A 72089-nucleotide genomic window follows, 5' to 3' on the forward strand; every position below is an offset into this window, starting at 1 on the left:
TCTTATTTCTAACTTCAAGATTCTCAATGTGTCTTCTAAGTTACTAGAATGACAAACACCACGCAGATCATCTGATCCATAGGGAGAGTCATGTGAACTATAGTCTACCATCTTTCTATTCATATTTGATCTCTTTCCTACAAGTATACCATGTCAACTAAAACCAAAACATAACATAATCAACATAACTCAGTATAGTTGAGGGGAGGATATCTCATCTGTAAAATCAACCATATTAGCACGATACATATATAATCATAATCACATCAGTATATAACATCAGTTTTACCACTATCCAATTATCAATGCATGACCATATCAACCACATACCATGACCTCATGCATGACAACTAAAACCATATCCATATATGCATAGCAATATATAAGCACTTACATGCATAAACCAATGCATAATTGACATAATCTCATGACGACCACCTCCAAAAACACACCATCAAATTTCACACGACGACATAAATGCAACCATGACCACCACCATGCATACACACAAATACATAGAGAACAAGCATAGAGAACACATATATGCAACTGAAATGAATGCATGATCAACACACCGTCCATCCACTCCGAGGGGTGAACCATGCTTTGATACCACTCTCTAACACCCTCCTCCCACATTTACCTAAGTTAACAGGCATGTTGGGGTACACATGTGGCAAGAGGATACTATGATGTGATTCAACTCCCCATGTACAGTTAAGGAAGTGGAACCGACAAACACAAACCAATTTGACCTTTCACACATGCTACAAAACCTTCAGGAGCCAACCAATCCTTCGAGGTGACCAACCCATGAGGAAACTTGAAATTTAACTGATCTAGACCCCCAGATGCTTCCATGACAAGCCATGCATGTGATTGAGGCCTTCCAGTCACTCACACAACAAGCAAATGCCAATGATTATGGACTTTTCAGAGAGTTTTGAGCCATCGACCCTAGACTTTGTGCCACTTTTTCGGGCCCAGAGCCCAGAACTTCATGAAACCTTCAAAAACGATAAATAAAATTGAAGCAAAGGTACTAATGCAAACATTTGATCAATGAATTGACTGGACCCCTACTAGCCATGCCAGGACTTTCTTCAAACATGTCACAAATATGTAATCTACAGGTCATATCAACAACTCTAAGCATAGGGCTCTCATACATATATGAGATTCTTAAAGAAGCATTGTTTCCTCATCATAATAACTACATTATCCTCTATTAGGTCATATATTCATTGTACTTTCAACGACCAATCAAAACATGATGGAAACAATACATAAATTCTTTCATAAAGCATACTCATAACTAGCATACTACCAATAGATACATAAGGATATAACAACCACAAAATCCACATATAAGGCAAAACATTTGCACAAGAAATACTGATGAGAAGAAGCTATTATTAATGAATGCAAAATCCAACCATGTATGGGACTTCCACGAACCACCCGACCATAGATTGGTTGTACTAAATCTTTCTTTCATCCAATCACCCCCGTGCCATATTCCAAGCATGAATGTGCGACTCAAAACAAAACCAAACAAAGTTTCCTTAAGCTTTACTACAATTACCACTTGATCACTAGGCCCTAAAAAAACATGGATGCCACCGGATATCTCCACCTACAATGTGAAGAATTTTCATATATCCTAGTTTTTACGCTTTACCGTATATAATTCCATACAACGTTTAAGGATTCCTAGGTCTAATTAAGACTCCACCCTCCAAGATTTACTGTATATCACACCATTCACCGACCAAGGATTCCAAGGCCTAATCGAGGGCACACACTTCTTAGGATTGACCATATATATTTCCATACAATGATCAAGGATTCCTAGGCCCACCAAGGCACATAAAATTTGTCTTTACCTCAATCCCAATATGGTTCATGGATTCCTAGGCCATGTGTTCTTTATTTCAGAGGCCACCTCACTCAGTTTCGAAACTATTTGGTAATCCAACTCAAACAAATGCAAGAGAACCCATCACACCATGGCTATTCAGAAATGGCAAGGCAATGCTAAAGAACACTGTCACACCTGACAACACCCATACCAATGACAGCAAGAGAACCAAATACACACACATGTATCATGCATGCCAAATCTAGCAAGGAAATCCCACATGAAAATCGATACTTGCAAATAATCTCGTTGTAGCTACTAGATATTGCTCTTCCTTTCTTGATCTTTTCTTTCCTTTTCTCCTAATTTCCATTATTTTCCTAAATAAAATGCCAATTAATGCCTCATGCCTTTCCAAGGCCTTTGCTATTTCCTTTGCCAATTTCCTTAGCCATAATAAACCAAATGAACACCCACACTAAGATGTTTTTCCCAACATTCAGCTTGGAATATGTGTCCCATGACCTTGGTTATTATTTTTCCTTTATTAACTTTATTTACATGGAATTTTGACCAGGGTTGTTACACACAAGGGAGGACAATTTTATACCACTCATGGATCTAATGGAAGCCTATAAGGAGGTTGATTTGAAGTTGAAACACTTATCTTATAAGGTTTGTATTATCATTTTTTAGATCATCAAATTTATTGCATAAGAAAGGGATAATTCCAATGATTATCACAAAGGACAAGCTTATTATTTGATAGGGCCAAATTCATCAAATTTGTTGGGTCAAGTTACAATATCCAAGGCTAAGCGAATAGTTGAAAGGTGCTGAGATAAACAAGTAAAATGGGTCGAGAATGCATCTAATGTGAGTTGGTAATACCTAAGGCCGAATTTCTAAACTATTGTAGAAATTTGAGTCCTTTATCTACCAGAGGTCCAAGTTAAATTAAATTCCATATATTCAATTTAGTGGGACCAAACTACAAGAATCAAGTTGAAGACAAATTGCTAATCAAGAATGTTGATAAGAGACCCGATTGCTATTTTTCTGGGTTCCCATTTGCACCAGTAAAGGATCCTATTTTCTTGGCTAAATCATTTTGATAAAGAGTATTGTATCGATTGTCCAAAAATTATGAGAAAGAGGACTAGTTGACAAGAAAGTCCGAGAAACTTTCTATGAAGAATTTCCACCGAGTGCAGCCTCCGAAATTTGTAAAATTTTCCCCATTTCCATTTAATAAATAACATTGGACTTGCAACAATTTTCTAGGTGTAGTCACTTATTCAATTGTTGGTATTTTTATTCTGAAATTGTTTGGATTTACAAAACTTTTAAGATAAAATTGTTATGTTATAAGTTTTTTAATTAAAAACCCTTGAAAATATTGCAAATTAAATTAAGTGATTATTAAGTGGTATTAGAGATAGTGTTCCTACCATCTTGGTATGGTTAACATTTGACATTTCCATAAGATCAGGAGAAGATAACCTATAGGAAGAAGAAGAAGGAGTGAGAATAAGGGAAATTCAAGAAGGGGGATTGTGAAGACCAACCTTGGGAGAGTTTTAAGCACATCATGAATAACTTAGCTAGAGGGAAGCAATAGGTACTCCGAGAATTGGATGACATGAAATGGCCTAAATGGTAACAGGGGGTCCACATGAGGTGGCTTCAACTTTAGAGGAATTTTCCTATACCATGGCCACTCTCAGTTATAATTTGTCCAATTATGGGCAGCAAAAGGATCACATAGAAGTTATAGTTTTTTGGAGGAGATGATAACCACAATGTGGGGGCTAGTAACTCCACCAATCTAGTGCGCCCACTAGTAAAACTAGCTTCATCAAGAACACTCCTACCTAAATTTTTGGAAGATAAATCATATAAATAGTAGAGATGAGATGAAAACTTTCTGGATTACATGAGAGACTGCCAAGAAATGGGAGTGGAATTTCAGGTCCAAACGTCGCCACAAGAATAATGTGCCATCAAGTATAGAAGTAGAACAAGAGAATCTAACAAATGATGGATGAATAATGATATTCCAAATAAGGCCAGGAAAATAAATATGCCAACCTTCAATGGTACTTCTACAGATTCAACTGGAGCTTGGGTGCAAAATCTTGACACATACTTTTAGCTCAATCTCATGAGGGAATCAAAGGAAATATAGTATTCCATTCTATACTTGGTAAAGAACACGAATGATGGTACCATGGCTTAACTACCTTAGGGAATTTGAACATCAATTCTTATCTATAATTCATAGATAGTTTAACTCAAAGGGTTCATAAGAAGGATACAAGGTTGTAGTTTAGAGAGTTAGCCCAACTTAAACAGTAGGGAGCCCAAATAATTATATCATGGAGTTTTAAAGATTGGAAATATTGATGAGAGACATATCTCATAGCCAGTTAGTGACTTTGTTCCTAGAATGATTAAGAAACCCATTGTATAGTTGGGTGAAGGTTTTTAAGCCTAGAACACTTCAAGAGTCCATCATCAAAACTAGAGATATGGAGGATGTCGTGCCTAAGAGGAAACCAACTGGGATCATTCCCTTATCTAAGGGAAAGGAGAAGAAGATGTGGCAAGAGAAAATTGGAATGGAAGAATTCAAGGTTGAGTTAAGGAGCAAAAAACTTTGTTTCAACTGCAAGGAACCTTGGGTTATGCACAAGTGCATGAGTAAAGGGAATGATCACTATATATAAGTGATGCCAAATAGCGGTAAGGAGGAGGAACAAGTGGCAACCTAAGAAGTGGAGCATAGAAGTAGTATTGATGAGTAAACACCACCCAAGAAACCATCTGGACCTAATATAGCTAAACTCTCATTTGTACCTAAATATGATACCTTCAAAGTGAGGGGAGTCATAAAGGGGCAGTGAGTCACAATTCTCATTGATGGGGGATCCACCCATAACTTTATTGATGCAGCTTTAGTGCTAAGGAGATGTTTGGAAATAGAGAAGTTTAATGGATTTGATGTGGAATTAGAAGGTGGTTAATGGATGGCGTGTTTAAGGAAAGTACCTTGGATGGAGTTGAAAATGGGGAACTATACTTTAGTATATTTTTTCTATATGGTGGATTTGGCCAACACCAATGTGGTGTTGGGAGTGTAATGTCTCATCACTATTGGGAGACACTAGAAGGACTATAATATTATGGAGATGGAATAAGATAGACCAAAGGGACAAAGAGTATGACTCAAGGGAATCACTACATGAGCTCCAAAGGTGGTGAAAAAAAATGGAGGCTATCTTTCGTTATGGCGATATATCATGGACCGTGTAGTGTATTATCTCCCAAGAAAGTGGATTAGAAGAAGACTGACATTATTTGGTAGACATCCAAGCATTATTGGATAAGCATAGGATGGTTTTTTAGGCTATCCCTCCTAGTAAATCGCCAGATAGGGGATTTGAACATATTATAGAAATGGAGGAAGGATACAAGTTGGTCTTTGCTACTCCATACCATCCCCCAAGAAATTCAAGGAAGAGATCAAAAAGACCATCAAGGAGCTGCTAGAGATGGGACACATCAGACCCAACAAAATTTTGTTTGCTTCCTCAGTGGTGTTGCTAGAAAAGAAGGATGGGACAATGAGAATGTGTATAGAATACAAGGCACTTATCGAAATTATGATCGAGAACTAGTACCCAATACAGTGAATATATGAGCTTCTAAATGAGCTACATGGAGTTGTATATTTTTATAATATTGATATAAGACATGAATATCACCTTATCGAAGTTTACAGGCAAGATATACCAAAAACAACATTTAAATGTCACTATGGGCATTATGAATTTCTTGTCATTCCATTTGGGTTTAAAAACATTATTGCTAAATTCCATTCATGCATGAATCATATTTTCAGGAGGAAGCTATGAAATTAATTGTTAGTATTCTTTGACGATCTTCCTATTTACAACAAAACTTAGGAGGAGCACTTGAGACATGAGATATTAGGAATATTGGAGGGGAAATCACTATTTCCAAAGGAGTCCAAATGAAAAATTGGAAAGATGGAGGTACTATGTCTTGGGAATATCATCAATACAATAGGATTATAGGTCTATTAGGAGAAAATCTAGGATATCACTGAAAGGCCAGTGCCCAAGAATCTCATGGATTTGAGGGAGTTCCTCGGAATATGCAGCTATTCTTGATAGATTGTTAAGGAATATTCTCAAATGGTAAGAACCATAATAGATCTAATGAAAAGGGAAGCTTTCTAATGGAAAAAGGAGGTACAATGCACTTTTGAGTCATCCAAGGAGGTAATAAGTTCCTATCTTCTTCTTGCACTTCTAGATTTTTCACGACCTTTTGTGCTAGAATATGATTCATCAGGAAAAAGGATAGGAGCAGTTTTAATGTAGGTTGAACACCGAATTTCCTTTAAGATTCGAAATCTAAGAAAGCTAGAAAGGCTTTATTCTACTTATGACAAAGAGATGTTTTCCATCATGCATGCACTCACAAAATTCAGGCAATATTTGTTGGGAGAAAATTTCATGGTCAAAATTAAGCATAATATTTTGAGATACTTCTTGGGGAAAAAAGATGTCAATGGAAGGTATCAGAAGTGGGTTGGAAATATTCAGGCTTATGATTTCGATCTTGAATATTTGAAGGGGAAGAGAAATTTGGTGGTAGATTCTCTTTCTAGGATTCCATCAACTTGCTCGCTCATAAAAATCAACAATGATTGGAAGGAACCTATACTAGTGGAGTAATCAAAGAATATGTTCACATGTGAGTTATGAATGGGATAATTCAATATGAAATATATCGGGTTGTTAATGATGTCATCCACTACAAAGGGAGAATATTCTTGGTAGTGGATGACATATGAATATTCTTGTATTTCTAATGCTCCAACCATATAGAAAATAAACCTTGAAGAATAGTGGTTCCAAGAAATTAAATCCATGTTTCAATGGACCCGACAAGGTAGTTAGGAAAGTTGGGGAGGTGTCTTATGAGTTAAATTGCCTAAAGATAGAAAAATCCACAACATTTTTCATGTATCTTGTCTCAAGAGGATACTTGGACAGTAAATTGAGCTAACAAACGATCGACCACCATTGGACAAGTAGTTCCAAATAAATATCATTCCGGAAGAATTCATGGGCATAAGGGAGAAAAATTTAAGGAGTAGGATCATCCAAGAATATTTGATTCAATGGAAAGGCTTGTTGGTATAAGATGTTACATGAGAAGCAGAGCAGGTGATGCAGTTGCTTGAGGACATGAAAACCCAGGAAGGGATGATTGTAATGTCCCCTTCTAATCATTATCACTAAGGAAAATGCAGTCGTATCCTATCTAGATCCTAGGGGATATTAACGAGAAAAATAAAGGGGTCATTATAATAAATTAAATAATAATTAAATGAAATGGGATAAAGTCACCCATGGTATTACTCATGGTTTTCGAAGGAGGAAGTCCTTATTAAAAGGAAGAAGATATTGTAGGAGGTGTGAAAAGAATTATCAAAGAATTTTCTTTAGTAACTAATAGTGAAAATTTGCAAGATCTAGTTGGAACCTAGTTTTAGTGTTGAAATATACACCCTAAGTGGTGCCATTGGTTTCAGTGGTTGCCACACTAACCTAGACAATTATTTTACTTTGCAGATTGATCCTATTGAGGTAGAATTGGTAGCATAAAGAATTGGGTAGAAATCAACATCAAATACCAATTCTAAGAGGTTGAGTATTCACAATTGAATCACATTTTTTAGGGCTAATAATTTATCCACAAGGGAGGTCAATTTTATACCAATCAAGGATCAAATGGAAGCTTGTGAGGTTGATTTGAAGTTGAAACATTTATCTTAGAAGGATCATATCATCATATATTATACGTCCAAATTTATTGCACAAGTAAGGGTCAAATACTATTGATGATCACAAAGGTTGAGCTTATTATTTGATAGGGTCGACTCCAACATAATTTTTGGGCCAAGCTACTATCTCCAAGGCTAAGAAAATAGGTGAGAGGGGCATAGATAAACTAGTAAAGATGACCAATAATGCATCTGATCCAAGTTGTTATACACAAGGCCAAATTTCCAAACTATTGGTTGGATCTTCATATTTAGTGGGACTAAATTACAGGAATCAATTTAAAGATAAGATGTTGATTAAGAAGGTTGGGAAGTGGCCTAATTGTTATTTTTCCAAATTCCTATTTGCATCAGTAAAGGAACCTAACTTCTGGGTTGAATCACTTTGATAATGAGGACCATATCAACTATCCAAAAATTATGAGAAAGAGGAGCGAGTTAACAAGAAATTCTGGAAAATTTACTATGAAGAAATTCCACCAAGTTCAATCTCAAAAATTTGTAAAATTTCCTCAATTTCCATTCAATAAATAAGGTTGGACTTGAACCATTTTTTTGGGTTTACTCATTCATTCAATTTTTGGTGTTTTCATTTATGAAATTGTTTGGATTTGTGAAAATTTGAAGATAAAATTATTATGTTATCAAATTTTGAATTAAAAACCCTTGAAAATATTACAAATTAAATAAAGGGATTATTACAGAGGTTTATATTTGATTCATAAATTGTGGAACTGGGCTAAAACATACCGAAAGGACCTCATAATTAAAAAATAACCACTTAGAAAAAACCAAAAGAAAGGGATATGAAAAAGAGAAAGAAAACACAAGGGATCTGTCCCTATTATGTTCACCAATTATATTGTCCCTAAATTAACTTAATGGTAAAAGGGGTCTTGTCCTATAGGTCCCTCCTTAGGATCTATCAAATGGTGAATAGAACAAACTATCAAATCACCTAAAACTAATGCAAACTACTTCTCTCATTCAAATGAATGGATAAAGATGGTGACAGACCTTGTTATAGTCACATGTTGATGCAAGTTAGAGATCGAATCTAGTAGCTAAAGATCTCACTCTGATTTAGAGATCCCATTCCAACTCCCTAAACCTATAACCTAAACACATTAACAAACATACATGGACAATTCATTTACCTCCAAGAAAAGCAATTAGTTTTCAAAATACCTAATCATAATGAACACATTATGATCTCATGAAAACATATCACGTAGAAAGGGGAAACAGGCTAATATTCCATATAAATGAATAGTACAATAAAAAAATATACAGCTAGTAACATGTTCTCTCCCATGATCCCTTAATATTCTTCTTCCCTTAGCTTACTCACATATTAGACTCGTCTATGAAGCATGGAAGGGCTTCTCGGTCACAATACTCTAGTATAACAAAGTATTCTATTCAATTTCTCCTCCTTTCCACCCCTAAGAGGATCTCATTATATAGGTCATTCCTAGATCTAGTAGAATGGATACATAGGGATGAGAGAAGTTAAAAAACTTCCTCAATTATTGACCACAACCCAACTCATGAAATCCTACGTCAAACAGATAATCTTGAGAATGCCAAATTCTAGAAAATTATGCTTCCATTGTTGGTTGAAAGGAGACATCATGTATAGTTTTAAGGAGGAGTGACATGTTGTACATTGGCATGGAGCAATGATATACATGATTAAAAAAGGTTTGAAACAATGGTGAAAGGAATGCACTCAAGCCAACAACTAAGATTCATTGTAATGGAATGGAAAATAGGGTTACGAAACTGGAAATGTTGTGGTTTCTAAAATGTATGAATCTCACATCAAAAAAAGAAAATGTATCCAAGTAAGCCAGAGCCAGTCAATCACAGATGGAGATGTGCATCACATTTAATTTATTGTCAAGGAAATGAAAAGTTGTGCATACACTCAAAGGTTAGGGGGTTACTATGAAAATACACATCATGTTTTATAAATCATTATGAAATTAATTGACCAATTAGGTGACATTTATGATTGAATCGCTTTGATAAAGAGGACCATATTGACTATCCAAAATTATGAGAAAGAGGACTGTGTTAATGAGAAATTCTAGGAAAGTTCCTATGAAGAATTTCCTCCAGGTTTGATCTCAACAATTTGTAAAATTTCCTCCATTTTCATTCAATAAATAGTGTTGGACTTGCAACATTTTTCTGGGTTTACTCACTTCTTCAATTTTTGGTGTTTCCATTTATGAAATTGTTTGGATTTACGAAACTTTGAAGATAAAATTTTAATATTATAAAATTTTGAGAAAATCTTGAAAATTAAATAAAGGGATTATCACAAAGGCTCATATTTGAGTCACAGATAAATAAAATTTTAATATTACAATTTTTTGAGAAAATATTGAAAAATAAATAAAGGGATTATTATAGAGGCTCAGATTTGAGTAATAGACTTTGGAACTGGGCTAAACCATACCCAAAGGAGATCACAATTAAAAAACAATCACTTAGAAAAAATAAAATATAAGGAATATAAAAAAGAAAAAATCAAATGAAAGGAATATACAAAATTGAAAGAAAACACAAGGGATTTGTCCCTAGTATGTTTACCAGTTCTATTTTCCTTGAATTTATATAATGGTAAAGGGAGTATTGTCTTGTAAGCCCTTCTTCAAGATTTACAAAATGGTGAATAGAATAAACTATCAAATCCCCTGGATCTAATGCAAACTATTCCTCTCATACATTTGAAGGGACAAATATAGTGGCATACCTTGTTACACTTACATGTTAATGCAAATTAGAGATCCAATTTAGTAGCTAAAGATCACCCTCTTTTTCAAAGATGTCATTTCAACTCCCTAGACCTATCACGTAAACACATTCACAAACATACATGGACAATTTATTTACCTCCATGAAAGGCAATTAGTATGCAAAATACCTAATTGTAATAAACACATTATGGTGTCACTAAAGCATATCACATAGAGAGGGGAAACATATCAATATTGCATATAAATGAACAATACAATAAGAAATTTTCTTACATGTAGTAAGAGGTGCTCTCCTATGATACCTTGACTTTCTTCTTCTGTTAGCTTACTCACAAACTAGATTCGTTTATGAAGCATGGAAAGAATTTTAGGTTGCAATCCTCTAGTATAACAAGGTATTCTAATCAATTTCTCTTCCTTTCCACCCCTAAGAGGATCCCATTATATAAGTCATTCCTAGATCTGAGAGGATGTATATGGATACAAAGGGATGAGAGAAGCTAACAAAATTCCTCAATTATTGACCACAAATCCAACTCATGACATCCTAGGTAGAGATAATCATCTTGAGAATGTCAGATTCTAGAAATTTGAGGCTACATTGCTAGTTGAAAAGAGACATCATGTGTAGTTTTAAGGAAGAGTGACATGTACATCGACATGGAGCAATGATATCCATGATGACAACAGGTTGGGAGTGATGAGTTTTATAATTAAGCAGAAAGAAAGGTGAAAAGGAATGCACTCAAGCCAACAACTAAGATTCATTGTAATGAAATGGAAATATAATTATAAACAACTAAAATTCATTGTAATAGAATCACAATATAGTTATTAAATTGGCTATTTCTTATTTTCTAAAATATATTAATCTCACATCACCAAAAAAAACACCTTATCCAAGTAGCCAAGAGTTTGTTGACCATGGGTGGAGATGTGCATTGTCTAAATAGCCCAAAGTTCATTGACCACAGGTGGAGATGTGCATTGCATTTAGTTTATTATTCAAGGAAATGAAAAGTTTTGCATACACTCCAAGGTTAAGAGATTACCATGCAGATACACATTAGGTAGTATAAATCATTATGAAATTGATTTGACGATAAGGTGGAATTTATGATTGCAAATTGTTGCTTTTAAAAGAACTTTAACCATTTTTTTTTTCATTTAAATTTATAAAATGATAATATTTACTACACCCAAATAAAATAACCATCTAATTTTTGTAACTCGCTGAAATTTATTCAATTTTAAAATTTTGAAATTTAAAATTTAAATTTTTAAAGTTTTTTTAATAAACAAAATTTAACTAAAACCAACCACATACCTTAAGTTAGCTAGAATAATAAATTAAAAGTTATTAAATTAATGACCTAATACTTAAAAGTATGTAGTAAGAGTGAAGGCTTACTTAAAAAATACAACGAGCCATTTCACTGGATTTGGGTTACCTTAAATAAAAACGATGAGTTTAAACGCAACTATAGATGCTATTGATTTACAGGTGAGTTAAGATAAATGAGTTTTTCCATTATATTTAAGAAAAAATGAAATATATTTATATAGCGTTAATATAGACTTACATAGTACATAAATTTAGAAGTCACACGGGCGTTTAAATGTTACTCAAATTCTTAATTATAAATAAAAATAAAGTAAAAAAAAAAATTGCACACTGAATATAAAATTGAGTTTATTCATTTTATTTTTATTTTTTTAATTAAAAATTCAGAACCGAAAAAATATTGAATAATATTACGAATATTAAAGATTGTTATTGTAAAAAAATATAATTATAATAAAAAAATTTAAAACATTAAATCTATTTATATATTTGAAATTATAATATAAATAATGAAAAAATAAAATTACACAATAAAATTCTGAAAATACTGAAAAAAAATGTTAAATATGGAATATTTAATGTTATCTATATTAAATATAAAATGCACATATTTATGATAGTGTGTAGTTTTGAAAACTAAATATTAAACACCAACCCAATGATTAAGTTATTACTTGTATATCTTATCTTTCATGAAAATAAAATGATATTCCATGAAAAAAAATGTAATAAGCTACTCATTAACTTAATACATAGGAGCTAATATTTATCCTTTTAAAATTTCAAACGTAAAAATTCTCACCCAATAATTCTAAAGCCTACATGGTTTTGAAATGATGAGCATAACCATGCTAAAGGGAGAAAAAGTGAAACACCTTACGTGGCACTGATTTCTGACAAAAACTATCTGCCGCCAGTTTTTGGAGGGTTGAGTATAACAATTCGGGACTATCCTTGCTATTCTCTTTTGGAGTCGTCTAATGAGGGGAGGAATTGTAAAAATAGCTAAAATCTTAGCAAAAAAGTTTCAAAAAATCTGGTAGTGGCAGTGTTTGAATCGTGTTTTTGATGGTGGTAATAGATTCAACACCATCAAAAACATCTAAGACACCTAAAATTTTAAAATTTAACAATTATAGCTTAGATTTACAAAAACCCTGACCAGATTTTCTCTAAATATGACCAAAATTTCCATAACTTTCAGGCAACTCTTCCACCTCATGAGACTACGCGTTTTCTTTCTAGCTACTAGAATGTTCAACACGACATCTAACTCTCCTCCTCCTTCATGGCGAACGCTATTTCCACCTCCATAGAAACCTAAATGCCTGTCCTTACACCCCTCCTTACGTCAACATGCGATGGATGCATGGTCAGGAACATGCCATGAAGTAAGAAAGAAGGGTGTCTGGACTGTAAAAGACAAGCATTTATGTTTCTATGGAAGTAGAAATAGCGCTCGCCCTCCTTCATGTATCCTCCAAAAAAATCATAATTTATTCAAATTCTTACATTACAGCGACCACAAAATTCCTTTACTATTATTCCACACCTACCATCCCATGTCCATTCAATCGGATCAAAATTCCTTTACCATTATTCCACACCTACCATCCCGATGTCCATTCAATCGGATCACCATTTTCCGATTACTCATCATCTTAAATCGCCTTATTCCGATCCACACACTTATTTTCCGACGATCTGATCCCACAAACAAAACCGGATTTACACTCCTACCATATACTAACAACAAAATTTCTTTACAACCCTACAATATACTAACCACAAAATTCCCTGTCCTGGACTTATGTAACTTCTCTTTTTTATAATAAAGAAACTCTGCTTTTTTCCTTCTGAAAATAAATACTAACCACAAAATTCCTTTATTATGGTTGTCAATCATTACTTTTATTGCCTCTGGCAGGATCTTGTTAATTTGACCACATGTCTCTCGCACGGACAACATGATCATGTTGTACTGTCACATCTTTGTGAAATTATTCTGTGAATCTTTGAAAATCAATTTTGTGGATTATGGGACTAATCCCTTAGTCAGGTAATGTTATTAGTTTAATTTACTATAGGGGTTTTGGTATAACAATATAGTAAATTCTAAATAACCATCATTCTGGAAATATCAGTTTAATCACCGGTGTTGATGTTGTTAGTTTGGAAGCCCACTTTTTTTACATAAATTTGGTTATTTGAAAAAAATCAAGATTTTAAATGGACTGAATTTTATCAAGCTTTCTGAATCAAATTTTGATAATGAGATTCAGCCAGATGTTGAGAGGAAATGAAAATAAAACAAAATTTCGAAAATGAAATTCTAACATGGGTATATTTGAATTCCAGCTATACCTAAAATTTGAACTAGATAAAGCTAGAAGAGTTCCCTAGCTTACACCTCAGATTATGATTTACTGTAAATTTATCCATATTCCCAATTATTCAACCTGTCAAATCGCTTTGTCCGATCCGGAAATTTAAACCCCAAAGATCTGATCGCACAGACAACAATATGAGGCTGAGCACTAATCTCTATATTTAGGCTAGACGGGTTTCGGGTTTTCATCAAATTGGCTGCCGGCACGGCCAACATCTGCTCCAAGCGCGGCGAAATCGTTTGCATTGTGCAAATAGAACACATGGCGTTGGCCTTGGCAGAGACTGCGCTTTCGGTTCTAAAGGTCCAGGCGCTCTTTCAATGCTGGGATTCTGCAAAATCCAAGTTCGAGCGTTTAACAGGGCGTTTGCTGAATGGCGTCGGCACGTTCTCCAAATTAAACCCTGCGTTGGTATCCATTGCAATCTACGCGTTTTGCACTGGCGCAGGATTTATCTTGTGGATTTCCGTGGGTTTCTTGGATTTGGCAGCGGGTACTAGTGTCTTAGAGAGCGCCATACATGCGATGGAGTGTGTAAATGAGCATGTCCTCCCTGGGTTGCAGCTTCTCAACGGATTGCTTGCCGTCCTTGTGGGATTCTCCATATTGCTCGGCCGGATTAATATTAATATCAATGTTAATAGCAACCGCTCCACACCTAATCCCAACCAGAAGAGTACTCTGTCCAGCCGATCCAGGATGATCAAATCGCTGCCCCAAGGCAAGTTCGGGTGTTTAAAAAAATCAGACTCTGGTTCATCTGCATCGCCATGTGCAATCTGTTTGGGGTGTATTGGCGAAGAGGATGAAGTCCGAATTCTTCCTAATTGCAGACATTATTTTCATATTTCTTGCATCGATCAGTGGCTTCTTCCATGTACTGTAAATAACTCTTCATGCCCTTTGTGCAGAGCCACTGTTATTAGCAGTGACCTCCACTCACCCTTAACAGATAAAGACAAATCGCAGTATTACAAGTTCAAGTCGCTCAGAGACACAGACTCTGAAAAATGGAGGTGTTTCCTCGCCTGCTTTGGGAGCCTGTTTTTCCTTGATCCTCATCCCTAGAGGTCTTTTTCATGCCACCAAAATAGGCCTAAATGATTGGTGTAAATACATCCATGGGCTGAAATCCCACTAAATCGTGTAGAGAATAGCTACTTTTTCATAATGAAATTGATCTTTGTACATGATTACTGGTTCTTAAATTATTCTTGCCATCCATTCATTTAGTGGAAGAGATACAATACACACAGCAGAGACATACATATACTTCTTCAGCTTATATATTAATGTTCATGGTCGCCTAAATCCGACATATTTACCAGATTCATAGAAGTAATCGACCATTTAAAAAACTTGTGTATGTAGAAATTAATCTGCCTATTTAATAAAAGTTGTTAAAAATATTTTTTATTTATATTAAATATTGTGAAATTTGTTTAAAATATTTTTATTTATATTAAATGTGGTTTCATAATGGGACTTATATTATCATCATAATAATAATAATGATGATGTTGTGAAAAGTTTTTTTCTCTATGTTTTCTAGCAACTTCATATAATTCCATTATTATTTACGAGCAATGAAATAGATAATAATAATAATAATTCAAAAACATATTCCGATTATTGAATAAACTTTGAATGTAAATGAAATTAGAGTATTATTTTTAGAAAATTTTTAAAAGAGTGACATGTAACTACTTTCATTATATCTTTCAATCTTTAATTAAGATATATTAAATATTAAGAAAATGTAATTTAAACTTTAAAAGCTATGGCGCCAAATTCAAATAGTTATTGATTAATTAATTTGTTAAAAGATTTAAATAAATATAATCATGTATGTATAAGATAATATTTTGAAAATAAAGATATTCATATAAATGTTTTAAATGGTTATTTCTAATGCCATGGTATTAACCACAGGGAAAAAGGATAGCTCTAAATCCTCTTTTTTTATCCATAAAAGACTTCAATCAGACTTAAATGTAAAGTATTATTCTTTATTGACCATAACATATTACAATTAAACATAAAGGTAAAGCAATCTTCTTTGTTAACCACAACATGCTACAATCAAACAAAGATGTAAATCTATTGGATATATTAAGTTTTAATCACCAAATTTCAACTATAAATCAGCTACATGACACTATTAACTGATATAAGGAACTTGTAATGTAATGAATTTTCTAAGGTAAAATGAGAACTCCCTTTACCACCTTGCTGAAAAAGAATTCCTTCATGGGAACAAGGATATCAAACATCCTCTAGACTTTGAAATATATTATGTATACTACCTTAGTTAACTTCATTATGACTATTATTTAGGGAATGTAATGCCTCCAACAAAGATTAGTGTAGTTTTAATGCAAGAAGGATGATTGTCGACCTTCACTAGTAAGCAATTATGTGATGAAAACTTAGGAAAATACACCTATGATAAGGAAATGTTAGCTAATATCCATGTTGTTAATATGTGGTGTCTATACTTGATGGGGTGTTATTTCCAAATCAACATAGACCATCAAAATTCAAAATATTTATTCGAATAGAGATTGTCATCCCCATAGAAAAAGTGGGTCACTAAAGTATTAAGTTATAACTATGAGATTACCTGCCAGAATGGAAATGATAATGTGGTGGGTGATTCTCTATCGAGGAAGTATGACGAGAAAGGTTCTCTATTTTCATTATATTTTCTAGTACTAGATTAGTTGCAGCAAATACATTGAGAAATATTTGTAAATGTTAAAATCATGTAAATGATCAACTAATTATAAACCCACTTGTTAACATGTGTCAATATTAAAAAAATCTTAAATCATTGCAATGTTCTCCGATCTAAATTTTCTCAACAAATAAATTAAATCATAAAAAAAATTAGTAAATGAGACCCTACTTTAAGATGATGACATAAAGAGATGCCACAACATGTGATGATATTAAGACAATAAGCTAGATACATTAGTTTTACGTGGATACTTGGGTTTTGATTGTCCTCGAAATCAATGTGAAATTTTCTTTTATAAATATAAAAGATAAAAATGTTAGTGAAAAGAAAATCTGAGCACATATTTATATGTTATATAAAATTTAAAATGTGCTAAAATTTCTCAAAGCGCACGAAGAAATAAGGGTTAAAGTTTTCATTATTATGCATTGAGCTCCTAGGGTCTCAAATATGAAGGTTCGAGGCCCATTCTTCTAATGCATTTATAAGAATTTGCAATGTAAGTTTACACCTATATTAGGTTGCTTTAAGTATTATTCCTATGGTCGAAATATAGTTTATTAATGCCCCTGTTGGAGGTTTCGAATATGACAAAGGATTTCTCTATTAAAAATATTTTTAATATCATAAGTCTATGCATTGGGTTACGGTTGAGTTTATGTAATCCGCAACGGAATCAGACTTTATTTAGATTCTTACAATACAGCGACCACAAAATTCCTCTACTATTATTGCACACCTACGATTCCAATGGGATCACCATTTTCCGATTACTCATTATCTTAAATGGCCTTATTCCGATCCTTACACTTATTTTAACTATAAATACACAATCCTACTAGAAATACTAATTACACGTTTCTGTTTTTTTGTGTTTTTGTTTGTTGGTTTGTTTTTTTTAAGATTTTTTTTTTTTTTTGTTATAAATACTAATTACACGTTTCTGTTTTTGTGTACGTTTTTGTTTTTTTTTGTGTTTTTGTTTGTTAGGTTTGTTTTTTTTAAGAATTTAATTTTTTGTTATCCATAATTATAATTGTAGAGATATTTTTCCATACTAATTACATTAAAAAAATTATTTACATATTTTAAACTATCTAGTATAATTCATCATCAAAACAAAATTCTTTTACAAGTATACCATATATTAACCACAAAATTCCTTTATTATAGTTATCAATCATTACATTGATTGCCTTAATTGCCCACTTATTACTTTGACCCAAGCTAAATTTTTCTCTTGCACAAACAACTTGATCATGTTGTACTGTCACATCTTTGGGAATTATCCTGTGAATCTTTGACAAACAACTTGATCATGTTGTACTGTCACATCTTTGGGAATTATTCTGTGAATCTTTGAAAAACAACTTATGTGGATTAATCATCATCGAATGAATATGGGCCTCATCCCTCATTCAATCTAAAGTTATTAGTTTATAGGTTTTGGTATAACAATAAAGCAAATTCTAAATAACCATCATCTCGGAAATATGAGTTTCATCACCGATGTCGATGTTGTTGTTAGTCTCGATATGGGTTTTGGTATAACAATTAAGTAAATCTTAAATAACCATCACCCTGCAAATATGAGTTTCATCACTGTGGTTCATGTTGTTAGTTTGGAATCACACCTTTTTATAAATTTGGTTATTTAAAAAGATCAATATTTTAAGGGGTGTGAATTTTATTAAGTTTTCTAAATTTATTAGAAATAGAAAAAAGAGAAAAATACACATAACATAAATTACTCTTGTATTTTTATTGATCACAAATGTTACATATATAGGATAGGATACAAGTTATTGATTTGATAAATCTAAATCCTAAAAAAGTGGATGTATCACTGGGACATGACACAACAACAACTCATACACATAGGAAACAATCACATCTACAATCACATCTCCTAATATGTAGTGACAACTTGTAATACACATAGTCAACATAATCAAATTTTAAAAATGAAATTCATCAAATTATTGAGATAAATTAAAAATAAAACAAAATTTCGAAAATGAAATTCTAACATATATATTAAAATTCAAGCTATAACTAAAAATTCAATTTGATATAGCGAAAACCAGTGATGACAATATCACTGATATATCGGCGAATATCAGAAATATTGCCGACGAGACAAAATATCACCGAGAAAATATCGCGATATTTTGGCTCCTCAAAATATCGCGATATTTCCGAGATATCGCCAATATCTCGGCAAAATATCGTGCAACGATATAAAATATCGTTGAGCTGGGTGGGCCACGGCTAGAAAAGGGAGATTTGCCTTTTTTTTCCTCATTTCAGTTTCTGAGTGTTGGAGAAGGAAGGGGAAGAGCTTTGTGGTGGTTGTCAAGGAGGGATTGAGGATGAAACAGACATTATCACCACCAACTAAGAATTTTTTGTGGATCAAAGATTGAAGAACACTGAGACAAACTTCATTTTTTCCATTAACATGGATGTTCTTAAAAACTCCTATGTTAATGATTTTTTTCATAAATTTAGGGTTATGCTTGCTTGCCTCTTTGCCTATCAACATTTTGCTTCTCTATTTTTTTTTTCATTTTCTATGATTTTCATGCCCATGAGCCAATGCAAGGGTTTTCTTCATATTTGCACAACAAGCTTAATTTTTTTTTTCAGTTTTCCTATGCACCCTCTTATTTCCCTTTTTCATTCACATTGCAAATAATGTAGTAATTTTTTTATTTTTTTTAAATGAGGTGGTTATTACTTATTATTTTTTTGTGTTGGGGGGTTTAATGTCAATTTTTTGTTTTTTTGTTGCGTTGAGTTTGAATTAGTTCACTACAAATATGCCAAAACCCTTGGACCCGTTTTGGGAGTATGGGTAGCCTTTGAATTAGTTCATTACAAATATGCAAAAGCCTTGGACCCATTTTGGGAGTATGGGTAGCCTAATGGTGGGACAAATCGGGCATATCTATCATGCAAATTGTGTGGGACCAAGATGCTAGGAAGGGTTATGCGATTGAAATACCATCTAGTTAGACTCCCTTAACATGATGTAATGCCTTGTATGGTTTCTAGGGACGGGGTTATACAAAAAACTCTTGAAGCAATTGATGAATTTTTAGTGTGGGGGTTATACAAAAAACTCTTGAAGCAATTGATGAAAAAGACAAAAAGATTCTTGCTAGGGAGAGGGCACTGGTCTCAGATAAATAGTTGCTAGTTTTATTTGTTTTGCTACATATAGGTTTATAACTCATGATGATGATATACATTTATATATGTATGTTATTTTGTATTGGTTCTCCACATTTGAGTCCTTGATTAGACAATTATCAAGGATTAACAGGATTTGATATTGTCTTCGATGTATCATTTTTATTTTATATCCACTACATCATATATATCAATGCTTTCTTCATATTTATATGCCAATGTGTTTATTTCTTGTTGTTATTGCTTTATATGTTTAAAAATCTAAGGGAAAAAAAAATATGAATATATTATCTATTTTTTATGTTTGCCAATATTTTCGCGGATATTACGGATAAAATGTTTTTTAGACCCCCGTCGATATTTTACCAATACCAATATTATCAACACTATCTACAACAGTTCTCTGTTTGCTACAGTAGCTCACACCTGAGATTACGATTTACTGTAAATTTATCCCCATTCTCGATTACGCAACATGTCAAATTGCTTTGTTCGATCCGTAAATTTACCCCTCGAAGATCTGATCGTACAATATGAAATTCTAAAGAACACTTTCACCCCTGAGAACACCCATGCCAATGACAACAAGGGAACCAAATACACGCATGCATGTACCATGCATTCCAAATCTAGCAAGGAAATCACACATGCAAATCGATACCTGCAAATAATCTCGTTATAGCTACTAGATACTGCTCTTCCTTGCTTGATCTTTGCTTTCCTTTTCCTTCTTGGTCCTTCCTTTTCTTTCCTTGATCCAAGACTGAAGTACTCCAAGAAAAATATAAGTGTCCAAGAATGTGAGAGAGAGAGAGAATAGAGAGAGAGCTCCAAAATTGAACTGGAAGAAGGTACCAACTAATCCTTAGAAGCCTTTTTATTAATGATGCTTCTATTTTATTCTATTTTCCATTATTTTCCTTAATTTTCCTCCTCACATGCAACCTATGACCTTTCACCTTCCTTTTCTCCTAATTTCCATTATTTTCATAAATAAAATGCTAATTAATGCTTCATGCCTTTCCAAAGCATTTGTCATTTCCTTTGCCAATTTCCTTAGCTGTAATAAACCAAATGAACACCCACACTAGGATGTTTTTCCCAACATTCATCTTGGAATGTGTGTCCCATGACCTTGGTTATTATTTTTCCTTTATTAACTTTATTTAAATGGAATTTTGACCAGGGTTGATACACACAAGGGAGGCCAATTTGATACCACTCATGGATCTAATGGAAGCCCATAAGGAGGTTGATTTGAAGTTGAAACACTTATCTTATAAGGTTTGTATTATCATTTTTTAGATCATCAAATTTATTGCATAGGAAAGGGCTAATTCCAATTATAATCACAAAGGACAAGCTTATTATTTGATAGGGCCAATATTATCAGATTTGTTGGGTCAAGTTACAATGTCCAAGGCCAAGCAAATAAGTGAAAGGGGCTGAGATAATCAAGTAAAAAGGGTCAAGAATGCATCTAATGTGAGTTGGTTATACCTAAGGCCGAATTTCTAAACTATTATAGAAATTTGAGTCCTTTATCTACCAGAGGTCTGAGTAAAATTAAATTCCATATATTTAATTTAGTGGGACCAAATTACAAGAATCAAGTTGAAGGAAAGTTGCTAATCAAGAATGTTGATAACTGGTCCAATTGTTATTTTTTTGGGTTCCCATTTGCACCAGTAAAGGATCTTATCTTCTCTGCCAAATCATTTTGATAAAGAGTATCGTATCAATTGTCCAAAAATTATGAGATAGGGGATTAGTTGACAAGAAATTCCGAGAAAGTTTCTATGAAGAATTTCCACCGAGTGTAGTCTTAGAAATTTGTAAAATTTTCTCCATTACCATTCAATAAATAGCATTGGACTTGCAACAATTTTCTGGGTGTAGTTACTTATTCAATTGTTGGTATTTTTATTTTGAAATTGGTTGGATTTACAAAGCTTTGAAGATAATTTTTTTATGTTATAAGTTTTTTAATTAAAACCCCTTGAAAATCTTGCAAATTAAATTAAGGGATTATTAAGTGGTATTAGAGATAGTGTTCCTGCCAGCTTGATAGGGTTAACGGTTGAAATTTCCATAAGATCAGGAGAAGATAACCTATAGGAAGAAGAAGAAAGAGTGAGAAGAAGGGAAAGACAAGAAGGGGGATCGTGAAGACCAACCTTGGGAGAGTTTTAAGCACATCATGAATGACTTAGCTAGAGGGAAGTAATAGGTACTCTGAGAATTGGATGACATGAAATGGACCAAATGGTAATAGAGGGTCAACATGAGGTGGCTTCAACTTTAGAGGAATTTTCCTATACCATGGCCACTCTCGGTTATAATTTGTCCAATAAGGAGGGCAAAAGGATCACATAGAAGTTATAGTTTTTTGGAGGAGATGATAACCACACTGTGGGGGCTAGTAACTCCACCAATCTAGTGCGCCCACTAGTAAAAATAGATTCATCAAGAACACTCCTACCTAATTTTTTGGAATATAAATCATATAAACACCAGAGATGAGATGAAAACTTTTTGGATTACATGAGAGAGTACCAGGAAATGGGAGTGGGATTTTAGGCCCAAATGTCACCACAAGAATATTGTGCCATCAAGTATAGAAGTAGAACAATGGAATCTAACGAATGATGGATGAATAATGATATTCCAAATAAGGTCAGGAAAATAAATATGCCAAACTTCAATGGTACTTCTACAGGTTCAACTAGAGCTTGGGTGCAAAAGATCGACATATACTTTTAACTCAATCTCATCAGGGAATCAAAGGAAATATAATATGCCATCCTGCACTTGGTGAATCACATTAACGATGGTACCATGGCTTAACAACCTTAGGGAATTCGAACATAAATTCCCATCTATAATTTATAGATAGTTTAATTCAAAGGGATGATAAGAAGGGTCCATGGTCATAGTTTAGAGAGTTAGCCCAACTTAAACAATAGGGAGCCCAAATAATTATATCATGGAGTTTTAAAGATTGGTAATATTGATGAGAGACATCTCTCATAGCCAGTTAGTGACTTTGTTCTTGGAAGGATTGAGCAACCCATTACATAGTTAGGTGAAGGCTTTTAAGCCTAGCACACTTCAAGAGTCCATCATCAAAACTAGAGATATGGAGGATGTTGTGCCTAAGAGGGCACCAACCAGGATCATTCCCTTGTCCAAGGGAAAGGAGAAGAAGATGTAGCAAGAGAAAATTGGAATGGAAGAATTTAGGGATGAGTTAAGGAGCAAAAAACTTCGTTTTAGCTACAAGGACCCTTGGGTTCCAGCGCACAGATGCATGACCAAAGGGAATTATTGCTATATAGTAGTGATGCGAGATAGAGATAAGGAGGAGGAACAAGTGGCAACCTAAGAAGTGGAGCATAGAAGTAGTATTGATGAGTAACCACTGCCCAAGAAACCATCTGGACCTACCATAGCTAAACTCTCATTTTTACATAGATATGATACCTTCAAAGTGAGGGGAGTCATAAAGGGGTAGTGAGTCAAAATTCTCATTGATGGGGTCTCCACCCATAACTTCATTGATGCAGCTTTAATGCCAAGGAGATGTTTGGAAATAGAGAAGTTTAATGGATTTTATGTGGAAGTAGAAGGTGGTTGATGGATAGCGTGTTTAAGGAAAGTACCTTGGATGGAGTTAGAAATGGGGAACTATACTCTAGTAGATTTTTTCTATATGGTGGATTTGGCCAACACCAATGTGGTGTTGGGAGTGTAATGCCTCATCACTATTGGGAGACACTATAAGGACTACAATATTATGGAGATGAAATGGGATGCAAAGGGGCAAAGAGTATGACTCAAGGGAATCACTACACGAGCTCCAAAGGTGGTGACAACAAAAAAAATGGAGGCTATCTTTTGCCATGGTGATATATCATGGGTCATGTAGTGTATTGTCTCCCAAGAAAGTGGATTAAAAGAATACTTGCATTATTCGGTAGAAATCCAAACATTATTGGATAAGCATAGGATGGTTTTTAGGCTATCCTTCCTAGTAAATCACCAGATAGGGGATTTGAACATATTATAGAAATGGAGGAAGGATCCAAGTTGGTCATCACTACTCCATACCATTCCACAAGAAATTCAAGGAAGAGATAAAGAAGACCATCAAGGAGCTGCTAGAGATGGGACACATCAGACCCAACAAAAGTTTGTTTGCTTCCTCAGTGGTGTTGCTCAAAAAGAAGGATGGGACAATGAGAATGTGTATAGACTACAAGGCCTTTATCAAAATTATGATCAAGAACCGATACCCAATACAGTGAATATATGAGCTTTTAAATGAGCTACATGGAGTTGTATATTTTTATAATATTGATTTAAGATTTGAATATAACCTTATCGAAGTTTAAGAGCAAGATATACCAAAAACAACATTCAAATGTCACTATGGGAATTATGATTTTCTTGTCATTCCATTTGGGTTTACAAATGTTATTGCTAAATTCCATTCATGCATGAATCATATTTTTAGGAGGTAGCTACGAAAGTATTTCTTAGTATTCTTTGATGATCTTCTTATTTACAACAAAACTTGGGAGAAGCACTTGAGGCAATTGGATGAGATATTAGGAATATTGGAGGGGAAATCACTATTTGCAAAGGAGTCCAAATGAAAATTTGGAATGATGGAGGTACTATGTCTTGGGAATATCATCAATGCAATAGGATTATAGGTTGATTAGGAGAAAATCGAGGATATCATTGAATGGCCAGTGCCCAAGAATCTCATGGATTTGAGGGGATTCCTGGGAATATGCAATTATTCTTGATATTTTGTTAAGGAATATTCTCAAATGGCAAGAACCATAAAATATCTAATGAAAAGGGAAGCTTTCTAATGGAAAAAAGAGGTACAATGCACTTTTGAGTTGTCCAAGGAGGTAATAAGTTCCTATCTTCTTCTTGCACTTCTTATTTTTCATGACCTTTTGTGTTAGAATATGATGCATCAGGAAAAAGGATAGGAGCAATTTTAATGTAGGATGAGCACCAAATTTCTTTTAAGATTCAAAAGCTAAGAGAGCGAGAAAGGCTTTATTCTACTTATGACAAAGAGATGTCCATCATGCATGCACTCACAAAATTCAGGCAATATTTGGTGGGAGAAAAATTCATGGTCAAAATTAACCATAATAGTTTGAGAAACTTCTTGGGGAAAAAAGATCTTAATGAAAGGTATCAGAAGTGGGTTGGAAATATTCAGGCTTATGATTTTGATCTTGAATATTTGAAGGGGGAGAGAAATTTGGTGGTAGATTCTCTTTCTAGGATTCCATCAACTTGCTCACTCATAAAAATCAGCAATGATTGGAAGGAACCTATACTAGTGGAGTACTCAAAGAATATGTTCACATGTGAGTTATGAATGGGATAGTTCAATCTGAAATATATCGGGTTGTTAATGATTTCATCCACTACAAAGGGACCATATTCTTGGTCATTGAATCATAGCTTAAGGAAAATATCATGTAGACCATGACTCACCCCTAGCCAAACACCATGGGCTCTTAAAAACATATAGGTAGGTTCGAGAAAGATTTGCATGGAAAGGTTTCAAGGGGGTAATTTAGAGACATGTAGTTGAGTTTTTTATCTACCAACTGAAAAAAATCAAACACCCCTATCCAGCAGGATTACTCCACCCACTTCCAATCCCGAATAAAAAATGGGAGAGCATCTCTATGGATTTTATTATTAGGCTCCCAAAAGTGTAAGGGAGAGACTATATCTTCATCGTGGTTGATCTATTAACCAAAATTATCCCATGTTATGGTTACATCCTCTAACTATTCAACAACATAGGTGGTAAAGACATTTTTTCAAGAGGTCTTCAAATTGCAGGGATTCCCCAATCACATTGTCAATGATCAACATAGCAGATTTCTCAACATGTTTTGGTAGGGACTTTTTAGAATGGTAGCAATGAAGCTAACCCCAAACATTAGCTATCACCCATAGATGGATGAGAGTAAATATATTATTAATAAGTGGGTGGAAGGATATTTAAAGAATTATGTGGAAGTGAAGCTAAGGTGTTAGATCAGGTGGTTGCATCTAGGGGAATATTGTTATAACACCACCTATCATATATCTATCAAAAAGACTCCATTCAAAGCATTATATGGATACAATGTTCCCACATTTCCAAAGATGGATTTGGGAGATAACAGGGCATTCTTGTCCAAGGATTGGTTGCAAGAGAGTCAGGATATCCTTAGACTCCTTAAATAAAATCTACATGGAGATCAAAATTAAAAAAAAATATATATATATGTAAGAGGATTTCCATAGGGTGGAGCGTAGTTTTCAAGAGGGAGACCTTGTATTTCTAATTCTCCAACCATATAGAAAGTCAACCTTGAAGAATAGTGGTTCCAAGAAATTAAATCCATGTTTCAATGGACCCTACAAGGTAGTTAGGAAAGTTAGGAAGGTGTCTTATGAGATAAACTTGCCTAAAAATAGCAAAATCCATGACATTTTTCCTGTGTCTTGTCTCAAGAGGATACTTGGACAGTAAATTGAGCTAACAAAGGATCTACCACCATTGGAAAAGTAGTTACAACTAAATATCATTCTAGAATAATTCATGGGCATAAGGGAGCAAACCTTAAGGAGTAGGATCATCCAAGAATATTTGATTCAATGCAAAGGCTTGTTAGTAGAAGATGCTACATGAGAAGCGGAGTAGGTGATGCAGTTGCTTGAGGACATGAAAACTTAGGAAGGAATGATTGTAATGTCCCCTTCTAATCATTAGCAATAAGGGAGATGTAGTCATATCCTATCTAGATCCTAGGGGATATTAACGAGAAAAATAAAGGGGTCATTATAATAAAATAAATAATAATTAAATAAAATGGGATAAAGTCACCCATGGTATTACCCATGGTTTTTGAAGGAGGAAATCATTATTAAAAGGAAGAAGATATTGTAGGAGGTGTGTAAAGAATTATCAAAGAATTTTCTTTAGTAGCTAATAGTGAGAGTTTGCAAGATCTAGTCAAAACCTAGTTTCAATGGTGAAATATACATCATAAGTGGTTGCATTGGTTTTGATGGTTGTGACACTAACCTAGCCAATTATTTCACTTTGCATATTGATCCTATTGAGGTAGAATTGGTAGCATGAAGAATGGGTAGAAATCAACATCAAAGACCAATTCTAAGACGTTGAGTATTAATAGTTGAATCACATTTTTTAGGGCTAATAATTTATCCACAAGGGAGGTCAATTTTATACTGCTCAAGGATCAAATGGAAGCTTGTGAGGTTGATTTGAAGTTGAAACATTTATCCCAGAAGGGTCATATTATCATTTATTATATGGCCAAATTTATTGCACAAGTAAGGGTCAAATACTATTGATGATCGCAAAGGTCGAGCTTATTATTTGATAGGGTCGACTCCAACATAATTTTTGGGCTAAGCTACAATCTCCAAGGCCAAGAAAATAGCTAAAAGGGGCATAGATAAACTAGTAAAGATGATCGATAATGCATCTGATCCAAGTTGGTTATACACAAGGCAAAATTTCCAAACTATTGTAGAATGTTGAGTCCTTTATCTACTAGAGGGTCAAGGTAAATTAAAGGTCGGACTAAATTACAAGAATCAATTTAAAGATAAGGTGTTGATTAAGAAGTTGGGAAGTGGCCCGATTTCTATTTTTTCAAGTTCCCATTTGCATCAGTAGAGGAACCTATCTTCTCGGTTGAATCACTTTGATAAAGAGGACCATATCAACTATTCAAAAATTATGAGAAAGAGGAGCGAGTTAACAAGACATTATGGGAAAGTTACTATGAAGAATTTCCACCCAGTTCAGTCTCAAAAATTTGTTAAATTTCCTCCATTTCCATTCAATAAATAATGTTTGAATTGAACCATTTTTTTGGGTTTACTCATTCATTCAATTTTGGGTGTTTCCATTTATGAAATTGTTTGGATTTGCAAAACCTTAAAGATAAAATTATTATGTTATAAATTTTTGAATTAAAAGCCCTTGAAAATCTTACAAATAAAATAAAGGGATTATTACAGAGGCTCATATTTGATTCATAAATTGTGGAACCGAGCTAAAACATACCCAAAGGACATAATAATTAAAAAACAACCACTTAGAAAGAATCAAAAGCAAGGGATATGAAAAAGAGAAAGAAAACAGAAGGTATTTATCCCTATTATGTTCACACAAGGTATTTGTCCCTATTATGTTCACCGATTATATTGTCCCTGAATTTACTTAATGGTAAAGGGGGTCTTGTCCTATAGGTCCCTCCTTAGGATATATCGGATGGTGAATAGAACAAACTATCAAATCACCTAAAACTAATGCAAACTACTTCTCTCATTCAATTGAATGGATAAAGATGGTGGCAAACCTTGTTACCCTCACATGTCAATGCAAGTTAGAGATCGAATCTAGTAGCTAAAGATATTGCTCCGATATAGAGATCCCATTCGAACTCCCTAGACCTATCACCGAAACACATTAAAAAACGTACATGGACAATTCATTTACCTCCAAGAAAACTAATTAGTTTGCAAAATACCTAATCATAATAAACACATTATGATCTCATGAAAAGATATCACATAGAGAGGGAAAACAAGCTAATATTCCATATAAATAAATAGTACAATACAAAATTATACAATTAGTAATAGGTGCTCTCCTATGATCCCTTGACGCTCTTCTTCCCTTAGCTTACTCACATATTAGAATTGTCTATGAAGCAAGGAAGGGCTTCCTCATCGCAATACTCTAGTATAACAAAGTATTTTATTCAATTTCTCCTCCTTTCCACCCCTAAGAGGATCTCATTATATAGGTCATTATTAGATCTAGTAGGATGCATATGGATACATAGGGATGAGGGAAGTTAACAAACTTCATCAATTATTGACAACAAGCCAACTCATGACAACCTAGGTCAAACTGATCATCTTGAGAATGCCAAATTCTAGAAAATCAGGGCTCCATTGCTAGTTGAAAGGAGACATCATGTATAGTTTTAAGAAGGAGTGACATGTTGTACATTGGCATGGAGCTATGATATGCATGATGAAAAGAGGTTGGGAATGATGCAGTGTGTAGCTAAGTAGAAACAAGGGTGAAATGGAATGCATTCAAGCCAACAACTAAGATTCATTGTAATGGAATGTAAAATAGGGTTATGAAACTAGAAATATTGTGGTTTCTAAAATATTTGAATCTCACATCAAAAAAAGATAATGTATCTAAGTAGCCTAGGGTTATGAAACTGGAAATATTGTGTTTTCTAAAATATCTAAATCTTCCATAAAAAAAAATGTTTCCAAGTAGATGTGAGTGGCATTTAGTTTATTGTCCAAGGAAATGAAAAGTTGTGCATACACTCCAAGGATAGGGGGTTACTATGCAGATAGGTGTTATAAATTATTTTGAAATTGATTTACCAATTAGTTGGCATTTATGATTACAAATTAATGTAAAATATAGTAAGCAAAAACTACATCATGAATATAAAATTAAATAATTTAAACATATTATTTTTAATTTCTTAAGGTTATTTTTTATTAATTTTATACAAATTGAGTTAAAAATTCATATATATATATATATATATATATATATATATGATGATGATGATGATGGTGGTTAATGTCCACTGAGACCAAATATTGGTCTATCGGACCTAAAGAAACAAATTATTTATTTTGATTTAAGATTTTATTCCTATGCTCAAAAAGCTTGGAGAGAAGCCTCCCGAGCTCACTATAATTTTGACATTGTAAAAGGCTAGGAAGGTCAGTATTGTAACAAAGATTGTGAAACTGAGATCTAATGTGGTTGTACGTGGGGCACTCTAAGAGGAAGTGGTTTTCATCCTCGATGTTCCTATTCTCACATATATGGCAGATCCTTTCCATCCATGGCGTTTTAGGAACTGCCCAATGACCTGTTTCACTATGGAGCTCATGAGAATTCGTTCCAATCTTTGCTATATTAATTTTCTTCTTTGAGCTAGTTAAAATAGAGAGATACTTTTGATCTTCTAAGGTGGGATTGATGACCTTCTTATAATAACTTAATTTTCTTTTAGCCGCTAAATCTTCTCACACCACATGTGTCTTTTTACCACCCCGATTAATATATATATATATTTTATATCAAATATAAAAACTATAATTATAATAAAAAAATTAAAATATTGAATCAATTTATATATTTAAAATAATAATCTCAATAATTACACAATGGAAATCCGAAAATACTAATTAAAAAAATGTAAAATATAGAATATTTAAATTTGTCCTTATAAAATATATAAGGCTGAACGCATAACCATTTTAAAGGGAGAAAAAGTGAAACACCTTACGTGGCACTGATTTCCTCTGCCAGTTTTTGGAAGCTTAAATGTAACAAATCGAGACTATTGTGCGCTACAATGTCCAACACGACAACCAACTCTCCTTCAGGCATCCTCCACAAAATCAGAGTTTATTCAGATTTTTACAGTACAGTGATCACAAAATTGGAGTTGTCTATAATGTGATTTTTTGGAGATTTTGGTGATGGAATCCGGCGGAAAAAATTGAGGTTAAATCTTGATTTGTTGCAGTTAAAATGGTTTTTTAACTGCATATTTGGATTCAGCACCCTCGAAAACCCCTGGGACGCTTTCATTGTGCAGAAACTAGCTATCAAACTTGCCATTACAATAAATTCCTGCTGAATTTCCACTGGGAAAAACCGCCGAAAAAACTTTCAAAATCCCACAAAATTCTCTTACTATTATTGCGCACCTACAATTCCAATGTCCATTCAATCGGATCACCATTTTCCGATTACTCGTCATCTTAAATCGCCTTATTCCGATCCGTACACTTATTTTCCGATGATCTGATCCCACAGACAAAACCGGATTCACAATCCTACCATATACCAACTACAAAATTTCTTTACGACCCTACCATATACTAACGTAGCTTACACCTGAGATTATGATTTACTGTAAATTTATCCATATTCCCAATTATTCAACCTGTCAAATCGCTTTGTCCGATCCGGAAATTTAAATCCCGAAGATCTGATCGTGCAGACAACAATATGAGGCTGAACACTAATCTCTATATTTAGGCTAGACGGGTTTCGGGTTTTCATCAAATTGGCCGCTGGCACGGCCAACATCTGCTCCAAGCGCGGCGAAATTGTTTGCATTGTGCAAATAGAACACATGGCATTGGCCTTGGCAGAGACTGCGCTTTCAGTTCTAAAGGTCCAGGCGCTCTTTCAATGCTGGGATTCTGCAAAATCCAAGATCGAGCGTTTAACAGTGCGTATGCTGAATGGCGTCCGCGCGTTCTCCAAATTAAACCCTGCGTTGGTGTCCATTGCAATCTATGCGCTTTGCACGGGCGCAGGATTTATCTTGTGGATTTCCATGGGTTTCTTGGATTTGGCAGCGGGAACTTGTGTCTTAGAGAGCGCCATACATGCGATGGAGTGTGTAAATGAGCATGTCCTCCCTGGGTTGCAGCTTCTCAACGGATTGCTTGCCGTGCTTGTGGGATTCTCCATATTGCTCGGCCGGATTCATATTAATATCAATGTTAATAGCAACCTCTCCACACCTAATCCCAACAAGATGAGTACTCTGTCCAGCCGATCCAGGATGATCAAATCGCTGCCCCAAGGCAAGTTCGGGTGTTTAAGCAAATCAGACTCTGTAAATATGACTGGTTCATCTGCATCGCCGTGTGCAATCTGTTTGGGGTGTATTGGGGAGGAGGATGAAGTCCGAATTCTTCCAAGCTGCAGACACTATTTTCACATTTTTTGCATTGATAGGTGGCTTCTTCCATGTACTGTCAATAACTCTTCCTGCCCTTTGTGCAGAGCCACTGTTATTAGCAGTGGCCTCCATTCACCCTTAACAGATTAAGACAAATCGCAGTATTACAAGTTCAAGTCGCTCAGAGACACAGACTCTGAAAAATGGAGGTGTTTCCTCGCCTGTTTTTCCTTGATCCTCATCCCTAGAGGTCTTTTTCATGCCCCCAAAAAAGGCCTAAATGATTGGTGTAAATACATCCATGGGCTGAAATCCCACTAAATCATGTAGAGAATAGCTACTGTTTCATAATGAAATTGATCTTTGTACATGATTACTGGTTCTTAAATTATTCTTGTCATCCATTCATTTAGTGGAAGAGATACAATACACACAGCAAAGACATACATATACTTCTTCAGCTTGTATATTAATGTTCATGCCGGATCTTCCAAATCCGACCTATTTACCAGATTCATAAAGCAATCGACCATTTAAAAAACTTGTGTAAGTAGAAATTAATCTGCATATTTAATAAAATTTGTTAATTTTTTTTATTTATATTAAATATCGTTAACTTTGTTTAAAATATTTTAATTTATATTAAATATGGTTTTCATAATGGCACTCATATTATAATTTAGTGGTCATATTAGTAATACAACTATTATTGGTTGCATCCTCAAATGGGGATGAATTCGAATAAAATATGAAAACAACTTAGTTCTTTTCTAATTAAAAAAGGAAAACATATTTATATCTATATTGTGTGGATCAATGTGTACTTTTATAAAAGGAGGCTGGTTATTTATAGTTTTCTTTTAATTATGTTATCATTGGAAAATATTATAAGGGGGAAAATATTTTGGATGGTATTATTTTTAATTACTTTACTATGCTTAAACACTATAAGTGAATTTCCATTTAGATTATCATCATTATTCAGAAAAACCATATCACCTAAAATTATATTTTGATAATTTATATATAAAACTAACAACTTATTTCACTCCTACTCTAACCACTTATTACCTTTTATGAAAAAAATTACCAACTTTTAATCATACTAAAAAAATTACTCAGTTTTAATCATAGTCACAACCTATTGTTTATATCAAATATTATAATATATAATTTCCTCACAAAACTTAACAACATAGGAAGTTTCTCATGCAATTGAACAAACTATTAAGGAACAAAATATTGAAAATTAAATGCTGACTAATAGGAAGTCGATGATTAGTTACTAATATGTACCTGCAAGGACTAATAACGGTTAACGAGTTTATGAATAATTTGCTTATTGAAAAAAAATATATGAAAAGGTAACCCTTTGTTATCGTGATACGTGCTCACAGTTTATTAACATAATATGTGTATGGTTTTTTTCCTTATAACTCAACCCGCAACTTTCTTCTGTCCTTGTTACAATCATTTAAAAGTATTCTGGAGATGACATTGATGGCAGTGGCCCATCGGACAACACACTATTAGATTAAATGATATATATATATATATATAAGCAAAGAACTTCGGATATATATAAAAAATACCACATCTTTTAGGTTTTTTTTAATAGATAATTAAAAGTGTAAAAATTATCTTGTTTCGTTTTCAGGTGACATGATATAATTAGATTATTATTTATAAATAATTTGATAAAAAATAATAATAATTAGGTGATATTATATAATTTAATTATTATTTATAAATAATTTTAAAACATATTGATTATTAAACCATTTTTTTTTAATGTAAATGAGATTTGGATGTCATTCTTAATTTTTTTTCTAAAGAGTGATATGTAATTATTTTCATTATATTTTTCATTTTTTAATTAAGTTATGTCAAGGATTAAGCTTATGTGATTTAAATTTCAAAATCACATGTCTAAAGGTTTAAAAGTTATCCATCCAAATTCAAATAGCTATTGATTAATTAGTTTGTTAAAAGACTCTAAATAAATATAAGCATGTATGTAAGAGATAACATTTTGAAAATAAAGATATTCATACAAATGTTTTAAGTGATTATTTTTTATGTTATGGTATTAACAATATGGCAAAAGGATAGTTTCAAATCCTCTTTTGTTATCCATCATGAAGACCCCAATCAAACTTAAATGTAAAGTAGTATTTTTTTATTGACTACAACATACTACAATTAAACATAAGGGTAAAGCAATCGTCTTTCTTAACTACAATATGTTGCGATCAAACATAGGTGTAACGCTAGCGGATATATTAAGATTGAACCACCAACTTTCAACTATAAATCAACTACATGACACTATTAAGTAATATAAGGAACTTGTAATGTAATGAATTTTCAACTCCCTTTGCCACCTTGCTAAAATGTGTTTCCTTCATGCGAACGAGGAGGTCATACATCCTCTTTAGAGTTTGAAATCTATTATGTACACTGCCATAGTTAACTTCAATATGACTATTATTCGAGGAATGTGATGCCTTCAACAAAGGGTTTGGGTATTTTTAATGCAAGAATGATGATTGTTGACCTTCATTGGTAAGCAATTATGTGATGAAAACTTAGGAAAATACACCTCTTAGAAGGAAATGTGAGCTATTTTCCATGTTGGTCATATGTGGTGTCCATACTTGATGGTGTGATATTTCCAAATCAACATAGACCATCCAAATCCAAATATTTCTTAGAATAGAGGTTGTCCTCCCCATAGTCGAAAATGTGGGTCAATAAAGTGTTAAGCAATGACGACGAGATTATCTACAAGAAGGGAAAGGATAATGTGGTGGTTGACTCTCTATTGAGGAAGAATAATGAGGAATGGTCTCTATTTTCATTATATTTTCCGTTGCTAGATTTGTTGCAACCAATACTTCGAGAAATGTTAGCAGATGTCAAGATCATGTAAATGATCCACTAGTTATAGGAAGGCTAGTATTAAAAAAAATAACAAATCATTGCAATGTTCCCCAATCAAACTTCTGTACTTAGCAAATGAATTAAATCATAAAAAAAATTAAAAAAATTAACTAGTAGTGGGACCCTACCTTAAGACACTGAGATAAGGAGATGCCACAACATGTGATAATATTAAAGTGATAAGCCAAATGAATCAGTTTTACCTAGATACTTGGGTTTTGATTGTGCTTGGAATCAATGTGAGATTTTCTCTTATGAATATGAAAGATAAAAATACTAGTGAAAAGGAAATCTAAACACATATCTATATGCTACCAAGGTTTAAAATGTGCTAAATTTTCTCAAAGCAGGAAGAAATAAAGGGTTAAAGTTTTCATTATTATCCATTGAACTCCAATAGTCTCACATATGAAGGTTCGAGGCCAATTATTATAATGTATTTATAATAATTCGCAATATAAGTTTATACCTATACTGTGTTGCTTTGATTATTATTCCTATGGTCGAAACATAGTTTATTAATGCCACTGTTGGAGGGTTCGAATGGTTGCAAAACACTTTTTCGTAACTTTATGGTCCACGAATTTATGTAATCCATCCATGACGAAGGATGTTATTGCTCTATTAAAAATACTTAGCCAATTCTGCTAACTCTACCCAATGCTTAGCCAATTCTGCTACCTGGAAAGCTCGTATTTCCTTGCATTGTTTCCTTAGGAATCACCCCCTTATTAATTACGGAAGTTCCCAATTAGAATTACGCAATCCCTGTAGGCCCTTCTTTGACTGCATGCACCACCTGTACAACTCGAAAAATTATACAACTGATAGTACATTTCCATTGAACTCCAATCTCAACTGGGTAACTTGAATTTCATGCATGCATGAGTTAATTATGACTGATTTATCGGTTAACTGGCTGAACATTGAAATTACACCCCACTTCTAGACCTCCTACTAGTTCCTCCAACAATTGGAACTAGTTTAACTAACTTTAACTCATTTGAACTGAATTAAATTATTACAACTCAAATTAAACTCACCCTAGGCTCCTAAAATGTAGGAACCACTCTAGATGACTCAAATTAGGCCCTCAACTCGAATTCACTGGGCCAACTATGTGAAAATAACTTAGTTAACTCATTCTTGTTGTCTTGTTATGTGAATTTGTTAAATTATGGTATGTTCTATGCTTAGAGAAGTTTACTTCTTTTCTTCTCATTAGCCACAGATTAGCAATCACATATACATTAAGTAAAGTGCAGATAGAACATTAAACGATCAACAAAAAACAAGCCAAGATAAGAGACACAAGATGTTGCGGCTAGCCAAGGACAAACCCCAATGCGGGGAAACCCTTTGATCAAATCTTCTTTTATCTTCAATAGTTCAGCAGAGAGAAATAGTACAAAATCAGAATTTTATAATTTTATATTAGTAGCAGCAAACCCTAGATTAGCAAAGTCAAACTTGGTCAAACGAGTTGAAATTGACCTCCAATATTCTTGGTCAATTTCCGGTCAACTAGCCCTCGAACAGCCTGAAGAAAAATCCCTTGAACAACCCCAAAAACACAGTCAAACTAATGTTGATTGAAGTCAACCTGCTGCCCAAAACTAGGGCAATCAATGCTGGTCAAACCTGTGGATGGATTGCCTCGATTTTTGTGCCAAAATCTGCGGCCTGCCTAGGAGAGGCAGCCACACCAAAACCGCACCCTTGATGAGTCAACGCTTGGTCAACGCAGGTCAAAGAGACCTTCAGCAGCTTCTGCATCCTCCTTCGAGCATCCTCCTTGTTCTAATGCGTCCTCCTTCTTCCCACGTGTGAGCTGCTCCTTGTATAACCCAAAGCTAAGGGGAGAGAGAGAAAAGAATGAGTGAGATGAGATGATAAGAAAATGAATCAACCTCTCTTGTATTTATATGATTCACTCGGCATGTGTGCCACACATTTAACTGTTGGCTGACCTTGACAATTTGACAAGTAAATAAAAATAAATTCATATCTCCACAAATACGTGTCGAAATCGGATGATCTTTAGATCAATCCTACACCTCTCGACAAGAGGAATCTAGGAACAATATCAACTGCCATAAATGAGGTGACCCACGTGGATTTTGGCCCTAGTTTCCAATTTTAACACTCCCTCTCAACTAGGGAGAACTCCATTTGCAATCTGTCTGATTGTCGCTACTATCCCAGCCATCAAATGAACGGCCCTGCAATGCTTGGCCTTGCTTTGCTTTGCTCTGCTTTGCTCGAACTATGAAGAAGAACAAATGATCGAGCATGTATCATACCATCCTCCATTGACTCGAAGTCAGTCTCAGAGTGTGTCATATCACTCTCATTGATCCTAGATCAGTATCATTGATCCTAGATCAATGGAGGTCATCCTAGCATAGGGAGTAAAGTAGATACAATGATGCGTCCATCGATAGTAATACTAATGGTCCCTAACCCTATTTCCCTACTCATTTATTAGATGAGAGGTACTTCTCATGAGTCCTAGAATGCATCGGTAAGATGCCTCGACAGGAGAACTAATCATCCTATCCACAAGAGAATGAATCATCATGTCCAACAATTGCCACAGGAGAACTAATCATCCTAGACCACAGGAGAACTAATCATCCTGTTCCACAGTCGCCATGGAGAACTAATCATCCTGGCCCACAGGAGAACTAATCATCCTATCCTACAGTCGCCACGAGGTGTCATAGGGGAAGGTTGAACCTTTCACCCTGTACATAGTGCACCACTAGGGGATGGTGAGTCACCCTGTGGTCACATGTTGCTCCAATAAGTACCCCACTCCTCCTTGGAACTCCCAGAGCTCAATACATCATACTCGACCCTCATAAGAGGGTCTCTGAAAGACACTAAGTCATTCTCGGAAAGCTAAGAATTTGACCTTTCCCATGGACTTCGTCAAAATGTCAGCGACATGTTCATCTGTACTGATATGTTGGAGTTTTATTGCTCCTCACTGCACCATATCCCGAATATAGTGGTACCTAATATCGATATGCTTGGAGCGATCATTAAATACGATATTCTCTAATAAATGAATCACGCTCTGGTTGTCACACAGGATCATGGTGGTATCTAATGTAAATCCAAACAGCTCACTAAAGAGCTTTCACAACTAGACTACCTCACAAGAGGCCATACTAACAGCAATTTACTTTTCCTTGACGGTGCTCAAAGCCACTGACTTCTGCTTCCTGCTCATCTAGGATATCGAGGTAGATCCCAAAGAGAAACAACACCTAGAAGTGCTCTTTTAGTCCACCACATTGCCTTCCCAATTGACATTGGTATATCCAAGTAGTCTCACATCTCCGATAATATATCTCAATCCATGAGTGATTGTGCCACCAAGATATCTCAACAGATTCTTGGCACCAATCTAATGTGTGTGGTGAGACTCAACCATATGTTGACTCAACGTGTTGACTGCAAAGCATATATTCGGATGGGAGTTCACTAGGAACATCAATGCTCCGACGAGTTAATGATACTCAGTAGCATTTCATAAAACAGGTCCGACAACACTACCACTTAACTTCTTGAAGTCAAGCTCCAATGGTGTAGTCACGGGCTTGCATTCCACCATACCGAGTCTCTCCAATATTTTCACCATGTATTTTCCTTGAGATAGAAAAATCTCCCCTAGTCTCTGCCAGACTTCTAGTCCTAGGAAATAGTGCATCAGTCCTAGGTCTTTCATCTAGAACTCAGAAGCCAACTCCCTCTTACATTTTAGATTGAGAGGGTCTACACCTGTTAGAAAGAGGTCGTCAACGTACATCAACAATATGAGAGGTTTGTCATCTTCAACCTTAAAGTAAAGGTTACGGTTGGCTTCACTCCTAGGGAATCCCAGCTTCATCAGGTAGCTATTGATCCTCTCATACCATGCTCAGGGTGCCTGCTTTAGCCCATAGAGGGATTTCTTCAACCTGCACATGTGAGATTCTCGATCATGAATCTCAAATCCTTTGAGTTGCTCCACATAGACCTTTTCTTTGATTGAACCATGCAAGAACGCAGTCTTGACATCCATCTAATGTAGGTTCCGTCCTTGCGAAGCCGCAAGGGCTATGATCGAGTGGATGGTGGTATATCAGGCAACAAGTGCAAATATCTCGTGATAGTCTATACCTTCCTTCTGAGAGAAGCCACAAGGGACAAAACGAGCCTTATACTTTTCTGCACTTCCATCAACTACATGCTTTATATTGTAAAGCCATTTTGAAGTGACAACTGCTTTGTCCTGGGGTTTGGGGACCACATCCCAGATATCTTTTTTCATGATGGACTCATATTCCTCAGTCATAGCATCCCTCCATACTTGATGCTTGACAGCTTCTACGAATGACGAATTCTCATTTTGGATGATCATGCTCATGATGGTCAAGCATCCCTGATACCTAGTCAACTTCTTACTTTCCCGGAAGGTTCGCCTAGGTGTGATGTGCCCTTCAACATCATCAAGTATCCCCCTTAGCCATAAGGGCCTCTTCCTAGAAGAGGAAGGGTCTTGCGGAGGGGGATAAATAAGATCCATAGGTTCTTCCACATCGGGCATCGTCTCATCTTCCTTTTCCTTTGGTTCGTTGGTGTCAACTTCTTTAGACCCCCTTTGAGTAGGAAGATTGTAAACTTTGCTAAGAGCTATATCTTTGTCAAAGGTGACATCATGGCTAATCTCAATTTCCCTTTGACTGACCACATAGATTCTATAGCCCTTAGTGTTTTCACCATAGCCCACGAATATTCATTTCTTTCTAGATGCACCCAATTTATTCCTCTTCTCCTTTGGCACATGAAAATATATCGGACTTCCAAAAATTCTAAAATGAGATATTTCAGGTTTCTTACGAGTGAACATCTCTTCGGGTGTTTTGGAACCCAATGCTTGATGAGGGCATCGGTTTTGCAAATATACGACGGTATTTGCAGCTTTGGCCCATAGAAACTTTGGAAGTCTTTGATCGTGAAGCATAGCACGGACAACTTCGATAATTGTACGATTCTTCCTTTCTACCACACCATTTTGCTCAAGAGTATATGGTGTTGTAGTCTCCCTCTCAATGCCAGATTATTTGCAAAAGTCATGGAACTCATTGGATTCATACTCAGTCCCATTATCAGTCCTTAAGATCTTGATTTTATTTTTGGTTTGATTCGTGATCAAGGCTTTGAAGTGACGAAACCAAGTGAACACTTCATCCTTTTTTTCAAGAAAAATATCCAAGTCTTGTGAGAATAGTCATCTGTAAAAGTGAGGTAATATAAATATCCTCCCAAGAAGTTCACAGGCATCATACCAAATATGTCTGAGTGAACCAAGTGCAATACATTGGAGCTCTTGCTTTGGCTTGAGGGGAATGGTCCCCTTTTGAGCTTCCCTTTGGTCGTGCTATACCTTTTTTCATCCCTAATCTTCATGTGCATCTGCAAAAAAAATTCTTCCAAGTCATATAAAAAATCTCTACACCCTATCATGTTCAACAATGCACCTGAGTCCAACTACTACAAGTTCCCAATCACTTTGTTGGCCATGCATGCAATGAGGGTAAATTCAAGCTCAAACTATGAAGCCAAAGCTTCACCTACTACTCCTTCTAAGGTCTTCTTGTGTGGACACTTCGTGGCATAGTGCCTGAATTCATGACAATGGAAGCGTTTAATTTTTTACAAATCTTTATTCTTGCACCCTTCAATGGATTTTGGTTTGGATTGGGATTTCTTCCCTTTTCCCTTCTTTTCCTCTTCGTCCAATGTAAATTTTTCTTCGTCCTTGCCCTTGGATGAATTCCCATCTCTCGTATTCCACCTTATTTTCTCTTGTACCAAATCGGATCATAAGTGATCCCAATTCGGTAGTTTCTCCCTCCCGTTCAATGAATCTTGATAACTATTGCAACTCTTGGGAAGGCCCAGGAGGGCTAGGCTTACCAAGTCATCTTCAGGGCTAGTAACATCGACCTCACCCAGTTCATCATGACATTGTGTGAACCTGCTCAGATACTACAGTATAGTGTCTTTCTTCTGCATCTTGATACTTTGAAGTTTATCCTTGAGTGCCAGCTTCATGGGGTCACTATTATTCTTGAACGATTCTGTCAGTGATTTCCAAATGGAAAACAAAGTTTCTTTTCCATGGATATTCGATACAATATGATATCGCACTCCCTCTAATATTATTCTCCTCACCTTGGCTACATGTTTCTTCCACTCTACAAGGTCCTGGACATTAGTTCTTGGTGATCTTGGAATATCTATCTTTTCATATTCAAGAAATCCATTGTCATCCAATACTGCCTCCATCTGGTCCTTCCATGCAACAAAATTTGCGGTTCGTTCCAAGTAATACTCTAACCTTTGTCCATTGAAGGCCATCTTCTCAGCTCTGAAGAAATCCTGCTACATTGATCTTCAAATTCGAACCTTTGAGAAACAACTTTGAATTTCCTACTCTAATGTGAATCCAAATCTGATGCCATGTAGAAATTATGTTGTATATTTGAAACTACTCATGAACTTTCAATCAAAATCACAAGACACAAACCTACTCTACTACTCTGCAAAAGTTAATTCACAATTTAGAACAAAAAATCTCAGACATGCAAGAATAAATAACACACATGCAATAAGTATTTTTATCTGGGGAAAGAATTCTGCTAAAAACCCCAATGCCTGCTTGCATTAATCAAATGAATAGAGATGTATTACAATTTCTTTGCTCAACTTAGCACACCCTACAAGTGCACAACCTATCTCTCTGCTCACTAAAGGCCTCTAACCAAGACTTAGTCAATTTAATTCTCCTTTGCTTGAGCTCTTATTTCCTTGCATTGTTCCTTGAGGAATTAGGCCCCTATTATTTAAGAAATTCCTCAAATTGAATTGCACAATTCCTTAGGTTGATCATCTAACTGCATGCAACACATGTACACTCAAGGCTAGTCTACAAATAATGTTACATTGCCTTGGAATCTCCACCTCAACTGGTATCTCGAATTCTGTGCATGCACTATATATTTTGGGTTGATTGACGATTTAACTGGATGATCATTGAGTTTGACTGAAGTCCCACTACTTGACTGACCTTCCACTAGTTCATCCAAAAGTTGGAACTAGTTTAACTGAAAACAACCTGAGATAACTAACCCTCATTGCTTCAAATTAGTAATCAAACATGCATAACTGAATTCTAACTCCTTCAAATCAAATTTACTGAGTAAATGGGGTGAAACAAGCCATGTTACACAAGTTAACATCATCAAAGTTGTCTAATGATGTGAAAATTAAAATTTTCTCAATTTAAACAAGGAAAAATCAAATTGATTTTGGTATTGAAATTCTATAACAATTTTATAACCAATGATTTAGCATCAATTAAAAAATGTACTAATCTTATCCATAGATATGTCGTAGATAGGATCCTCCATCAAGCCATGGCAAGTATTCCCTCAACAAGAGAATATATGTGGTGCTCCTCAACTTGAACAAAAAAAATAGGCCTTACTATATGGACTTGATGGTCTACAATTAGTGTGGCCTAAATGCCTTACACATGCAGGTCTAAGATACTCCTCTGATGGGTCTCATCTAAAGCCTACCACAAATAAACTATGTTGCACTAGACTAGTGTGGGATGTGCTATCACACTACTAATATGAGTAAGGTGATCCAAAAGTTGAGGTATTTGTGCGAGGGGGTTTGGGAATATGCCTAGGAGTGGGTGGACCTCGAATGAATTATGCTTACCATTTCATCTATCCTTGGAAGAGCCAAAACCACCCCCCTAAAACTCACCAAGTCAAAATAGTTAACATGGAGATCAATTATGAAATTGACCCACAAATTTTGAAGGAAATATAATGGAACCTCCCTATTATTACAAGGTTTATCAAAAACCCTAAACCAATGGCTCATACAATTTTTTTTCCATGGTCAAATGTGCACCAATCCATGCTAAGATGTCTCTTCCTTAGATCCTGGGTTTGGCTAGTTCTTGGATTAACAAATAGCCTCACAATCATTTGTTTGGTGATATTCAAATCTTTAACTTGTTGTTTGTTGATATCGATGGAGTAGACAATCATATTCACTCTATATTCAATAATATTTGTCAATTAACCGTGGGAACAATTAATAGATGCAATAACACAATCAAGGATTGTGACTAATGAGAGTTGTGATAGTTCCCTTATGTGCCTAATCTCTTCAATCAATATTTTTAATTGATTTAAATCATTTGTAATATATATTTGTGGGTTGGTATTTTCCTTTAAGTTAATATTTTTTATGGCTCTATAATGGAGTTGGTTTGGTAATTTGGTTCAAGGTTTTCATTCATAATAATTATGTTTAATAAAATTTACAATTAAAAATAAAATCTTTTAATTTTTTTCAAAATCATGAGACTTACCTCCACTAGTGAACCAAGTAAATGCTTTGCAAATATGCTATAATTATTACTTACATCTATCGAGATCACCAAGATTTTCTTCAATATCTCCTAGCAGCACTCTAGACAAATACACATCGTTTATTTTTAAAGAAATATACACTCTATGAAATATTTTCTAGTTTGTCTGATGATATTTTCTTATACTTAGCATTATCTCCTCTTAAAATAACAGATAATTGGAATCCTCTTAAAATAAGAAATAATTGGAATCCTCTTAAAATAACTACCTTGTTTTATTTTGAGGCTATTATTTTAATAAAAGGAAAACTCACTCTAAAATTTTGTATATATATATATATATATATATCCTTGGATCCTAACCTTTTGGTAATGGCCCATAGTGTTTTTATATTGAACCTGTAATGGAACTGGTCGGTTTTCATCCGTGGATGGTCAATTGCTAGAGTCTTGTAGTGTTGAAGGCATGGAGTAATATACGTGGTCGATGTCTACCTATATAATCCAATGATGCTTGATCAATGATGTTATGCATAGATTCCCATTTTTCAATCTTTTAATACATAATGATGAGAATTATTATTATTATTATTATATATGAAAACGGTTTGATCCACTCATAAAGAAGTAGAGTCTTGTGAAACAAAATGGAATTAATGGGATTCTGAAAGATAAAGAAATAGAACCAATTGAAGTGTGCATAGATTGAGCTCATATTACTGCAGTCTAATTGATTTTTCAGTGCAATTCCCTACCGATATATACTTTAATTAAAACGTAAAACTTCCATTTGATATTTACTTAAAAACTAGGTTTCACTAAAAATGACTTCCAATAATGTATTTTTTATTCCTATTATTCTATCTTAAGTTGAATTGATATCAACCACATCAAAAAAACATTAAGTTGAATTGATATCTACCATATCAAAAAATATTGTTGCATGTAATTTAATTTATTTATTATTCCAGATAAATTCCAAGTGATGTGCCACATGTCAAAATAATATTATAATAAGGTGGAAACAATGCTTCCACATTAGTTGTAATTCCAATCTTTGGGGGAGTCACTTTATGTCAACAATGTCTTATCTTCATTTATGGATTGCCACAACTTTTAATATAGTTAAAACTTTTTATAATACTTATTTCGCCTAGAAATTTGTGTTTATTAATAATGAGAGGAATGCTATACTTGGGAATTTTTTATTAAATAAAAAATAAATCGATCGATGCTTCGCTTGGGATATTTTCTCTCCATTAACCATTTAGGTAAATGATCATGGGATCTCCATTTCCCATACACATGAAATTCCAACGTTAGATTAGTGTTTTCTTATTTCAATTAAAGATAAATGAAGTGAGTGAAGACTTATTAAGAATGTTCAGGTAGTTTCGCCAGCCAAATTATATTGTGCTCCGAGCTATTTCTCCATCATCACAACATTTTTGTGAAGCACCTCTCTTAGTTATTCAATGATCGAGCATATAACTAATTTATTAAAATTCAAATAATTTGTATGTCTTCTCTGGTTTTACGATACTTAATGATATTAAATGTCATGTATAAATTTTGGAGGCTAATTCCCCCATGATCTTCTAGTTCTCACTCTGTGCTTATTATATATGAACTTCCCTTTCTCGGCAGGGACTGCAACCATTGTCGTTATTTTCAACATTTACTCACTATTTTTTAAAAATTATAATGGATAGAGAGAGGAATCGCTTGGAATACCAAAATCTAATGTTTTTATGGATTTGGATATCTATTTCATTAAAGAATGTGGACATGTTAGTGTGATTTATTTTTTGAAATTATAATGGATAGAGAGAAATCGCTTGGAATATCAAAATCTAATGTTTTTATGGATTTGGATATCCATTTCATTAAACATTGATATCAATGTGGATATTAAATTCACTTAATAATTTTTTTTTTTACATATAATAGGTGGGATTCGCACATGTAAATAATATATATCTGTGAAATGCACTTGTTGAAAATGACAGTCACACAACACAAGAGAGATAATGTTCATGACATTAATAATTCTTATTTAATGTTATAAAATATAGTGCATTCTGAAAACCATTAGGGAAGATTTTTTCATGGATGTAATAGTCTTATGATTGTTGGCTTATCGTAGTGTTATGATAGAAAATACGTGTTTTCCATGTAAATCGAACCATAGGTCTTTTGGGTCGGTTGCCTCATCCTTAATCTTGTCTATATTGTGATTTTATGTATTTTACCTTTTTTTGTGATCTAAATTTTGTAAGTTTGAGCTTTCTTGATCTAGTTGATAACCCAATAACAGATGTCGCTATAGATCGAATAATGATAATTTTTTTTGTGATAGCAACAAAAACTCAGTTTCATCCCAAGCTATGGTGGAAACCTTGATGGTGAGGTGGGAAAATTTTCAAGGAGGAAAATAGTGCAGTCAAATTAAAACTGCTGCAAAAAATCCTACACCAACATCTGTGGTAGAGAAATCGCATAGTTGAAATTATTCCATTGAAGGAGCTTTGAACCTTATGTTGGGCATCAGGGTTCAAAATTTTCGCACATCCCATCACCAGTGGTTTGTGATGGTGGTTTTCTATCTCAAGGAAACTTTCGACAAGTACCAGAGAAAGAAAGGGGTAGGAACTAGAGAAAGAGGTTTTACGAATGTGATGGGTCTGATAAAGATGGTCCAATTAACAGCCTGAGCCTTCATGGATTTCATGTGATTGAGAAACCGAAATCGAGATTAGAGACGATCTACCCAAACATTGTTTCTTTTGTAGATGTCCTAGCATTTGCTACTAAAGATGCTCAAAATTGGTAAGCATGTCACAAATTATAAAAAGGTTATAAAATAAGAGTTTGAAGTTTGTAAAGCTTCTGCCATAAAATTTTTATTTTAGAGTGCATTTTATGCAAATTGTCATTTGGTAAATGGTTTTTTTTACGTGTGAGAGAAAAAAAAAGAGGCATAAAAAAAAGGAAAATACAATATTACTAGATATAAGTTCAAATATGAGAGACAAAAAAATTTAAGTGCATTAGAAGAATAAAGATGAGGTAAACATGACTACCTAATAGCTTTGAAGGTTGCAGCATCTGAGTAACCTAACCCAGTCTCGAAACATAGAAATAACAAAGAATATCCTTCAACATTTTGTCTTGTTGTTTGTAAATACTTTTATGTAAACATATGTCGTATTTTTCAAAATAAATAATATTGTTTCTTACATTGTTGGAAGTCATAAGGATGCCAGCCATAAATTTGAAGGTTTCAGCATGAAATAACACAATCGAATCACAAAATTTATAAACCACAAATAATATAAAAGATAGAATATGCAAAACAATCTTGTATTTCCTTCAAAAGGTTCAGAGAATATCTATTGGTTTCATTCTTGCACTATTTATTGACAGACTATACATAGCTCTTTTGCTTTAAGCCAAAAGAAATTGCATAATAACTGAAACTTATGTTGAAACAAAGAAAATGCATAGACATTGAAACTTGCATAGGAATTGAAATGTATGGAGAAAATTGCTTTTCGTGAAATTTTCATTTGCTTTGCTTTGTTGCAAGTCACTATCCTTTGCTTTTTTTTGCAAGCCTTGAAATACACCAGGGGAGTTTGTTGGGTGATGCGCTCCATGGCTAATTCACTGGGTTGGCACTTACTGTCCAATAACCTGACCCTTATACTCCAGTAATGACATGAAGAATTATAACAAAAGTTCTGCATTGTCAGTCTACTAGCATAAATCAGGAACTCCACGACTAAGGTAATGGCGGAGCCGAGGCATAGGGAGAAGAGATATTTGTATTTTAAACAAGCCATAGACATGTTATTTCAAAGAGGCTCTACCAATGCAACTGCATGTATCTTGCCACCTTTGCCTACACAATTGCATATAGCTTTCTACAAATTAGTGGGATGCCAACTAAAATACTTTGGATAAAATGGAGACCAAATATTTTGCATAAAACTTTCGATCCGTAATAAAATCAAACTTTGGATTAAAATAACTTTCCAATTTTTGTTTAAAATTGCCCTGATAAAAATAACCTCGGGCACCTGAAGTTTGTGATAGACCTACCATTAACTTATATGTATATTGATTCCTATGACTTTTATTTGACATGAAAACATATATTTAACATATATATTTATTTCATATTCTCATTCATATATATTATGAATGTTATATCATGTTGATGTTGTTTGTTTTAAAAATATATTATATCTTATAATAATTATTAATATTTTAAATATTTAGATAATTTTAAGTTAAATTCACAATAGAATGTTTATTTGAATTTGTGACGTCAAATAATAAATGTAATTGTATAAAATCATTTAATTTGAATCGTTTTTGCAAAAAAGTTATAATCATTTAATGTTTTATATTCATGAAATTGTACAACTAGCATTGATCTTCATAATGTAATCATTAATGTATTTATTATGTTCATTATTATTATTTTATTTTTGGTCAAAGCATGTTCTTCATGCTTAAAGTGTCAAAATAATTTATTATGAGTCAAAAAGAAAATGTATTTGAGTCAAGTCCCATTTGGAATTTTGTAAGAAAAGAAATTTGTTTTTATGTTGAGTCAAGGTGTCTACAAAATTTCAAGTCAACCTTCCTTGGGACAAGTTGGCCTCGGCCTCCAAGAGACACCCTAAACCTCCAGGACAACTATATATAAGAGGGAAATTTGAACCTCTTGGAAATCATCCATTTGACCAATAAGAGAACATCTAAACCAAGTGAAGAAGAGAAGGGAATTGAGTCAAAGGAGAGAAAGATGAAGTTAAAGAAAAACACAAATTTTCCAAGTTGGCCAAAAGTTTGACCTTGAAGTAGCTCACACATGTGACTATAATTTCTGTGACAAAGGGCGAATTTTTGTGGTTTCCATAGGACGAAATTTGTCGCCCTAATTGTAGGTCTGTAATTTCATAGAGCTCACTAGATTTCGGATAGTTTGACAATCATTGACATTGACATTGGAGGTGACTTAGAGGAGGGCTTGACTTGGCATTTGTTGTGTCAGTTTTGGTCTTTGTCTTGGGTCTTGGATATCTCATTTTGATATAATTATATAAGAGAAGGACTGTTGGGATTTCCCCCTTGTAGGGTTTTCCCCTATCTTTGAGCCTAATTTTTGTGTCTCTTGTCTCTTTTCTTTTCTTGAAATACTCAACATTTGTATAATTATTTGATGAAGAAAACTTAAGAAGTATTAAGAAGACATTAAACATTCACAACTAATTATCAATTAAGAGTAATCAAGCCTTATCTACCCTATGATTGGTTTCTCAACATGGTATCAAATCTTTGGTGAAGATAGGAGCATTGTTAAAGAAACCCTAAGTAAGGATAAGTATGAAATAAATCGGAGAAAAAATCTAGTATGCAAAGAGGCCAAGATCATTAAGGTATTTCGATCAAGGAATAATCCTACTTTCCATGAAGAGTATCATTTATATTCTTGAAAAAGGCCAAGCCTTCTCATCTTTGAAGAAGAATCCTTGTGGAATAAAGAAGTCAAAACTACTCGTTCTTCGATGCTGAACATAGAATACCAAAGTACTCTCTCATTGGAGAAGACAGGGCTACAAGTAAATTTTGGAGGCAATTCATTCATAAAGGCTTGAGACAAAAATATATGAAGGTTTAAAAAGACAATGAAGTCTAAAAGCAACATATATCTATGGAATATAAACCCTCTGAGACTATCTATTTCTAGGGAATACATAACTTTGTTGAGAAATTCTTTCTTTGTGGACATAACATCAAAATGAAAGAACATGGCATGTTGTGACTTGAATTATAGATAGACTTAAGGCATTCAAATTATTTGAAGTTTAAACAGACATGTTTTGGGGAAAATGATAAGTTTTAGGATGTCCTTCTCATTCTCTATGTGGAAAACATTAAAAATTAAATCTTGAGGCACTATATGAAACAAACAAGTATAATCGAGCATCTAATTTCAAAAGAAAAGTTATATATATCATATTCTATATAGTTTATACCAAGAACAACGAAATGCTTACAAAAGACAAAAACAAGGGCCCGAACCTGTGACAAATTTGAATATTTAGTGGTGACATCTGAGCCTTCTATGAAAATATATTGCAATGGTATCCAAACATTCTATGGTACTGTAATTTTATGTGAGCTCTAAGGCTATATGTGAGGATGTGAGAGACAAAGGACATAATTTATATGCAATGGACAGTGGGCTCATCATCTATGTGGCATGTGCATTAATATTTGAAGATGAAGGAACTATGTCTACGAACGAAACCAAAACCATATGGATCATCTCTGAACTTTGTGGAGGGAATTAATAACAAATCTGAACCTATACCTATGTAGAATATTTGAGGCATGTAACAAAAGGTGTGGAGTAATTATAAATCATAAAAACAATGTTTTATCTCCCTGTTGGGTGTGGAGCTTGATTATCTTCTTTCAAAGGTATCGCCGCATTGGACCCCATTTCGTAATGTGGGGAAACGCCGCCCATTATTTGTGTCGCAAGGGGGGTCTAAGGGGGGCATCGATCTTTAGGAGCTCCCCTGGTGGGGGATTGGGGTAGTGCCCTTGAAGCTAAAAATAGACGTAAAATTGCCTTGTAAAATGTTGTAATTTCGTTAGTCTGGGTTGTTTATTAGGCGGAAATCTCACGGTAGAAGTTATGTTTAATTTAGGGTTTCTTTTTTTTTTTTTTTTCTCTTGAAGGCAACCCCTCACTATATATGAGGGAGTTTTATTGCGACTATGTAGATGTGTATTCTGAGCAAGAAATAGGGAGGAGATTGTGTGAGAGGGATGAGGGAATTACAATGAATCTGTTGTAGGTTGTTTCTCTTCATTTTGTTGGATAATATAAAAGGAAGGACTAATTGTTTCTCCATGGACATAGCCCAAATTGGGTGAACCACGTATATATGTGTCTCTCTTGTTTTATGTGTTTATATATGCAATATTTTATGTGTTCCACTGCTTTGTAATATATAATTTTCTAACACTCCCTATAAAATGGACTATGATAATAGATATCCAAAGCCTATACCTATATCAAGCCTCATCCCTGTGATATCTGAATTTGTGAAATTTGGTCTCCTTGAAGCAGCGATGAGTCTATGAAATAATCTGAAGTTAAGTCCAAAATTTATATAGAAGGCCTAGAATTCATACAAGACTAAATTTGAAGGCCAAATATCTACGATACTTTTGTTAGAGGTATATGTTGAAGAAAAGACAAATTATCTCTGCTGCAAAAGTACCAAATCCCTGTGATATAAGAACTGTGAGATTGGTGAGGTAAGGTTAAAAGAGGTAGATATAATTTCTGCAAATGAAAATTATAATGCATATCATGCTAAGCTAATGATCTAGTTCTCTCTTCAAAGATGTTATTTATTTTTTTTTTATTTTTTTTCACTACTGGTTCATGGATACCCATGGTCAGTGGGTCCGCTACGTCCAAGATCGAACAACGTTAGGGTGGACCCTACCCGAAGGGGGTCACACCCCTCAGCCTATTTACTGAACTTACCCTAAGAGCTTTTGGGTTTCAACCCTGTGACCTCCCATTGGAGAGGCACTTGATTGACCGATTGAGCTAACTCTTGGGGCTGGGATGTTATTTTACTATAAAAGGGGTTTGGAGATATATTATATATTTTTGATATGTTAATTAAAAGTCTTTCCTTGCATGTAAAGACTAGGCTTTTGTGATTGATGAACTGAATAAACTCCATCTCATAGAAGGCTTGTCAATAACATCTCTAGGGTTTTGCAACAAACTAATTATTATTCTTATAGAATTTTCAATTCTTAAATCACAATCTTGAAGACTTTGGGGAATCTATGGTTTGTAAACCTTAGAAAACATTTGAATTAGAAAACCATAGAAACAAAAACCCTAACTAATTGTTACCATTGAAAGAAGTAGATCTAGCTCTTGAATATGACAGAAATAACAACATGCTAATGTGAGGTAAATATTGATGAAATAGACCAAGATTAAGAGGGATTTATCCTTCTTTAAAATATAAGTACCCTACATCTCCTTATTTACTGCTATTTCCATTATCTTTGTATTTTTTGTTAACTATATTTGTTCTTTAATAACTTCCTCATAAAGTTTGCAGGTCAATAATAAGAACTGTGTAAGCTTTGAAAACTAATGAAAGAATGTAGCAAAACATGAAGAATTTCCAATAAGAAATAAATTAAGAAGTAGAAAGTAGTTTGAAGTATGCACCGAAGAAGTCGATTAGATGAAAGCATGAAAGCAAGAATCAAGAAAAGGGATGAAAATCACTTACCCCAGCTAGAAAGAGGGAGTTGTAAGATCTTGGAGGGATACAATACTACTTGAAGTTTGGCAAAGAAGTTGGTGATCAAAAGGACAAATGACATATTTATGGAAACACCCTTTAGCAAGAAGTTGAAGAGTTATGTTATTGTTGATACATCATTGTACTGGATGCTAATTGGTTCGATGATACATTCGACTCAAGAACACATCGATTGGGATGATGCTGATAGAGATACTACTAATGGTTGGGAGATGATATGATTTCTTGAAAGAGGTTGAAGCATAATTCCGTTGCAATGTGAAGGAAGAATATGTGAAGTCTTGTACTATCATCTATGAAGAAGTTTGTCTCCATAAGGTGTTTTATGAACTACTCAATGACATGTTGGATTTTATTATGATATTGATCAAAACTACATGACGATCGTCTGAGAACGAGGAAGGTCAAATTTCTTTATGATTAGAGAGCATGATGTATATAAGAGCCGAGAAGCTACAAAAAATATCCACGAAAGAATAGGAGGCTGATGTATGGGAAGTATGAGTACTTCTGACACAATATTGAGCTTCTAGTTACCTCCTCCCTAGCTGATAGGGAGTGAGGATCTCTTCCCTACTTAAGAGGGAGTGAGGGTGGACATTGTGTTCTCCATGTGTCATGTACTCTCACCATGAGTAATAGTCGTAGGTTTTTTGCATGAACACTGGTAGGGAGAATGACAGATTGGATAAGCATCAGGGATGTACATGCTTGATTCGTGTGTTGTGGTTAATTAGGATTAGCATCCTATGTTGGATACATGGACTTGGTAAAGAATGGTCTGGAGGACGCACTTTTCCTTGGATTAGGAAATGGTCTTGTGAGGTCATATATTGGGAACACCGAAGTGGGGTATGTTCCTTGAGAGGCAGTGGTGTCCAAATTTATGCCTCCTAGCATTGTGCTATGATCTAGTGGAGAGATAGAGTGTACCTGTCAAGGCATTGGAATTTTTGACAATGTTAGTTATGATGATGCTATAATCATTGATGCTTATCAATTTGGATCCTTTCTTATATGAATATTTCAAATTGAGATTATCCTCTTGAATCATTACGAATGTCTCCCTAGTTAAGAGGGAGTGTTGAAATTGTAACTAGTGCTGGTCTTCATAATGTAATAATCAATGTATTTATTGTATTCAATATTATTATTTTATTTTTGGTCAAAGCATGTACTTCATGCGTATAGAGTTGAAAGAGTCAAAATTATTTATTATGAGTCAAAACGAAAATGTATTTGAGTGAAGTCCCATTCAGACTTTTGTAAGAAAAAAAAATGATTTTTATGTTGAGTCAAAGAGTCTACAAAATGTCAAGTTAGCCCTCCTTGGGACAAGTGTCCTAGGCCTCCAAGAGTCACCTTTTTGACCTACCAGATATCTATACATAAGAGGGAATTTTTGCCCTCTTGGATATCTTCCATTCACCCAATAAGAGAACATATGAAGTGAATGAAGAAGAGAAGAGAATTGAGTCAAAGGAGAGAGAAAGTCGAAGTTAAAGACAAAGACAAATTTTCCAAGTTGACCAACATTTTGAGCTTGAAGCAGCTCACACCTATGACTATAATTTCTCTAACAAAGGTTGAATTTCTTAGGTTTCCACAAACCAAATTTCATCCCCCTAATTATAGGTCTATAATTTCATAGAGTTAACCAGATTTGTGATAATTTGGCAATCATTGACTTTGTCATTGGAGGTGACTTGGAGGAGGGCTTTACTTGGAATTTTTTATGGAAGTTTCGGTCTTGGTCTTGGGTCTTTATATCTCATTTTGATCTAATAATATATGAAAAATTTTGTTGGGTTTTCCCCCTGATGGGGTTTTGCCCCGGCTTGGAGCCTAGTTTTTGTGACTCTTGTCTCTTTGCTTATCTTGAAAGACTAAATATTTGTATATTTATTTGATAAATAAAACTTAAGAAGTAATAGGAAGAAATTAAACTTTCACAAGTCTTTATTAGGTAAGAGGAATCAAGCCTTATCTACCCTATGCTTGGTTTCTCCACACATATTACTTAACATTTTTTAAAATTAAATTTTATCATCCTAAAAAATAAACATATTGATTAAACATGTTTGAAAACTTGATTAAATGATTTAATGAATAATTATCTATTTTTTTAAATATTTTTTATTAAGTCATATTATTTAAATTTAAATTTAATTTTTTATTTATTTTTACTTTTATCAATATCTCAAAATTGAAAATTATAATTATTAAACCAAAGAAAATTAGTATTCCTCCCATTTATTTAATGAAGACATCTTCCATAAGATGATAAAAACAATTTTAATCAATTTTTAAAATCAATTTTATTTGACAAAACTCTTATAATGTGATTTTCACTTGAAGTTTTCCCATTATTCATTTAATTTTATTTGAATGAATTGTAATATATATATATATATATATATATATATATATATATATATATATATAATTGCAATGTAGATCACTAAACATTCTAAAATCAAATTTAATTAATTTTTAAAATATTTTATTAAATAATGAAAATGATTTTAAATGCAATATTAAATATATAAAAAGTTTTTTATTGAAATATATTTAAACAACAACATATCAGATAATATTTAACGTATAATTAATAATAGCTTATAGCATATTAAATTAGGGTGAAAAGGTAAAATTAGTCTTACTTTAGAATGGATGAGGATTAGTAAGGGGTTATAATTTTTTATGATAATGATCTAGAGTTTACGTTGTAATGGAAAATTGAAATTAAACTATAATGTTATAATTTTTGGAAAAACAATTTGGATAAGAATTTAGATTTTTTAGTAAGAATTTTTTTTGTGTGAGAGTAAGATTTTCCACCTTAATTTTTAATTGGGAAATTTTTTAAAATTGAGATTTACTAAGATTTTCAATTGATAATTTGTTTCTTTAAAGAGACTCTGATATGAGAGTTAGATTTTTCTATAAAACTTAAAATATGTGTGTATATTTCATTTGTTTTAAAAGATATTTTCAACCAAGAGTTAAAATTATTTACTTACATTTACAATTAAAGTGAGACTATTCACTAATATTTCATTGTTCGATTAAGAGTGATAATAAAAAATTTAAAATGTTAATTTAAACTCTCCACTAAGAATTTAGTTTAATTCACTCATATTTTTTATACAAAATATTATCAACTTAAAAAATAAACAAACTCTTTCTTAAGTAATATTTCACTGTTTTTAGGAACCACAGTAACAATTTATACTAAAGTATTAAAAAACATGGGGCTTTAATAAAAATGAATCCATGTAAAAACATGGGGCTTTAATAAAAATGAATCCATGTAAGTTCTAAAGTTTTTTTTATAGTAGTTTACCACTACATTCAACTTCTAATTAAGCTGTAAGGCGTTCCCTATGAAAATAACTCTTTCCCCGGCCACTTGTACCTTCTTGAGCCATTGATCCGAATGTTAGACGATTAAAATAGTCTTAACCGTTTGATTGATTTTAGACGTATTAATCAATTACAGTTATTCAAGTTACCTGTCATAGCTTTTCCACGAATTTCATTAAGAGCGCCCCCAATATTCTCTATAAGCTAGGAGATGGCCGCAACAGATTCTGTTTCAGTCGACAATTTTAACCTTGTTTTGAATCATATTTGTTTTCTTCGAATGAGTTTTGAATATTCATATAATTTCCAGGAAACAGGGCGACAAGCCTTTTGGAATTCAATTAACATTCCAATTGCGCCTGCTCATTTGTTAATGACATATTAATTGGATTTTGGTTTAGTAATCAGGAAGTTGACGTGGATTTTAGTTTACTAATCGGGAAGTTGACGGAATATAAGTGAACGGAAAAATTATTCGATAATAATAGGCAATACATAATGATGTACTTTTGACTTGTTCTGTACCACTGCTTAACTTTTAAAAACTTAACATGTGGATATTATTCCTATAGCATATTCCTGTTTAATAAATATTTTAATTTTTAGTGCCATTCGAGTAGTGCATTGGGTTGTAATTTCTAACTTCTCAATAAAGCTAATTGCATAAAGATTCCAATCAGTTTTATCACTCGCATTGATTTGCGGTAGAGTTGATAACATAGTGCAGGTTGTACCACATGCATGTTTAGCGTCTTAGGTTGTCAAATTTGTATGGCAAGGTATTTAAAGTTATTATGGGGTGGTCATTTGCATGTGGTATATCATGACATTAAGTGAGTTAACCTATTTAGACCATTGTCACATACCCCTGTAACCTCTCATGTAAAAGTAGGGAGTTAGAGTTTTTTTTTTTTACAATTTACCATAAGTAAATAACCAATTCACAACTCCACAAATCATCATTACCATTAGATATAATATTCATTAGTACATCAAGTAAATTGCCATCAAGACAGTAAGTTGCATAACCATTGCATAACCTTTAACCCCACTGTGGTAGTGTAACGACATAAACTGTGTAATGACATAAATTGTCCCATGAGACCCTGCATCCATTTCTTGATATCCTTAACCATATTAAATAATCATGTAATAGGACATTATGGTCACATCAAATAAAGAACCATCAACATCAAGGACTCATTATTATCAAACGGACACAAAAGGCAATCACACCATTTGAACACCAATTTACCCTGGAAACCCCGTAGGGTGAAAACCAGCAAACGTTTAATCTTATTATTAAACGCTCGTGAGGGTTTTCACCCCTCACTCAATGGCTTATAAGGGATTCCATCCCTTAACCATTGTATTAAAATCTTTACAATGAATTATCATTAAGCTGTCACATAACTAGCTAAAAGCTAATACAATTTTCATGTAATCTTTTATTTACATACCGCCACATACAACATCCCTTGTGGCATGATTGTTCTAGCAATGTACGATCCTTCAACCTGAACTCATCTGCATGGGCCAATAATCCTTTTCCTGCCATAATGTTAGACATCACTTTCCTTAGGCACCAACCGCCATCGTTTCCTGTCAATGTAGTTGTCAACAAGCTTTGGCAACAATATTAGATACATTATTAGTAACTCATTAAACAATCTCTAAAAGTGATCTTTTAACATCTACTCATCTGCATGAGCAGGCATAACATACTAGCTAACTAGTACATCTATTCAAGTAAATTCATGTTCTACTTTTCACAATGCTTATACACACTGGTACATATCTCTCTCTAAGAGATCTAACCATTAGTTTTACAAGTCCATGTTTCTTTTTTTTAAAACATATAACACATTGGGTATGTTTACATACCAAGTAATAACTATTGTTCTGCGCCTTGCACATGCGTTCCTTTCACATAGTTATTTTTCAAGAAATTAACATAGTTTTGTTAACATATAAAGAACACATCTCTATAACACAACGACTGTTCTTTGAGCATCCATTAGCTTATCCTAATAGCCCTTCTTTAGTATATACAGTGCACATAATCTTTTAATGATACAAGTATGGGTTCTCAATATATTAAGAGCACTATTTATTTTATTTTTTTTAAAAGAAAGAACCTCTAATTTGTTTCCAAGAAAACCCTCTTGGAATCCTTCATCATCATACTTGAAGTATGCATTCTTTTCTAGAAAGAAACCATATTTATTATGTATATAAAACACACTCTTTCTTCAAGAAAGTTAGTATGATTACTTATGCGTCTGGAAGCACATCATTAGAAATTTTCTACCATGCATGCAATGCATATCTATCTCAAGAACTTCGAAATCAGCTAACAACACAAAGAATTTAAGCTTATTAGCAATTTTCTATTATGCATGCATGCATATCTATTTCTCCAGAACTTTGAAATCAGCTAACAACACAAGCATTTAAGCTTATATCTGTTTTTACGAAAAACAACAAGTGACTGGCATTTAGCACATGGTAATCTTTCAACCATACCCAAATAAAACATACTTATATTTTCCTTTCAAGGAAGCGAGCAAGATACTTATCTTATTCATGGCAGGTTCATCCAGTCTTGACGTTGAAGGTTCCAGAAACCGCATAACACCATTCAGTTTTGTCGCATAGGCTTCTGAAGATCATTCCGCTTAATGCGTAGTCCAGACCTTTGTTTTCCAGGCGACGCAGCGATGTACAACCGTGGTCCGCCCACGGCTTTAATCTCTTTCTCTCGACATCAAAACAACCAAATGAAGGCACGAAAGCCCTAACCAGACCTGACAATCGAGCATTTCTTGCAGAATAGCAAAGTTTTTCTCTCTTACAGACTAGCCGTCGCCACCGCCACAGCTAGGCAACATGAGAATTCGTGCTCCCGGAGCTCGAACCCCGGACCTGCCGGACAAGCAGCATCAACTGCCCTTGGTCAGAATAAGAAATATAGCTGAGAAATTATCAGTCGATTCTTCAGCCGTAGAACGAGAAAAGAGAGTTCATCGAAGCGGCTAATGATTTGCTCCTTCGAATCCTCACTTCCGGCTTTTTAAATAAAAAGATGCGACTGTATTTCGGCTTTCTCCGTATCTGTGCGCTCCTTTACCGTACCAAATAAAATCTCCAGAATGTTTGTCAGGCTAGTGGGACGAAGGACAAACAGCGGTGTATTCCGGCAGTTTTCAAGAGGAAGCCCCAAGAACTACTCATCGTATCCCCATAGCGCTCCAAGGCAACTCCCCTTCCACTTTCTTGATTTCCCCAAATCAGTTATCAAGAATTAGTTTGTAACTAATTCATAACTTATTTTACGTTGAGTTACGTGAGGGATATGACAACCGTTCACATGCATACACAGTTCATGAACATTAATGTTCTTGGACAGTGTGTTTATGGGTACCTAATTTAAAATTGGTGGTGGACATTTGCTTGATGGTGGGGAGAGAGATGACAATTGTTGCTTTGTTTTCCATTAGATTAAACCATGTGAGTTTTTGATTGTATGGATGTAAATTTATAGTTTATGTTAACATATTCAACATTTTAATGAATTTATTTAAGTTTTCCATTAGATTAAATCATGTGAATTTTTTATTGTATGGATGTAAATTTATAGTTTATGTTAACATATTCAACATTTTAGTGAATTTATTTTATTTTAACTTATTTTCTTATGTTTAATCACATAAAATTTGATTTATTTGAAAGATTTATTTTTATAAAAAAAGTTATATGTAATGAAAATGTTTATCCAATTTAATATGGTATGTTCTTCATCAAAAATTGATAAAATAATAAATTTACTCCTTCATATTGAAAATGGATTTTTTGAATCTTTTAATATTTCCCACAATTAGATCTCACATGGTCCACTCATCTAAAAAGGGTAATTTAGACCAGAAAATTGTTTATTTTCCATTGGTGATAAGGTATAATCTTCCAATATTACTTAATATCATGATCATTTCAAAATCTAATATGAAAAATGGTTTACTTTGGTTCAAATGATAATTTCAATGTAATACTTACCAATCATTTCATTATTTTTATAAAAAAAATTATATATATTGACAGTGTTCATTCAATTCAAAATTCAATGACATTTTCTTCATAAAAAATTGATAATTGTTTATTTTTCATTGGTGATAAGGTTTTATCTTCCAATATTACTTAATATCATGATCGTTTCAAAATCTAATAAATTCACTCCTTTACATTGAAAATGGATTTTGAATGAAGTATAAATTATTTCACAGTCACAAAATTTTTGAAAAGAAGTTAAAATTTTAGTTATTTATAATAATAAAAAATTAAATTAACAATAAAAATAAAAAGATGACTAAATTTGTCCCTTTTTTAATTTTTCTTCTATTTCAAATTTCTTTTATATTATGGAACATGATTCATGTTAGAAAATGTTTATAAATTTGATAACTTTGTAATGTAAAAGGGTAAAAAATGGACATGTAGAATGCAAAAGATATTTCTAATGATAAATAAATACAAATACAAATAACTAGAGGTATGGTAAATAAATAAAACCTATTTTTATAGTTAGTCTGTAAGACTCAAGAGGTATGGTAAATAAATAAAACATTTTTTTTATATTTACTCCATAATTCACTCAAAAATAAGGTTTTATTTAAGTGAAGTTTATGGGCCAAATACCATTTTAATACCATGGGCCCAATACCATATTTATAAAAGAGATATGCTAAATTAATAAAGATATAGATAAACCAAAGGTATGTTTTTTCCACTGGAAAAATCGTAATCTTTCATTATGATTGAAAAATTACATGTTGTAGATGCCTTTCAGCATATGTTGTAAACAGATTTCAAAAATGGTGCTCACGTTTATTTCTGCCCATATCCATAGTATCGCTCACGTTTATTTCTGCCCATATCCATAGTATCTGTTGAAATTACCCGTGCTGTGTCTATATGTTCCTGTGGATTTATGTCTTTCTCTGTTGGATCTTTATTCATCTGATTAGTCTGGTTGAGGTTATCAAACTCCATCTCTTCTTCCTCCTCGTCATCTGAAGCAGGTGGGGGAAATTGCCATCCCTTTGCTTGCTTTTCTGCTTTCTTCTTTCTGCGATTATCTTTTTTGGTTGCTGGACACTTGCTTTGAAGATGTCCTGTTTGTCGGCATATTCGGCATCTGAAGGCAGTGTTTTCATAGTCTAGAATCTGTGTCCAGCTCCTCTGTTTATGCTTCAGCTGAATTTGATCTGGCGCCTTCGCTGAGATCAACTTCCACACATATTCATGCACACATATTCGTGCAAAAGTATAAATTCGTTCTTCCACTCGCTGAGTGTCCATTTTGATGTAGCATCCAATAGTATTTCCAATTCCAGCTAGTACTTGATCATTACAGAGATGTATTGAGAGATTGTGTAATCTCACCCAAACTGGCATCTTGGAAACGACTATTGTGTTTGCATCAAATTTTGGGAACCAAGGTGTGATGAAGAGTCCTGTAGATCCCCAGAACCAAGGTCCTTCCTGCATTACTATGTCTATGTCGATTGCTGATAAGAATTTTACTATGAAAAATCCTTTGGAACAGAGATGTATTTCGCATTGCATGGTCTAGTTCGTGAAGATCCAGTGGAATAGATCCATCGGTTTGGGCCAAAAGCTATTAAATCTGCATATTATTGCTTGTCTTTCATATGTATTGTAGTGCTCATTTATTTCTGGTGTATCTATTTTGTATTCTGGAGTATGATTCTGTTCCACAATGTAGGGCCTGGCCTCCATACCTGATTGATTTGGTGCTGCTTTTTCTGTGTTTTTCCCTTGTAGGATGTTTTTGAAAGATATGCTGCCTAGTTTTTTCCCTGAACTAGTACCACTTCCTTCAGCCCTGTAAGGATTTCTGTCCTTAACGGATGCACCCCCTCTTATTCTCAAATTAAGAATGATTGTTGACAGAGGTACAATTTGGTATTCCCAGAGGTATTTTGTATCTTGAAGTGCTTTGCCCCCATGTATCAGATTTTGTGATCTGATGGGGTATCCCAACTATTGCATTATAATTTCCTGCATTTTCTTAACAGTATCAGTTTCTTTTACCCAGATTAGTCTCGATTTTCCTTCTGGGAGCTTTAAAAATACTTGGTATCTTCTTACCGGGGTTCCAAATCTTGTATTCGGCGGATCTATAGCAGAGGTTTTGTTCCACGTCTTTTGTTTACCCCTAATCAGTGGTTGGGCTTCCGGATCTGACCAGAGATGGGGTCGATCTACCATGCGGTGGTCAAGATCGGAGAGCCCAAGGCTCGATCTGTGCATAGGCAGGATAAATGTTGCCCAAGAGAGTCGATCTGCCACAGGATTGTCCAGATCAAACTGCCCGGGACTCGATCTGTACATGGTGCCGCAGAGCGATGGGTATGGTGCCCAATCAGGGCTCAATAGCTGCTGAATATCCAGATCGGCGTCATAATAATATAGATCATCAATCTGATATGCAAAGAACTGGAAATTTCCTTCATACCTTTGACAGGATCTGCGATTTACCATCCTGGGGGCTTCATTATTGCTTGAGACAGTTCCTCCGTCAATCATGTTTTCGCCGGTAGCTATGGCTTTGGGGCGGACTGTCCTATGGCTGATCCATTTCATAAACTCTTCCCTCTCGCCTGTACCGATCAGGGGTTTACCGGTTGTCTTCGCCGCCTGAGGAAGACCCTTATTCACCAGATCTGGACAAGATCGCGCCTCCGATTTCCTTATACTCCTTGACTGCTGTAGATAATAAATAATCCTTACTCTCTGTGCTCCGAGTATGGCCCAAGCAGCACTAGAGGGTTTGCGGACACAAGAGGAAGCCATAGTTATCGCAGAGCCTCGGTCTTCGTGGTAGTCTTACTCAAACCAAAGGTATGTTAAATAAATAAAACATTTTTTTTATATTTACTCCATAATTCACTCAAAAATGAGGTTTTATTTAGGTGAAGCCAAAGGGCCAAATTATTATTAATACCATGCAAAAAAACCTTATTAACCCTAATATTAGTATTAATAAAAATAAACACTAACACCTGATATTGACCCATGGTATTCACCCATGATATTAATGTAGCGCCCAGAGAAAAAAATCTAGACACTTAGTAGATCAAGAATAAAAATGAATCTATACTAGTTATTTTTTTTTTTAAATCTAAAAGATAATTATTATAATAACAAACTACAACCCCATTGCAAATATATAATAATAAATTTTAAAATATTTACTTAATATCTTTTTAATACTGTATATTAAAATATATACCGGCTTAATGAGGTCATGAATCACACTCTCCTGTGCATACAATCATATTAGAGTATTGAGTTAAAAGCTTGAAAGTAAATTAGAAAGGGTAACCCAAAGGCTGAATGCCCTGCATTGATTGACTGATTAGCTATAACAGATCTGATCTGTGAGCAGAAGAACCGGCGGTATCTCGTGGCCAACTGGTAAATCGGCCTGCTTCACCTTTACACTGTTGCGTTGGCTTCCTCGTTGGCCATTATTAAGCAATCCTGTTGATCACCAACCACTACTTCTCCCATCCTAGGCAACTCTTACCTCTTCTACCCAGAATCTTTGCAATCATCATGATCTTGAGACTGGATTTTAACGTACTGATCAAAGTCGGCCCATAAAATTGCTGGCCCACTAAATTGGGAGAGGGGATTATCTGCAGGGTATGGCTCAGCTCCTGGATAAACATTACTGAAATCAGTTGCATTTGGATACGAATCAGAAGATGCTGTGAACGACAGATTGTCAATCATCATGTCATCGTCATTTTCATAAATAATATGTCCATCGTTTTCACTTTTCCCTTTCAACGAGTCACTGATCTCAACCAGAGCTGGAATGGTGACTGTACAGCCGAGATCGTTGTTTTCAGAGTCTCAGTTGATCATATGTCCTTGCGCTTGCAGACCCGGAGATGTAAAAGCCTCTGTGAAGCTGTCATTGGTGTGATCAATCCACAGTTGTGAACAAGAAGTTTGGTGGTTGTTGGTGCAGTCTACATCAATTGCAACAAATTCATTATTTCTGTGTTGAACATCAAATTGCTCAATACGTCCTCAACACGATAGCGCCATTTAAGTGTGAAGTTTCAAGAAAATTTAACCAAATTACAAATAATAATAAAAAAAAAAATCGGAACAAATTTTTTTAACTCTATTTTAATTTTTTTTAAATAATACAAATATATTTATTTATTTAAATGGAGTATTATATCAAAATTTCTTGTGCTATTGCTTAGGTGATTGGTCAATAAGTCATTGGTTTAGCTCATAGAATGATATCTTGAATTTACAAACTAATAAATATTTTATTATAATTTTGCACAAATTTTTGTGGTCTAAATATCCATATAAAAATATTTTTTTCAAATATAATTACTTTAATTCTAAATTAAATAGAAAAACTAGTACCAACACAAATTTAATAATTGGAAAAAAATGTTTTATAGAAATCAATGCATTCCATATGATAGTAACCTTTTGTGAATTTTCTAGCTTTATATCTCTCAACGTTACCATCAACTCCTTCCTTCAATGTGTAGACCCATTACATACAACAACCTTTCTAACTTTAGAAACTTTTAAGATGTCTCAAGTTTTATTTGTTTCCAAGACATCCATTTTTTTTTGCATTGCCACCTTCTATTTGGAATCATTGATAACATCTATTACTTCCGGATAATAAGAAGGTTCCTTATCATCGATAACCAAAACAACATATGAAGTAACATTGCTATACCTTTTAGGAGGGTTTCTGTCTATTGTAGATCTTCTCAGTGTTGGTTGTGGGATTTGTGGGATTATCTTCTTAGTGTTGGTTGTGGGATTTGTGGGATTTAGGCATTTTCCTGAATCTCTTTAGCATTTATGACTTGTTTATCATTAAAAGCTTCTTTTTTGTTACTTATGTCTATAGATAGTTAGGTTTCCACCTGAATATCTTCATTTAATGACCTATGTTTTTGCACATATCCTTGTTTCAAAGGACCTTATACACTTTCTAACTTAATGAGGGGAGATTAGTCAAATATCACATCTTTGTTGACGATAATATTATTGGTAGTAGGAGCCCAAAAAGTATATATCCCTTAGCAACATCATCATGCACAACAAAGATATCATTCTTCATGGCCTAAGTTAGAATGTTTATTATTAAGAGTAAGAGTGCACACTTCACAACGAAAAATATTTAAATTTAAATAATCATTGGGATGACCTTTCCATATCTATTTAGGGATTTTACAAATTATTGTGACTGATGGTGATGAATTTGCAAGATAAAAAATTGTATTGACTACTTTATGTCCACAACTCTTGATGCAAATTGGCATTGTTGAGCATGCTTCTTGGTCTTTCTAGAAGAGTCATCTTCATGCTGTCTTCTATGTCATTTTGTTGGGCAGTATATGCAATGGCTTTGTGTCTCACTATCCCAGTTTCTTTCCAATATATATTTAAATTCTAAAGAACTGAACTTACCTCCATTATCTATTCTTAAAAATTTGGTTTTTTTCCCAATTTTATTTTCTACCTTAGTCGAAATAGTTTAAATGTGTTAAACACATCAACTTCTCTTTTCAAAATGTAATCTACACTTTTTTTAGAGAAATCATCTACAAATGTTACAAAATTTGACGATCCTCCAAAAAAAAGAGTAGGAGATGCTCCATAAACATCACAATGAATATATTCAAGAATTCCTTGACTAACGTGACTACCTACTTTAAATTTATGTCTACATTTCTTTAGAAACATATAATGCTTGCATAAATTAAGATCTCCTAGTCAATGATTCAATAAATGAGGGGATTCAGTTGTATCTTCACATGTTTTCATCGCTTCATTAATCTAGGTACTTCCATCTAGCTTATAAATGACCACCAAAGTTCCCTTGGACACTTTTAGTGCTCCATCGTGAGCTATAAACTTATGACTTCTAGAATTCGAAGCTCCCAAAGAAATTAAATTCTTCTTAAATTCAATCACATCTATAACATTTGTTAATGTTCTTATAATACCATCAAATTTTTTAATTTTGGCTCTTCTCATCGAAACAATCTTACAAGAAATGTTATTTCCCACCAGAACAATTAAACCATCAAATTTTTCATATGAATAAAACCAATTTGTATGTAGACACATGATGAGAAGTGGCTGAATCTAACAACCAATCTTTATAGTGTTGAGAAACATTACTATTAGACAAAACCTAATCAATCCTACTTAAGTTTGATTCAAATGGATTTTCTTCCTTTCGATGTCATCCTTGGAATCGTGTCTCTTCTAACAATCCCTCTTGATATACCCATTGTTGTTACAATACCAACATTTGAGTTTACAGTTTTTTACTTTGGAATTTGATCTCGATGTACCTCTTAGATTTTCTCATATTTCCTTAGGCTGACCTATAGTAGCCTTTGCTTCTGGTACAAAGGTTTCAGTACTTGATGTATTCCTCATCTCTTTAAACAACAATACTCCAACAACATAATCAAATTCAAGTCCTGTGATTCAGAAAATGAACACAATGCTGTAATTTCCTTATCTTCAGCATCGGTTTTAACATCCATACTATTCTATTAAAAAATAAGAGTATTAGTCACATTCAAGTAATCTACACTTTTTCTACCTACTTTCATTTCCTCATCTCTTTAAACAACAATACTCCAATAACATAATCAAATTCAAGTCCTGTGATTCAAAAAATGAACACAATGCTGTAATTTCCTTATCTTCAGCATTGGTTTTAACATCCATACTATTCTATTAACAAATAAGAGTATTAGTCACATTCAAGTAATCTACACTTTTTCTACCTACTTTCATTTTCAGACTATATAGCTTCCTCTTCAACTATATATGATTCATAAAAGACTTTGTCACATAAAATCCTTCTAACTTGGTCCATAAGCCTACTGCTATTACTTCTCTAATGATGTTTAACAAGACATCACTAGCTAGACATACTGAATTGTACTGAGGGCTCTAGCATCTAGACCCTTCCACTCTTCATCGATCATCATTTCTTATTACGCCGTAAGGCGTTCCCTCTGAAATGAACTCCCCTTCATGCCACGTTGGCATAATCTGCACCATAGGATTAATTGTTAGATGATTGAATCGTCTTCCTCCCTTGGATCATCGATTGAAATTTAAACTAAATTCGTTTCCGCCGGTTAATAGTTTATTCAACTGTTCATCTATTGAAATTTAAACTAACTTCTTGGTTTACATCGGTTAATAGTTTTTTCAACTGATCATTTGTAACGATCTGCCTCGAATGTAATTAGTTGTTCATCTGTAATGACCTGCCTCGAATGCAATTAGTTGTTCCTCTGTAACGACTTGCCTTCCATGGTGCTCCATCATATCTGCTACCCTCAAGTGGAAACATGGTGATATTTACAAAGAAGATCATTACTTGTTTACGAATCGTTGATCTGTAACCACCTGCATCACATTCCATCGTAACTGCTACAAAGACTGCTCTCGACACTTTCCCGCAGAAACTTGGTGATATTTACATGTAAGTTCATTACTTTGATTATGGGTATGTCAATTCCAACCAGAGGTTTTCTGAGGAAGGTCTTATACTGTTCCATTGTTGAAAGAATGGAGTAGCAGGCAAGGATGGAGTATGTGGTCACTGACGATCCTACGAGTCGTCAAATTTTGTGGGCTCTATGGTGATGAGAATAATTGAGATTAGCTTTATTTTAATGTGATTAGATCAAATCTGATGCTGCGGTATCATGGCTAATGAAATATGTGATCATCAACGTTCCTATGGGTCCTCAATTTTGTGGGCTCAGCATTGATGGGAATAATTTAGATTAGCTTTATTCAATGTCATCGGATAAGATATGATGCCGCGATTGCATGGCTAATGAAATGTTTACCCCATTTGAATGGAGACAAGATTGTTATTGTTAAAAGACAAAATATTGAAATTTTTAATTAGAATATGTGTGCTCATATAGCCCTGTGTGCATTGTTACGCATAGTCACATAGTCACATCCTCTGTCATGTACTAGACGAAATATTGAAATTTTTAATTAGAATATGTGTGCTCATATAGCCCTGTGTGCATTGTTACGCATGGTCACATCCTCTGTCAAGTACTTTCTCGTGATTCAAATAAAATTGAGTGTTTAAAATTTGAATTTTAATAAAAAACTATTTAGATTAATGAATTTACGATATTAAATATAATATAATATAATTGTGAAAAAGTGATTGTTTATTTTGTTTTTAAATATTTTTAAATTGCATTTTATATTTTATAGTTAGATTGGTTTCTAAATTATTGGATGTAGTTTTTGATTAGTTTTTCAATGAAAGGATTATGAGACTATTTAATAAAACTTGTTTATATGTTTTTTTTTACAATTTTCATTGAGTAGAGCATGCTTTTGGAGATGATTTAAACCCATCACAGTGATAAATATAATATGTGCTTCTACCTTTTTGGCTCACCATGAATGTGTGTCTTAATTATCGTGATTATGGTGTTTCCATACGTGTCTCTACGTTATCATATTAATTTTGTCTCTTAAGTTTTATAGTATATTATAGGTTAGCTACAAATAACATGAAAAATTATTGTCTCCTATGTTGTTTAGGGTTGGTGGTGAATGTATTAAATATTCATTGAGGGAATTTCCTTTTTCAAGTGCAAAAGGATTTTCGTATAAGAAAATAGGTGGAAAATAGGATTGCCCTTCCTTCCTTGAATTCTTCTAGTGTATGGAATACGTTTTTTAAGAAAATTTTAGATCTCTTCCATGTGTGGTGTCATGAGAAACATGGATGATGGAAACCATCTTCTCGAGGCTAGTTTGGAAGGTTTTTATGGAGAATAAAAAAGAGAGATCAATCCAGGATTCTCAGTGGGAACAAATTTCATCACCAATAACCAAATCAGAGGAATTTATTTTGCAACAGTTCATTCCTATCCTCTCATATGGTAAGGCTCTATCTTTTCTTCCCATGTTTATATTGTATAGGAGTGATTAAAAGCTTGAGATTGATAGGTTCTTACAAAGTTAGATCTATTCTCTAGACTTCTATCTATATTTGAGATGTTGGGTTTTTACAGAAATTGATTGAGTCACAACAGTTGTTGCATTCATTCATGTAATCTTATAGGCATGCAGTTCATTATTATAGTAACAAGTGTTCATTGCTTGGTCATAATGTTTGAGTTTGCACTAATATATTGAACTGTGATTTGAACTTTTAAAGGCTTGCTGGGGTAGATGAGGAGACCCAGCTTTCATTTTTGCAGAGTTGGATAAAGAGCCACCTTGAAGATGGAAGTAGGATATTGAAAAATCTAGTTCTGTTTGTAGAGTTTGGGAAATCTTACAAAGACCCATGATTTCACACGAGTGAGAGAGACAATTTACTTGATGTGGTTTATAAACATGTATATGCATCTCCTAAATGGGGAGGAGCAGGTGGAGGGGCCATGTTTTGGCAGATGATGGCAGAAGGAATGAGTTCATATGGAGATGGGTATGAGATTGTTTTGAAGGAATGAGTTCATTTGGAGATGGGTATGAGATTGTTTTGTCTGAGAATCCATCCACAATAGCTCTGGTTTTTTGTCAGTCTCATAAGTTGGTCATTTATTTACGAGGATGTATGAGTATAAGAATAGGAGTTAGATCCATGCACATCGCCCATGAAATCTATCAAAGGTTGATAAGTTGGTCATTTATTTACGAGGATGTATGAGTATAAGAATAGCAGGTAGATCCATGCACATCGCCCATGAAATCTATCAGAGGTTGATATTGAAGGCCAAATTGTGTAAATATTTGTTTGAATGGCATTTTGTTTACTAATTTTTATATTCAATAATTTTCTATATATCACGATTCTTCTAAAATTTATGCCTTAAGGCATTTCCTTTGCAACATTTGGTGCAAATGATAGTATAATATAATTTGTAACATGTTACCTAGAGGCATCTAAGCAATCAAAATCATCCAATCTGTAACCACCTTTATAGCATGAAATATTTTAACAAAATACTTTATCATCATCTACTCTATACCCCTGAATTAAAAACATTTTTAATTATATAAAATTTATATCAATAAAAATAATACACATATTCCTAGAATATAAAATATATCTTGATTTATTATTTTATTTTATTATTCACAGGTAATAAAAAATATTAAAATCCAAAAAATTATCATTTAAAAGTTCTTTGAAGCATTCTTGCACCAATATTCATATTCTTCTTGGAATATAATTACATTCTTAAGTACGATATGAAAATGTAATTGAATCATTAACAAATCTATGCGATATTGGAAAACATCACATCAACAAAGACATTTAGACATCTTGCATCTTATCCATAATAGAGAATGACTGGCTGGAGATTTATGACCACGAGTTAGCATTTGAGCTATCTGAACGTCGCTGCAACTTTACAACATTTGAGCTGTAAAGGACCACCCGAAATTGAAATTTTTTTCATATTAATTTAAATAAAAATCTAAAAAATATTAAAAATTAAGAAAACTCTACAAAATATTTAAATAATAAAAATAAATCATTTTCCCTCGAATTAAATCCATATAAAAAATAAAAAATAAATATGTATAAATTTAATTTAATTTTCATATACATAATATAACATCAATACGTGGTAGTTCTAGAAAAGAGTGCACATACAGATTATAATAAATATGATTATGTAAATTTAAACATCAATGTTATATATGTCATCACATTGAATTTAAATCTTTTAATTATAAATTAAAAAAAATAAACATAAATTAAATAGTCAATATAAAATTCAATAGTTTATATTTTTTATTATTTTCTAGAATATATATTTTTCATTTATTTTATCTAAAAAATTTATCCATTAAAATTTATTGAAATTATAAATATCAATTAAATTCTAAAATATGAAAACATAACAGATATATAATTGAATTCCAATACTAATAATTAAATGTATCCATATAAAATATAAAACGCATCCGCTTATTTCTGCCCGTAGATTTGAAATGCTGAGGATAAGGATCATTACCAGCCAGTAGTTTTGGAATGACGAGTATAGCAATTCTAATGACGAGTATATTAATTAAAAATGAAAATTTAATATATATATATATATATATATATTAAAATTTTAATTATACTTCATAAATATAATATATAGTATAATATATAGTGTTGCTTTTTAATAATTCCTTTGGAAAAAATAGCTAATAATTTTTAATTATATATATATATTCTTCCAAACTGCAAACAATATTTTTACATTTCTTGCATTCATCGGTGGCTTCTTCCATGTACTGTTAATAACTCTTCATGCCCTTTATGCAGAGCCACTGTAATTGGCCTCCACTCACTCCTAACATATTAAGAAAAATCGCAATATTACAAGTTCAAGTTCAAGTCGCTCAGTGACGCAAACTCTAAAAAATGGAGGTGTTTGCTCCCCTGTTTTGGGTGCTTGTTTTATTTGATTCTTATTTTTAGAGGTGTTTATATCATGCACTAGATGCATTGATTTCAATGTAGATGTTGATTTCTAATGTCATTTGAGTGCTTATATTAGATGCATTGATTTCAGTGTAGATGTTGTTTTCTAATCCTATTTGATTGTTTGTATTAGATGCATTAGATGTTGTTAATCTTGAGGATTTATATTGCCCACCAATTTGAATTGTAAGACTTTGTACAATCACTAATTCCACCTCTAGGGACCAGTTGCATTTATTTATCATTTGTGAGAAGAGAATTATTGGGATGGAGCGCTTACAACTACGACGGGTTTGATGTACGTGGGCATTTTGCATCCAACTGACTTATACCTCATTTCTACGTGGGTAAAGTCTTGTCTTAAAATAAAATAACTTCCAAACGAACTTCCATGATTTCCACCCAAGAGGGAAATTGAATTCTCCCTTGAATTGATTCATGATTCAGTGTTATTTTCTAAAACCCCATATCATATGAGCACAACAAATTTGGTGGAATTAAAATTGCAATCAAAAGAAATGTTGGATAAACGATACATCAAACCCAATGTACCACCCTCAAGAGTCCCAATGCTATTTGTAAAGAAGAAGGATCGAACACTATGATTATACATTAATTATACATATTTAAATAAAGCTAAAATGAAGAAAAAAATGCCTATTTCCTAGAATTGATGATCTATTTCATCAACAAATATGGACCATAGTGTTTTTCAATATAGATATGAGATCTAGATATCACCACGTTATAATTAAAGATGAATATATTCTTAAAATAGCTCTCAAATTGAGATACAAACATAGGAGTTTGTAGTAGTACCATTTAAGCTCACAAATTCCCTAACCACATTCATGTGCCTGATGAAAAATGTCCTCAACTAGTATTTGAACAAGTTTGTGCTAGTATTTCTTGATGATATTTTGGTTTCTTCAAAATCCAAAGAAGAACATGAAGAGCACCTGAAGGCGTTGTTGAAATTACCACGAGAACAAAAATTATATGCCAAACGTAATAAATGTGATATATTCCAATGTGAGATCTAGAAAATATTAAGGCATTAATGGAGTGGTCCACTCCCTGAAATGTTACTGAGATTAGATTATTCATGGGGCTTGCCAAATATTACTGACAATTCATACAAGGTTTTTCAAACAATTCACATCCAATCACAAATTTAAAAAAGAAATGAGTAATATTTCGATGGACATCAAACTACATAGCTAGCTTTGAGAAACTTAATCACTTTCTCACACATTCACCTGTTCTGAGGATAAAAGACCCATAGAAGGATTTACTAGTTTGAACAGATGCTTACAAGGAAGGAAGTTGTTCAGTCTTAATGCAAGAAGGACATGT

General features: G+C 33.7%; 2 protein-coding genes across 2 annotated transcripts; both read left to right on the forward strand.

Annotated features, from left to right (window-relative positions):
• The first annotated feature begins 14328 nt into the window (after positions 1–14328).
• LOC149236857 (uncharacterized) lies at positions 14329–15453 on the forward strand. Its single transcript, XM_089461639.1, has one exon. The coding sequence runs from the start codon at positions 14507–14509 to the stop codon at positions 15311–15313; it is 807 nt and encodes a 268-aa protein (XP_089317765.1). The 5' UTR covers positions 14329–14506; the 3' UTR covers positions 15314–15453.
• A 15888-nt stretch (positions 15454–31341) lies between these two features.
• Positions 31342–32375, forward strand: LOC149236858 (uncharacterized). The gene has a single exon (XM_089461640.1). The coding sequence runs from the start codon at positions 31448–31450 to the stop codon at positions 32153–32155; it is 708 nt and encodes a 235-aa protein (XP_089317766.1). The 5' UTR covers positions 31342–31447; the 3' UTR covers positions 32156–32375.
• The last annotated feature ends 39714 nt before the right edge of the window (positions 32376–72089 follow it).

Source organism: Pinus tabuliformis, chromosome 8 (genome assembly GCF_031772625.1).
Source record: "Pinus tabuliformis cultivar Carrire ecotype Pingquan chromosome 8, CPIR1, whole genome shotgun sequence".
NCBI classification, from domain to species: Eukaryota; Viridiplantae; Streptophyta; class Pinopsida; order Pinales; family Pinaceae; genus Pinus; species Pinus tabuliformis.

Excerpts from the sequence above, each read along its gene's own strand:
- LOC149236857 (XM_089461639.1), top strand. The coding sequence starts at position 14,507 with ATGGCGTTGGCCTTGGCAGAGACTGCGCTTTCGGTTCTAAAGGTCCAG.
- LOC149236858 (XM_089461640.1), top strand. The coding sequence starts at position 31,448 with ATGGCATTGGCCTTGGCAGAGACTGCGCTTTCAGTTCTAAAGGTCCAG.